Here is a 72,089-nt window from a genome sequence, read left to right on the forward strand (position 1 = left end):
TTGGAGGGCAGCGTGGAGGGTAAAAATCGTAGGGGGAGACCAAGAGATGAATACACTAAGCAGATTCAGAAGGATGTAGGCTGCAGTAGGTACTGGGAGATGAAGAAGCTTGCACAGGATAGAGTAGCATGGAGAACTGCATCAAACCAGTCTCAGGACCACAACAACAACAACAACATATATAGTGCTCTGCTAGCTACACCACTACACTATCTGTTGGCGGTAGACATTCAAACCATTATCAGTACAGCTGTTATCACCCAAGTGGCACATGCCGTAACTGGATCAAAATCGACGTCGTCTTTCCAAGTGTACTATGCAGTTCAAATTGTTCAAATGGCTCTGAGCACTATGGGACTTAACATCTGAGGTCATCAGTCCCCTAGAACTTAGAATCTAACTAATCTAAGGACATCACACACATCCATGCACGAGGCAGAATTCGAACCTGTGACAGTATCAGTCACGCGGTTCCAGACTAAAGCGCCTAGAACCGTTCTGCCACACCGACCGGCTGTTACTATGCAGTGCATTAAACTTCAGTGAGAGGGCTGGCTAGAGGCGAAAGTCTGAAGTGCCCAGTGTGATTGCTTAATAAGCGTGATCTAAGGATGGTTGTTAATCAACCAAACGGCTTATCAGCAGTTTATAATTTTAAATGTTTCTATTCTGATCAAGAATATTAACATTTTTAACAAATAACATACACATACGAAATTATTAAAAATATCGTGTAAAATATCCTTTTCATCTGTGGTATTAAAAATAAATTGTTGACCTTTCACGATTGTAATTAAGAAGCAAAACTGGAAATTAAAAATATTCTGCTGAAAGATAGAGACGTTAAAATGGAGCAATGCATTCATTGAAAGATGATGAACTGACACTTGGAAAAGATAGGAGAGGGAAGAATAGGAGCTTGTATTGTCGATGGATGTAAGTACAAACAGAGGTAATAGAGGTTTCTGCTGGGCCATCAAATGAAGAAGCAAGGAAGAGGAGACAATAGAGCCCTAATATGCAGTGGGATGTGCTAGAGACATAGCATGAGTTGATATCTTGTGTAAATATCTGGGTGGATTAATTGTATGGGCGAGGGATCGGTCGAAGTTTCGTTGAGAGAGGTATGGTGTGTGTGTGTGTGTGTGTGTGTGTGTGTGTGTAAATGTTCGGTTGGTAATGTGTGTCGGTAAAAGTGCGTAAGATTGGCATGATTGGAAATCAGAGTTGAAAGAACAAGGTTGCTGGAGTCGCGTTTGTATATAACGTGAGACTTGCGTACATGTTAACGTGGGTGAGGGTAAGTGGGAATTTAATGAGGAGTTAAATGATTGATGAAGGACAAAGTAAACGGACATTGTAAGTCAAACGTGATTGCATGTCGATCAAGGATTTGGAAGGAATTATGGAACTTCAGAAGAGCCATTATACAAGCTTCATCGTGCGTAAGAACTTAAGCTGTAAATAGGAAGTAAGAGACAAGAGAGTGCAGGGTAGTTCTGACAATGTAGGCTGTTGCTGTTTACATGCTACTTATTCTACCTATATATTAATATAGGTCGTGTATTTCCTTTGGAGTGAAAAAGTTCGTGGTTAGTAAACAGTATATGAGTGCTCTTGTACACGGAGAAGCACATAGGCTACAGCAGTGAGGCCACTGTACGTGACAGCTGTCCACAGCAGGTGGCAGAGAGATGTCGCACTGCCGTGCTGCGGGCTGCGTGTGATACGGGGATCGTGGCACAAGGGCGCTGTATCTGATGGCGGTGCCGCCCCCTGACCGGACACTCCCACAGTTTGATTCCCGCCGCGACAACCCCGCCCCCTACATGTGCTGCCGCTTCCTACACGCCACGCGTCTGTCACACGCTTATTTGTCGTACGATTTTCTTAATTTATCTCTAGCACTCCATCTTCCGTAACTACTGTGCACCACTGTTTTCATGATTTGGCCTTTCATATACACTACTGGCTAATAACATTGCTACACCAAGGAGAAAAGCAGATGATAAACGGGTATTCATTGGACAAATATATTATACTGGAAATGACGTGTGATTACATTTTCACTCAATTTGGGTGCATAGATCCTGAGGAATCAGTACCCAGAACAACCACCTCTGGCCGTAATAACGGCCTTGATGCGCCTTGAGCTTGGATGGCGTGTACAGGTACAGCTGCCCATGCAGCTTCAACACGACACCACAGTTCATCAAGAGTATTGACTGGCGTATTGTGACGAGCCAGTTGCTCGGCCACCATTGACCAGACGTTTTCAGTTGGTGGGAGATCTGGAGAATGTGCTGGCCACGGCAGCAGTAGAACATTTTCTGTATCCAGAAAGGCCTGTACAGGACCTGCAACAGGCGGTCGTGCATTATCCTGCTGAAATGTAGGGTTTCGAAGGGATCAAATGAAGGGTACAGACACGGGTCGTAACACATCTGAAATCTAACGTCCACTGTTCAAAGTGCCGTCAATTCGAACAAGAGTTGACCGAGACGTGTAACCAATGGCACCCCATACCATCGCGCTGGGTGATGACGAATACACGCTTCCAATGTGCGTTCACCGCGATGTCGCCAAACACGGATGCGACCACCATGATGCTGTAAACAGAACCTGGATTCATCCGAAAAAATGACGTTTTGCCATTCGTGCACCCAGGTTCGTCGTTGAGTACACCACCGCAGGCGCTCCTGTCTGTGATGCAGCGTCAAGGGTAACTGCAGCCATGGTCTCCGAGCTGATAGTCCATGCTGCTGCTAACGTCGTCGTACTGTTCGTGCAGATGGTTATTGACTTGCAAACGTCCCCATCTATTGACTCAGGGATCGAGACGTGGCTGGACGACCCGTTACAGCCATGCGGATAAGATGCCTGTCATCTCGACTGCTAGTGATACGAGGCCGTTGGGACCTAGCTCGGCGTTCCGTATTACCCTCCTGAACCCACCGATTCCATATTCTGCTAACAGTCATTGGATCTCGACCAACGCGAGCAGCAATGTCGTGATACGATAAACGGCAATCGTGATAGGCTACAATCCGACCTTTATCAAAGTCAGAAACGTGATGGTACGCATTTCTCCTCCTTACACGAGGCATCACAACAACGTTTCACCCGGCAACGCTGGTCAACTGCTGTTTGTGCATGAGAAATCGGTTGGAAACTTTCCTCATGTCAGAACGTTCTAGGTGTCGCCACCGGCGCCAACCTTGTGTGAATGCCCTGAAAAGCTAAACATTTGCATATCACAGAATCTTATTCCCATCGGTTAAATTTCGCGTCTGTAGCACGTCATCTCCTTGGTGTAGCAATTTTAATGACCAGAAGTGTAAACTTAGTACGTGCATCTCATTACATATCTTACGAATCGTATCAATATTTTCATTCAAAATGCAAAAATTGGACACTGAATAGCCAAAGAAACTAGTACACCTGCCTAATATCCAGTAGGCCCCCGAAACACGTGGTATAGGCTCGACTCGTGTCTGAAGTACTGCGGGAATTGACACCATGAATCCTGCAGGGCTGTTCATAAATCGGTAAGAGTACCTGGCGCTGGAGATTCTGAACAGCACATTGCAAGGCATCCCAGATATGCTCAATAATGTTCATGTCTCGGGAGTTCTGTGGCCTGTGGAAGTGTTTAAACTCTGAGGAGTGTTCCTGTAGCAATTCTGGACGTATGAAGAGTCTCATTGTCCTGCTGGAATTGCCCAAGTCCGTTGGAATGCACAACAGACATGAATGGATGCAGGTGATCAGACGGGACGCTTACATACGTGTCACCTGCAGAGCCGTATCTAGACGTATCAGTGGTCACACACACTACAACTGGACACGCCCCGCACTGTTACAGAGCCTGCAACAGCCTGAACAGTCCCCTGCTGACATGCAGGGTCCAGGGATTTTCTAGGTTGTCTTCATACCCGTACACGTCCATCCGCTCGATACAATTTGAAACGAGACTGGTGTGACCAAGCAACGTGTTTCCAGTCATCAACAGTCCCATGTCGGTTTTCACGGGACCTGGCGAGTCGTAAAGCTCTGTGTTGTGCAGTCGTCAAGAGCATACGAATCGGCCTTTGGCTCCGAAAGCCCATATCGATGATGTTCCTTGAATTGTTCGCACGCTGACACTTTTGATGGCCCAGTATTGAAATCTGCAGCAGTTTGCGGAAGGGTTGCACTTCTGTCACGTTGAACGATTCTCTTCAGTCGTTGTTGCTCCCGTTCTTACAGGAGTATTTTCCGTCCGCAGCGGTGTCGCAGACTTGATGTTTTACCGACTTCCTGATATTGACAGTACTCATGATATCGTCGTACCGGAAAATACCCTCTTCATCGCTACTTCGGAGATGCTGTGTCCCATGGCTCGTGCACCGACTATAACACCACTTAAATCTTGATAACCTGCCATTGTAGCAGCAGGAACCGTTCTAACAACTGCGTCACATTTGTTGTCTTAGAAGGACAGTGCTGTATTCTGCCAGTTTACGTATCTCTTTATTTGAATATGCATGCCTATACCAGCTCCTTGGCGCTTCAGTGTAGATATAACATTCTAGATGTAACAATTCCTACGCTTCTACAATGCCTGAAAAAAAAGTAACTAGAATGGAAGGAGGAAACGAAATGAACACTTGTTGAAATTGTATGTGGTTTTATTTCAGTAACACAAAATCGAGTCAAATTTATATAGCACTGGCCGACTCGAGCTCACTTATCAGTATGACGTTGCACCCCTTCTGGCCTGGATGCATACACTGGTACAGTTCGGAAACCATTGTATCCTCTCCTGAGTCGAGTTGGCCCACAGCCGCTCGGGATTAGCCGAGCGGTCTAAGGGCGCTGCAGTCGTGGACTGTGCGGCTGGTCCCGGCGGTGGTTCGAGTGTTCCTTCGGGCATGGGTGTGTGTGTTTGTCCTTAGGATAATTTAGGTTAAGTAGTGTGTAAGCTTAGAGACTGATGACCTTAAGCAGTTAAGTCCCATAAGATTTCACACACATTTGAACATTTTGTTGACCCACAACTGTTGTAGCTGGTCCTTGACGATATACTGGCAGCTGGTCCCACACGTGTTCTATTAGGGATCGTTCTGGATATCTTTCTGGCTACAAAAGTACCTCACTATCACGCAGCAGTTTATTGAGATATGTACCACACGTGGAAGATCATTGTTCTGTTGAATAGTGATGCCAAGATAATCTCACATGAAACGTTAACACATGAGGACGTAGGGTTTCCGTCACAAATCTTTGTACCGTCAGTCACAACCAGTCGTGTCCTGACGTCATACCCGATGGCTCCCAACATCACGATGTCAGAAGTAACACCACTGTGCCTCTCCAAAACTTTGTATGTGGAGCCCCTCCCCAGGTCGTCGCCAGATGGTGGCCATCTGGGATCGAACAGAATCGCGATTCATCACTGAAGCCAATTTGACTTCATTCATCAGCAGTCCATGCTTCCTGGTCACGGAACCACTCCAAGCCCAGCCGTTTATTTTATGGTGTTAACGGCAGTCTACGAATGGCCGTTAATTCTCTAGTCCGGCCTCTACTACTCTCCGATCAGTGCTGCGTTATGACGCAGAATGTTGTATCCTGTTACTCGTCAAATATGGGGTACCTAGAAAACCTGCTTTCTCAGATAGCTAGACAACAATTCAACCAAATCGTATTAATGAATTTTATTACAGAAAATAAATGACAATACTTAACTTTAAGGAATGCAGATGCGTCACGAGCAAAGGGAGACATGCAATGTAATGAATGTCTTTCAGTATAGCAACTTGAATACATGTGAAGTAATTCAGTGGATGCTTCTGTACAGGACGCTGGTCTTGACGCTTCTGTAGAACTCGTAGAACTGGCTCGTGACAAGGCAGCATGGCAGTTATGTCCTCTTCGTGTAGAGGGTTCTGCCGTCGCATTGTCGTCCTGGAGAGGGGACGGTCAGCGTGCAATTGGCTGACGTCTTCTTCACAGCCCTCTCTGTCCTATCGTTCCCGTCTGGCGTGCTGGAGCTTGGCTTTACGCCGGAACATAGGATGTTGCATGAAGTTCATCACTTGTGCTCGCATGACAGTTGCAGACCCGTATAACAGGTGCAGATGTGGAGGGGTTGCTGTGTGTTTGGTGCACAATATGACGTTCCTCCCTTGTAGTGGTCAGGCGTGATAGAAAGGAACCTTGACGACGACTATGCCTGTCATCACGTCTCTGTACTGTTATACTGTCCAATATCATGCCTCTGTCATATCTGAATGCCACACAAATCTCGATATTGGACGATACATCCAGTGGGCCAAATGGAGACCCACACACAGGTCCGCTTCAAACTCTATGAGATGCTGACAACACTGTGACAAACGAGTGCGCAGCATCTTCGTGTCCTTCAGAGTGATCACTCAACGTTAAGGGAAGATGTGTTCTTATTTTATGGTTTTCCGTGTTGGATCTTTTCGTTATGGCGCCAGGTACAGCATGGGAAGCACTAACATCATTTTTCAAGCATGTAATGTGGAATTCACTGGGTCTCCATAACAGATTGTCTAAAACCACATCTGGCATTGTTCTTTCTGGGAAGCTTAATAGACTTCTACCCAGGCCTAAGTTCTCTTTAGCGTTTCGATGTAAGGTTATTGCATGAAGAAGAGACAGAAATGTCTAGGAGAGCGTCTGTAATAAGGTAACCAGGTAGGTTTGCAGGAAATCGGACTGCAGGAAAGGGCCCAGCAGCTGCACAATCTGCATTCACTCCTGATTCTAGCTTCAGGTGCCAACAGGAGAGGAAACGAGAGAGTGTGCTGAAAAATAATGTCTCCGAAATTTTTACTCCGTTCTTATTACCGGTTAAGATTTTACATGATGCGCATATTACTCCGTCAATTTTCACGCTTCACCGACGCAAATTACATTCCTCTGCCGCTAGACGGCTGCTAATTGTAGCATGTAACAGGGTGGTGAGTAAAGTAACTATATCGGTGCGCGAGAAACAGTGTGCTGTAATCGAGTTTGTAATCGCAGAAAAACTTCGTCCACGCCACCTTCGGTATGACAATGTCAGACCACACACGACCGCTGCTTCTGCAGCAATCCGACGCCTGCCATAGACAATCTTCCATACATGTAATAAAATGGAACACCTACAGCCATCCTTACGGTGTTACTTGTTATATGGCTACCAGTTCGGTGTTTCAATGCACCATCTTCAGGCCTTAACTCACGCTGAGGGGGTTAACTCCAACCGTACATGAGGTTCCTACAGTAGCCAACATCTATGAACTAGTTTTCGCAGACTACCTGTAACAACCATCTTGTGTATCCAACCGTCGACTACCAATTCAGTGTTCCATCTAATTACATAAGTGGACTGCTTAAGTCCATCGAACCTCCAGTCAGAAGAATGGACATACAAAAAAATCCTCCACACAGTCTCGACATGGTCCCATAAGATTTTCATATGTTTTCATAATTTAAAGGACACCTAGAACACTTCAGTTTGATACGAGACGTGAGGTTGTGGCTCTTTCAGTGAAGTCAGACATTCTACAGTGATGGTATCAACAAATTGATATCTCGTTGAGAGAAATGTGTTCGTCCTCAGGATGATTATGTTGAGCAATAAATATGAAGACATGAATGATAAAGACGTAGAATTTTAATAACGTTTGTGTTTTATTTAAAAAACCTTCAGAGACTTCACATAAAAAATTCGGAGATGTTAAAAATTTTCTGCTCCGTCGTGGCAGTCTGTTACAGAGGCATTACTTTTTCACCACACCCTCGTAGAAAAGCCTTCCTAGCTCACTAGTCAAAGCTGATGCCAATCATTTTCCAAACATCTTTTTGGTTTCAAAACTTCTATCTGACAAAACTGTGCTCCGAGAGGAAAATCTGACACATGGTCTTATATGTATGGTATATTTGAATGTATAAGTAATTTTGAACTGAGGTTAATTAATACATCTCGAAGGTTGCAAGCGGTATCATGGCGCACACGCAGTTAACTATGGAAGCTGAAACTGTATGAACAGAACGTCGCAATTTGAAAAACAGTACAGTAGAGCACTAACGCTTGAGTATGAGTTGTGCAAGTGACGACAATTAGTTATTAAAGAAAATAGTCTAGACGCAACCCGAATGAAAGTAATTTGATAGCTGTCACGTGCAAAAGAGTTTTTAGATTATCACTGAAAAGAACCAACTTTGAACATCCGAGGACAACTACTAGTTTTAAGTGACCAATACTGACCAGTCAGCACTTGAGAAGAGGTGAAGCCAGAACTCTACGAGAAGATGTGAATAATTACGTGTTGCTTCCACCACAGCAGAACGAATGCTTGTACACAATTTCGATGTTGTTGATATAGTCTTCAATCCAAAGACTTGTCTGATGCATATCCACCCTCATCTATAGTGTTGAAGGCTCTCCATCTCTGTGTAACCACTGTAACTTACATCCATTTTAAACTGCTTGAAACGCTCAAGCCTAGGTCTGCATCTATGAAACTTCCCCACCCCTGCACCCTCCCCACCAGAATTTCCGTCACTTCATAATTCTTGATGCCTCAGGAAGTGTCCTATTAACCGCACCTTGTTTTGGTCAAGTTGCGCCCCAATTTGATACACTACCTCTGCATCAGTAATTCGAATTTCCAGTCTGATCATCATCATTCTTTTGTAGGTCACTTTTCAAAATCTTCTATTCTCTTCCTGTCTGGACTGCTCATCGTTTAGGTTTCACTTCCGGTTATACTTCAATCATATCCATACTCATTATAAAATGAATATACATACGTTTGTATTTTCGACATTTCCTCCTAAACAATTATAGAGATTTCAACCAAACGTAGTATACATATCATTTACTATCTGGAAAGAATCGTTGTGGGGACAAGAACATCCTACGAATCAAAGCGGTAGGGTTGGGGTGAAAAAGCAGGGTTGCCAACGACGCTCGAATATCCTAACTTTAGTCATTCAGTACCTGGGAATAAGAGCGCTTAGTGGCTCGCAACAACTTTGGCACACAATTTCAAACCATTGTGAAAATTTCTCTCCCTGATAACCCCACAAAACGATGAAAGAAGAAAAGTCTTTTGGTTACTATACTACCCCAGTTCACGCAGTAAAACTTCCCCACAAGGCAAGACGTTTTAATTTATTACTTCTTTACTACTAACTGTATTTACAACATATTTTGCAGCCAGTACTTACATATACCACTCAGTGTATCAGAAAAATTATATCATTGAGATCACTGAGATCCATGAGAAACTGCATCTCATGTATTTTTAAATTTATTACTTCTTTAGTACCTATTCGTGATTACATTTTGCAGACAGTACCCACATATACTGTTGCATGTACCTAACGCTGCATACACATACAAAAATAGATCATTGTATGACACATAGTTCAGGAGATCATAAACACTGAAATGCGTGAAAAACTGCTGCTTTATCTCTCTGCTACATATCTGTTCATAAAACATTTTGCAGACAGTATCCACATATTCCACTGGATGTACCTGTAAAGTTACATCACTGCACGACTCATAGTTCAGATCATATGACGTTATGAACATTGAGCTGCATAAATTGTATCTGTTGATGACATTGTCATTCTTTCATCAACAGAAAAGTACTTGAAAGAGCAGTTGCACTGATGGATACTGTCTTGAAAAGAGATTTTAACGACAAAAGTAAAAGAAGGGTGATGCAATGTAGTGAGATTAAAACATATGGTAAACAAATGAGACCCTAAAAGTTAAAGAAGTTTGAGCAGCAAAAGAAATGATGAGGGCTGAAACAGAAGACATATAAGATACAGATTGGCTTTAGCATGGAAAAGAGAAATTTGTTGATGTCTGATAAAAAGTTAAGTGTTACAAAATATTTTCTGTAAGTATTTGTCTGCAGTGTGCCTTATGCAGAAGAAAAACATGGATGACAAGCAGTTCAGACAAGAAGAAAATACAAGTTTCTCAAATGTGATGGCACTGAAGAATGCTGAAAACTGAGTGGGTAGGCTGAGAAAGTCATGAAAAGGTACTGAATGGCTCTGTAAAAAAAAAAGAGTCAATCTGACTAAAAGAAGGGAACGGTTGACAGCACAAATCCTGAGCCGTCAAGAAATCGTCCATCTGGAGATGGAAGGAAGTGTGGAGGCAAAAATTGTAGTTGTATATCAAGGGATGAATGCAATAGGCAGGTTCAAATTCACGTAGATTGCGGAGTATTCAGATATGAAGAGACTTCCATAGAATAGACTCAGAACTACCTCAAACGAACTTTGAACTGAAAATCACAACAAACAAGTGGAAAAATTAAAAGGTATGGATAAGAACTGAAAAAGTCAATGAAATACACAAATATGGTCCTAATCGACTGGAAAAATTTTAATGATTCACAATGGTATTTTAGTATCAAGTTAGTTGAGTGGAAATGAAACTGGACACCTCTTCATTTATTCCAAGAGACTTTTAACAAAAACGGAAGAATTGAGAAGCATCAAAGTTGAAGGGAATTCTCATGTTAACAAATACTTATTTCTTGAAAGATATGAAAATATCATTAACGTTGCTGCAGATGAAAAGGTTTTTGTGGTGATGATGTTATCAAAATCTTGATAACATGAGAGAAATCTTCAAAGAAGAGGGAATGAAAAAATATCTGCTTTTTTTTAGGAAAGGAAGACAACTGTCAATAAAATAATAATCGGTTGACATAACATTTAAGAGTAAATTAATGAAACAGACACATAATTTAAGAAACATTAGTCATAAATATGAATGTTAAAAACAACTTAAAATGAAAGTTTGTGAAAGATTAACCAAAGATTCCTAATCAAGAAAGAATAACATCTAAGGACTGAAATATAAAAAATAGACTGAATAACCAGTGATAAATATGAACAATATTAAAGAGCCAATCAAGCTGTTATAAACACAACTCAAAATCTAATAATATTTTTGAGGAATAGATCAGAATAATACCATACAGAATATATTCATCCTAATTAACAGTTAATATTTTGTACATTTATTTTCTGTTTGCTCAGGAACTTCACTTTAGAGGAGGTAAATCTGTCAAAGTTGTTGATTCATTGTCATCTGTAAATATTCTGCTAAACATCAGAAGATCAAGAGAAATGGAAGAAGAAATGATAAACATAGGAAAAATTGACACTTTGCAACACCACAGTTCTCAACAATAATTAATTTCCACTACAAGATATAAAGTTCTTATTATTTACAGTTCAATTTGCAATTCATGACATAGTTAACAATAATAATAAATTTAAGGAAATAATGATTTGGTGACACTTTTAGCTTGAACCAGATTAATTTATCAAAGTACTTAAAATATGATTGTAAAGATAAAGAAGTTCAAGAGTTAATTATAAATAAGGAACTATTACTGTTAACAAATGCTATTTATTGTTCCTGTAAATTGAGTACAGGAAAGTGAAATCATGTTCAAATGAAAAATCTTGAGCAGCAGAAGGAGCAGCCACTTGAAATCTATTACTGGTAAAAGCCTCGTCTAGAGTTTTCCGTGCATTACAGCCTCCACGTACATATTTCTGAATGTAATTTGTCAACATTCCACTAGATCATCATCACATTCTTTCCATTTTACTAGAAATTCAGATTTCTGGGTCCCTATACCATCATTTCACCTGGCTGTACATCCCACCCATCTTCATTTTTTTCTGGTATCTTTGTAATTATTTTTCCATTTCTGTTTCTTCCATGATCAAAATATTTGTTTCCCTGTCTTTCCTAGTCTTTCTGTCAGCCATCTCCCCACTGTATGCTGAGCCACACTGAGGTGGTAAATGATGCATGCAATGAAACACCATGTCTCGCTACTGTATGTGAAAACTGCTGATTATGAATTTTCCATGTGTGACACTCTAATCTGTTTCAATAACATATGTATTCTTCAGTACACTAATACAGGTTGAATGGGTGTCTTGTTTTTCAGAGATTATTAATATAGTTTCTTTAATTGAGTAAAAATCTTTTTAATGTCTATAAACACCTGCAAAGTGGTAATTAATGCTCATTACTATGTTCTAAAATGTAGCAGACTACTTGCTACTGTTCTGGTGTGTTAGATCCACTTTTAAATCCGGCTACATACTGTACTTAAATCAAAACTAACGGTTTTTTATGATGCTGATATGTTACATAACCGATGCTGAAATGCTTGCAGTTATTTTATACCTTGGTAGTATTAATCCTTATGAAACAGTACATGTGTAGCGTTGTTGCACTAATGGTACACTGTCTAACACAAGGGACATTCTCTTACTAATTTTCCGTATTGCTTTTGTAGGGGAGAGTGTTGTATCTCGAGAACAGTGTACCTAGGAACACACGATGTTTCCTGCTCGGTAATTCAGTGTACTGACCGAATAACACGATAACACGAAGGAATACGCAGTAGAGACTGTCATAAGCAGTTTCCGCTATTTGCTACTGTTCTTGTTGTTGTGAGACGTAAAGCTTTTTGGTGTGTTTTGGTGTGGAATTTGTAAATATTTTGAATTCTGCATATTGATGTGATGTATAGTATATTACATCTGTTTGGAAGAAATAGTTAATTATTAAGTTACAGACGTTTATGACAAATAAAATTATTTTTAAAACTAGCTGTATAGTATATTACATCTGTTTGGAATAAATCGTTAATTATTAAGTTACAGACGTTTATGACAAATAAAATTATTTTTAAAACTAGCTGTATTATGAGTGACTTAAGCTGTACTTCGTCATCGAGCGAGGTGGCGCAGTGGTTAGACTCTGGACTCGCATTCGGAAGGACGACGGTTCAGTCCCGCGTCCGGCCATCCTGCTTTAGGTTTTCCGTGATTTCCCTAAATCGCACCAGGCAAATGCCGGGATGGTTCCTTTGAAAGGGCACGGCGAACTACCTTCCCCGTCCTTCTTAAAACTAATGAGACCGATGACCTCGCTGTCTGGTCTCCTTCCCCAAAACAACCCCAACCCCTGTACTTAGCCAGACATGCGCCATCTTGTACCCTGAAACACAAGAAGATCTTTTACCATGGAACACGGGATATTTTTAAATGATCTTGGTTTCTTTACTCTGTTGAGAATTTGACCTATATTATAAAGGAATATTCTGATTAGTTTCCAGAATCTTCTGTTTCGAAGTGTATTGAACTTGTAACTGGTTTCTGATAATACTTCTTCTTATGTTGATGTCACTTAATGATTGCATGTGTGTAGTAGAGTAATAATACAACAGACAGATTCCACAGTATTGACAAGATTTACTCAATTGTACTGCTTTTAAATTTCAGTAGAATATTTGTTCCTAGGTACAAGAATGTGTTGTATCTTGGAACAGGTTTTCACAGTTGGAAAATCATTAATTTTCCAGATAAGTGTTCGCCGTTTCAGAAAAACAATGCAGCACACAACAAGTGAATACCAACATTTAAAAAAGGAATCAGAAAGTAAATAAAACTTCTGCAACATGCCTGCCTAGAGGCCAAGGTCTGTCAGTGTTGCAAAATACAACTCTTTCCCTTAATATATCTATTCTAGGTACAATAATTTCTATTGAAACCCCGAGGCATTTTTCCTTTCTTTGTGCCAGAAATAGCTTTATAAACCCCAAGTGGTATTATTTATGGAATGGCCTTCAGCATTCTAATTAATAATTGTATTTTTGATTCATGTTCTACAGTACACAAAACTTTTAAGAAATGTTTGAATTCTTGTGCAATTTTTCCACCGTTTGTTACTGTACGATTGTTACCTCAGTGAAAAATATAACCAGTGCCCAACATGAGAGTTAGTTTTGCTTTCTTTCTTTCCTTCTTATTGTTTTTAAATGTTTCTTTCGTCATATCTTCATAGTAACTTCTCAATCCTCTTAGACAATTTTAAAATAGTTTTATTTAATTAGTGTATTCTATAATCATCCTCTTAGTGTTTTCTTGATGGTCTTGCCTTAGCAATGCGACAGGTCTCGTTCATTTTGCCACGATCTGATTGATCTATAAACCTTTACTCTTTATTTAACGTTTCAGTAATGGAGTATATCACAAAACACACATAGTAGTGTGAGGACTGACTTTAGCTAGTAACAAGATAGAAACTGAGACACAGTTTTGTTTAATTACCTGAAACGAAGGAACAACATACAAGTAGATATTTTCTGAAGTATATCGCAGGGAAAGAAAACATCTGACATCATTACAGTTCAGTACAGTGTTTGAAAACAGAGAATAAAATAATTACATAAATGCTTATTTACTTCAGTTGCTTTATATGTGGCTGCGTATGTCCACTCCAGAGGAACCATGACAGTTATATCACTACAAATGAGAAATGAAATATCATCAGAGTAAAGTGAAGTCAATTCTTGGTAACAAATGTTGCCTAACATAGGTATGTCCGTCCGAAACATATAAAGACGTTACTGGCTGATTCCCTTTTTGTGTGACTTTACCACGGTAGAAGTGGCACCATAAAGCTGCCACACAGCGTTGCGGCAGTTAGCGCGTACGCAGGTAGTAGATGAAGGCACCCAGCAGTCCGACACCAACCACGGCTGCCAGCGTGCCGACGACGATGGCCACCGTGTTGTCCATCTCCAGCACAGGCGAGGACCTACACGAGCTCACTACAAACACACAACAACATCGGCACTGATCTTCGTTTTCTGCCAAAATGAAGTAATTGTTGGTAAATGTACAAGACAAAAATGAAGCGTTAACTCAATGTCTCTGTACTGAACATTTGACAGTAAAACAGGAATCAGAAATAGTGGATGTTGTCTAATTTAATATTACAAAAACGTCTGTTTACATCAATACGTACACTGTGCAAGTCTCTGTAATGTACACTCCTGGAAATTGAAATAAGAACACCGTGAATTCATTGTCCCAGGAAGGGGAAACTTTATTGACACATTCCTGGGGTCAGATACATCACATGATCACACTGACAGAACCACAGGCACATAGACACAGGCAACAGAGCATGCACAATGTCGGCACTAGTACAGTGTATATCCACCTTTCGCAGCAATGCAGGCTGCTATTCTCCCATGGAGACGATCGTAGAGATGCTGGATGTAGTCCTGTGGAACGGCTTGCCATGCCATTTCCACCTGGCGCCTCAGTTGGACCAGCGTTCGTGCTGGACGTGCAGACCGCGTGAGACGACGCTTCATCCAGTCCTAAACATGCTCAATGGGGGACAGATCCGGAGATCTTGCTGGCCAGGGTAGTTGACTTACACCTTCTAGAGCACGTTGGGTGGCACGGGATACATGCGGACGTGCATTGTCCTGTTGGAACAGCAAGTTCCCTTGCCGGTCTAGGAATGGTAGAACGATGGGTTCGATGACGGTTTGGATGTACCGTGCACTATTCAGTGTCCCCTCGACTATCACCAGTGGTGTACGGCCAGTGTAGGAGATCGCTCCCCACACCATGATGCCGGGTGTTGGCCCTGTGTGCCTCGGTCGTATGCAGTCCTGATTGTGGCGCTCACCTGCACGGTGCCAAACACGCATACGACCATCATTGGCATCAAGGCAGAAGCGACTCTCATCGTTGAAGACGACACGTCTCCATTTGTCCCTCCATTCACGCCTGTCGCGACACCACTGAAGGCGGGCTGCACGATGTTGGGCCGTGAGCGGAAGACGGCCTAACGGTGTGCGGGACCGTAGCCCAGCTTCATGGAGACGGTTGCGAATGGTCCTCGCCGATACCCCAGGAGCAACAGTGTCCCTAATTTGCTGGGAAGTGGCGGTGCGGTCCCCTACGGCACTGCGTAGGATCCTACGGTCTTGGCGTGCATCCGTGCGTCGCTGCGGTCCGGTCCCAGGTCGACGGGCACGTGCACCTTCCGCCGACCACTGGCGACAACATCGATGTACTGTGGAGACCTCACGCTCCACGTGTTGAGCAATTCGGCGGTACGTCCACCCGGCCTCCCGCATGCCCACTATACGCCCTCGCTCAAAGTCCGTCAACTGCACATACGGTTCACGTCCACGCTGTCGCGGCATGCTACCAGTGTTAAAGACTGCGATGGAGCTCCGTATGCCACGGCAAACTGGCTGACACTGACGGCGGCGGTGCACAAATGCTGCGCAGCTAGCGCCATTCGACGGCCAACACCGCGGTTCCTGGTATGTCCGCTGTACCGTGCGTGTGATCATTGCTTGTACAGCCCTCTCGCAGTGTCCGGAGCAAGTATGGTGGGTCTGACACACCGGTGCCAATGTGTTCTTTTTTCCATTTCCAGGAGTGTATATTGCAGAAGGTACTTCCCGTTAAAAAGGTTCTTAGGGCTTCTTCGAGTTCCATTTTTGAATGGAAGAATGATTTCTTAAACCGTTCTATGCGCACTGTACTTAACCTAATCTTGTCTTCACTAATTTATTCCTCCATACCTCAATTAAAGCTGATTCTTGAAAATTTGTAAATAGGCTTTCTCGGGATAGCTGCATCTACATTCAAGTGCCTATCAAATCAGTTTTTTTAGCACCTGCGTGACACTTTTACGTGTGAAATTCCGAATTGCGGTTATGCCAGCACCATCTGTGGCCGATTCAAAGTAGCTGGAACGCAACTTCAGTTGTACGTGCGTGCATGCACGCATGAGTGTGTGTGTGTGTGTGGAGGGGGGGGGGGGGGTGTATGAATCATGTATTGTAAACTCTTGCGCCGCCTCTCTGAAGAACAGCACAGCTTTTACTTGTTCAGATCTGGGGACTGCTGGACGAACTGCAAATCATGATTCATAACAATTATAATTAATCGCTTCCAGAGAATTTAATTTAATATTAAGTTATGTAAATTTTGCTTAAAGCGTTTTGTAAATTTGTGATGTAAGTGTATTTGTGAAAATTTCATTGTTTACCCAAGAGTTTATTTAGTTTGATAGTAACATGAGACAGGGAGCTTTTTGAAAAATTTGTTTTATGTAAATTTACATTGATAGGCTCATACGTATGACAAGGCAGTTGAGCGTAACTGTGTAAATAAAGACTTTAAACAGGACACAATTTGGCACCAAGTTAGGGTGTAACGTGCATCTTAACACGAATTGGCATTAATGATGTGGCTGTTGTGTAATGTCGGCTTATACATACGGATTTTGGTTCGGATAGAAGTTGACAGAAGTTCTTGAAAAAACTTTAGACCGCACGTGAAGGTATTGGCCACAAAAGCCGATGAAAGCCAAGTATAGAGCCACCTATGGAAAAAGACATAAATATTGTTTGTCCGGCTTCGCTGTAAGTGTTGTAATGCTATATTTATCTTCATATAGCGAGAGATGGGAAAATGTAATTCACCCACGTACATTTCGAACATCCTCATTTTGGTGGTCCACGTGTTGTGGCGTGCAGAGTGATAATGTTGCCTGGGCGTACTGTCTTCCTAATGTTTGAACGCGCTACACTCACCGTTCAACTTCATAGTGGCACTCTACCCCTTCTCCTCGTGTGTCTTTTCGGGGGTGCATTCGGCAGTGACTTCAGTTTTATGGATGGCAATGAGCGACCGCATCCAAGAGCACAGGTGGAGGACCAGTTGGAACGGGAGGACATTCGGCGAATTGACTGGTCTCCCGTTTCTCTAACTTAAATGCCATTGAGGGGGATACGTACTGTAGCAAGTCCACATGCAGCAACGACCATCCAGCATTTGTCAGCCGCTCTGACAGAGGACTGGGACACAAGAACTCCTTACCAACCTTTTGGCCAGCATGAAAGCACGTTCAGAGCATGCATGCCGTCCGTGGTGGTCACTCACCCTGTTAAGAAACATATACCGCATTTTTCAATGACTAGAAAACCATTATAAGTCGCTGTGACTTCGGTGTCAAAACTGTTTTTGAATAAAACTGTAGTTTCTACTCGTTTTGACTGTGTATTCTTTCAGTTATCTTCTGGGATATACTGAAGCAGTTCTTCCTATGTCTGGCCCAGGATCCATCGACATCTGTTATTTCGCAGAGAAACATCATGCGAAAGTTATTTTTGTCCTTAAATTTCCTACGCTAGTGTGTTATAGATCAAATGGAGGCTACCTCAGCTGTAAATTCTGTGTATGTGATGCGGGTACCATCGGGCACTGAAGACTTGGATAATTTTAGCCATTTCAGCAGTTTCTCAACGCCTCTGACACTAATCTTGATGTCACTAATTGCCACAACATACAACGTATGTTACCATGGATTTTGTGAGAAAGGTTCCGATAAGATGCGGCTACATCGGTCATTAAAGGTTTCGCGCGTTGCCCTTTTGGAGCCAAACGCTGTCATTGATCTCCAATTTTATAAGACTGTGTCTTGTTTTGTACCGATTATACAGCAGTTACTGACTTGTTTAGAAGTTTCTTGATAGTGACTGTATAGTATGGAGCATCCTTCCCATCATGAACTGTTCTACACACTGAGGTGACAAATGGCGTGGTGTAGCGACATGCGCAGATAAAGATTGCGGCAGTATCGAGTACACATGGTAGGCAGTGCATTTGCAGAGCTGTCATTTGTACTCAGGTGACTCCTGTAAATAGGCTCCGACGTGACTGTGGCCGCATGAAGGAAATTAACAGACTTTGAATACGGACTGTTAGTCGGAGGTAGATGCATGGGACATTCCATTCCGGAAATCGTTCTGAAGTTCAGTATTGCGACGTCTACAGTGTCAAGAGCGTGCCGAAAATACCAAATTTCATGCCTTATCTATTGGTTCAAATGCCTCCAAGCACTATGGGGCTTAACATCTGAGGCCATCAGTCCCCTAGAACTTATAACTAGTTAAACCTAACTAACCTAAGGACATCACATACATCCATGCCCGAGGCAGGATGCGAACCTGCGACCGTAGTAGCACCGCAGTTCCGGACTGAAGCGCCTAGAGTCGCTCGGCAAACAGCGGCCGGCTTCAGGCCTTACCTCTCGCCATGGACAACGCCTTGGCTGACGGTCTTCACTTTACGACCGAGAGCAGCGGCGTTTGCATAATGTTGTTAGTGCTAACAGGCAAGAACCACTGCCTGAAATAACCGCAGAAATCATGTGGAACGCACGAGGAATGTATACATTAGGACAATGATGCGGACTTTGGAGTTAATGGTCTATAACAGCTGTCGACCGATGTGGGTGCCCTTGCTTTGAGCACGATACCGCCTGCCCTGCTGGGCTCTTGACCATACCGGTTGTACTCTAGACGACTAAAAAACCGTGGCCTCGTGAGATGAGTCCAGATTTCAGATCGTAAGATCTGATGGTTGTGTTCGAGTATGGCGCAGATCCCACGAAGCCATAGACCCAAGTTGTCAACAAGGCACTGTGAGGTGTGTTTACATGGAACAGACTGGGTACTCTGGTCCAACTGTAGCGATTATTGCTTGGAAATAGTTATAGTCGGTTATTTGAAGATCGTTTTTAGGCATTCATATAGTTCGTGACCCCAAACAACGATGCAGTTTTTACAGATGACAATGCGCCATGTCACCCGGCCACGAAAGTTCGCGATTCGTTTGAAGAACATTGTGGACAATTCGAGCGATCGATTTGGCCACCCAGATCGCCCTACATGAACCCCATCGATCATTTATGGGGCATAATAAAGAGATCAGTTCCAGCACAGGCATCACTTTCGTAATTATTGTACAGTATTAAACCGTGGACCAAGAACGACGGAGGGGCTTCGTCCCGCCGTAGACTTTCAGTGGTTCACAAGGCCACAACACGCCACAGCAGTCCACCTACCCCTCCGCCGCCCCACACCAAACCCAGCGTTATTGTGCGGCTCCTCCCAGGGAAGTCTCATACCACATGAGTGTAACCCAAGATGTTTGCGTGTTGCATAGCAGAATAATTATGGTGTACACGCACGTGGAAACAGTGTTTGCGCAGCAATCACCGACACGGTGTAACTGAGGCAGAATAAGGGGAACGAGCCTGCATTCGCGAAGGTAGATGAGAAACTGCCATAAAAAGGATCCACAGGCTGGCCGGCACACCGGACCTCGAAACTAATCCGCCCGGCAGATTCGTGCCGGCGACCGGCACGCCTTCCCACTCGGGAAGGAGCGCATTAGACCGCGCAGCTAGCCCGGCGGGCGCTTCGTATTCATGGACGGCTATAGAGTCAGAACGGCTCAATATTTCTGCAGGGGACTTCCAACGCCTTGTGGAGTCCATTGCACGTTGAGTTGCTGCACTTTGTGGCGCAAAAGTAGGTCAGACATGATATTAGGAGGTATCCTATGAATTTTGTCACCTCAGTATATGTATTGTAAATTAAAGTCCTCCATACCCAGAGGGGTTGTTCAAAAATGTTCAAAAGTGTGTGGAATCTTATGGGACTTAACTGTTAAGCTCATCAGTTCCTAAGCTTACACACTACTTAACCTAAATTGACCTAAGGACAATCACACACACCCATGCCCGAGGGAGGACTGGAACCTCCGCCGGGACCAGCCGCACAGTACATGACTGCAGCGCCTTCGACCGCTCGGCTAATCCCGCGCGGCCCAGAGGGGTTGCTCAGTGGCTAGGACACTGCATTCTCATTCAGGAGGAAGACGGTTCAAACCCGCGTCCGGCCATCCTGATTTAGGTTTCTCGTGATTTCCCTAAATCACTTCAGGCAAATGCTGGAACGGTTCAATTGAAAGGGCACGACCGACTTCCTTCCCTATCCTTTCCTAATCCGGTGGGACCGATGACCTCGATGTTTGATCCCTTCCCCCCAACCAAACAATTAACCAAAGTCCTCCGCCGTGTTTTTCTCTCTGTATGATAAGATTTGTCCCAGGTGCTACTGTAGGTATTTTGATATGGCTTTGACTGGCAGACAGGGTGATTCACGACGAATTTCTGTGCATATAATCTATTATCGCTACGCCATACAAGTCGTCCGGCTGTTGAACTTAGTGCTACCCGTGCGCAGGTGGGGCTAGACGCTAGTAACATATAAATCAAACTTAAGTACTTTCCTTCCAAATCTGCCAAACTCCAGATATTTTTTGCACAAACAGAAAAGTATTTAACTGCGTATGATATTATCTACTGAAGTATCTGGAACGATTAGAATAACATTACATCTGTGAGTTTGGCTTAAGATTAATTCATACTGTCTGTGATATGTTATTTACGCAGCAGCAATACAGATTCGAAGAACATTCGAAGTACATCCTGCAACTCTAATCCTTTACGGCTTCTACCAAAACATTTGTCCGTATTATCTACCTTTTCGATTTCCCGCAATCTACCTTAGCATAATATTCAAAGTGTGTCATAGTACAGTATTAAATCTGTAACTGCAAAGTCTTTTGAAATAAACTCTCTTGCTCCAAACATTCTTCAAACCGTTTCACCAATTTATTTATTTTGCGACTGACAAAAGTAGCTGACGGGCAAACTTTGCAATCAGAAATCTTAAACTTGTCGTTCGAGTTAGATGTATTTATAAGCGTACCAGATGAAGGAAGCAGTAAGGTACCTTGGTTTGGCCAAAAGGACTCCTCGTGGTAGGCCAGCAGCTGAACGTCGGTGAAAACGAGAGTGACGGCTGTGACGTTGCCGTAGACCTCTCCTTCGACCAGCGTCTTCCCGTAGCACATGGACACGATGCCCAGCGGCGCCTCGAATAGTTTCTGGTCTCTTACGGACAGTTCGATTACCGTGCCTGCAAAACATAGAAGGTGATGTCACAGAACATCAACACAAGAGATGGCTGTTCATGACAAACATATCTGTCGCACTATTAGCTGAGGGAAAGTGGAGTCTTTCAGTCATTCCTGTCCGTTCCGAGGTAATGTTCCGTATCTATTGATCATGTTGCCAACAAGAAATTTCGTCAGTTCTGAAATCTATTTGAATGATGATAGCAGATACTGTGCCATGTTGTTTCTCTGTGATTCTACTACGACAGACGTTTTGTAACAGAACGTTGTCACGCAGTGACGAAGAAACAACAATCACACATAGGATGTTTCCGGGCTTGCTGTTGGCTTGAATCATATTTGAGCGATAGAGACGAGTGTACAGAGTGGTTGTAATTAATCTTAGGCTACTTGATAGGGCCACTGTGACAAACGAGTGACCGAGTGAGGAGGTGCAGTGGTTAGCGCACTGGACTCGCATTCGGGAGGACGACGGTTCAAATCCACATTCGACCATCCTGATGTAGGTTCCCGCGATTTTTCTAAGTCGCTTCAGACAAATGCCGCTATGGTTCCTTTGAAAGGTCACGGACGACTTCCTTCGCCACCCTTCCCTAATCCGATGAGACCGATGACCTCGCTGTTTCGTCCCCTTCCCCGAATCAACCAACCAATCACCAAACGAGTTGTCGCAGGGCAATAGACCTTGGTGGAAACATTTGTAAGGACATGCGGCAGTAAAACAAGGAATGAACCACAGAATGGAACACCTTTTAATTTCCACATTTCAGAGTAACATTTATTGCGTACCATTTTTACATTTCAGTTTCCAGACGTTCTTCAGTGTGTCCATATTACTTTAATGCGTCGATAATGGCGAAGAGCAGCAGTAGTATTGCTATTGCTTTGATTAAACACTTTTACTTTTAAAACCGTGGACACCTTGTCCATACAAATGTTGACTGTCTTCAGCTACAATGCACGCTTATGCTTGTGTTTCAGCCCTCCGTCGCCGTCCCAGTACCGGAGCCTAACGGCAAGTCATGATACTAAAACCACTAACGACGCAAATCCTGCAGCGTGGTGTCTGTTAAGTTGGGCACCTATACGGTAAACGATTTTCCGTCTACACTGGCTCAAGTATCATGAGTTTAATTATAACCATTTTGTGTTACAATAAACGATTTATGTAACGTCTGGTGTACCTCAACGAAACGTAATAGAACCACAAATATAGACGCTATACACAAAAAATTTGTCACAGTCTTCAACACTCCCAAATATTTCGCTAATGATGTTCGCCGCATGGTTGTGATGACATAACGAACGACCTAGTATTTTCATTCGGTTTGCTTGATAGCAGCTCTCTTCGATAATGCAAGAGAATTTCCATAAACAAGAGAAAGAGCCCTTTGGTACTGGACGCATCGCCTGTTTTCTGTTTGCAATAGGACTCTTGTTTCCTGCAGGCACTTTCCATAAAATTTTTCATCGTTAAATAGGGGTCACAGTAAGTAAAATTTTGTAAATTACTTCATGGTCGCCTTTTGACTCTAAAATTATGTGTTAGTACAACGTTCTATTGCAGTTTCGGCCATGGGCCCATTATCAGGTAGAAATAGTTCTGCTTCAGTACATGTTAAAACCAACCAATCTTCAGACACACGTAGATGTGCCGATGAAATGCATATATTTATCTCAGATGATAATTAGGTTTTGAAATGCGCTAAAGCACAATTATTTCCAATTGATAATAACCAAAGGGCCAAAGTTGCAATATTAGGTTGTACAAACATAAATTTTACACTCAAAAGGCGACCATGACATTTATAATATTTTACACATTTGGGACTGATTTCCTTGCCAGTTCTTTATTTTTTTTTTATTTACGCTCTACATTTCCACAAGATGTACAGACCAGTTACGTAAACCTTGCACATGACTTTATCGATTTTGCTGATTATTTAGTATTGTTATTATTGTTATTTACTATTGTTATTATTCGTATTGTTTGCACTGACTAGTTTACATTAGAACTCAATGTGTTGGCATCTTAAGGCAGATCTAGTAATTCTATTATGTCAGTCCTCCTTATAAACCCCCTCCACCCCTCAACATACGGTTATCTGTATATAAGCTTGTGAAGTACGGGGTGGGGCGGGGCTGTTGAGAGGAAGGAAGATGAAGGAGAGTGTGAGGGGCTGCAAGTAGGTGGCGGAAGGCCATAAATGCAATGGTTGGTGCATCTGGTATGATCGGAAGAACGAAGATGTGTAGTAAGGAAGGATATGAAAGGGAGGAGCTGTGGGAAGAGAGAAATGAAGAGTAATAGCACAGATAAACGCACACTTTTCCTAAACTGAGTGAGGGGAGAGAATTATTCACATCATATGACGTCCTGTGGTTCTCTGGTCATATAGTAGACGCATTTAATGTGTTTATGTTCTTTGAGACATGCAAAATTGCTGCTTCAGACTAATTATATTGATGTCTCTGTCCATTGTGCTTGGTCAGTGATGAATTGTTTGTATTATATTACCATGTCGAGTGTATTCCTTTTTTTATTTTTTTCAGATGCCCTTTGCTCAGCATATAGTCTTCAATGGGCGTTGCAGTCAATAACATACTGTTATTGATATAGTCTTTGTTGGTTTTAGTTGGAACGTGTTTCTATGTTGAATTTCTTTATCAAATAATTTTCATTTGCTTCTTTTCGGATACGTTGCCTATCAGGTAAGTTTATTTTATCGTGATATCGTTGTGTCCCATTTCCTTGCGGTTGTATTGTTTGAGTACTTTACGTTTTACCATTTTCGGATCTAAGCACAGCAATAATTCTGTTACTTTGTCTGCTCCAATGTTTTTATTATTATGTCAGTTGTGCATCGATAACGTTTAATCCGACTTTTCTAGTCACTACGTGTTTACATATCTATGCTCAAAGGTGCCCTTTCCTAGTCTGCATCTCCATTACGTAGCATGACGTCGTCCCAATACTCCGTTGTCTCACACAACTCTTTCTGTTCTTAGTCTGTGATACCGCTTCCAGTGCTTTATTAGTTTTTCATATTTAGTATTAAGGTTCCTACAATTCCTAAAGGCGAATTTTAATACTGTTTCAGTTTATTATTTGGTTCTTAGTTCATGGCAGTTTTAGTCATTTCATAGTAACGAGACTTGATATGATGATTACGCGTAGTTCCACTTTTCCCCTGTCAGATGCATGAGGCATCATTCCAGGATATTCATCTAGTAAGTTGCCACTCAGGACTACCTGATATCCGCAACCAATTCCACAGCACATTTTCCCCACCTTAGTCTTCGAGATTGTTCTTTGTGGGCCAACTAAACTAACACGGTTACATATATTTACTCAACCTATAACGACACATTGCAAAACCATTTCAAGCTCTCCACAAGTATTAAAGTGTGTGACAGCCCTTGCTCTGACTAGTACATCCATGTGTAAAATCAATCAAAGGAGATTTTGAATATTTGTTATTAGCGTCTGCACTGAGGACTTCACAGAGTGTTCTGTCGTTTCAAACTCATAACGATGATTTTCATGACCGTTTTTTCGTTTTGATGTGAATATTTTCCCCTAAATTCTGTCAAAGTATTTATGACGCACCTGTAATGACACACCTTGAAAGGTTAGAAATGTTTATCCGACTGGTATTCGAATCCGGAAACTTCCACAATCATAGTTCATATGCTGAAGTGTGGAAGGAAAATTTGTTTTCCAGTTTCATTGAAAATATGACTGTATTTGTAATTAGAGGATGATACTGGATGGAGTTTCATAGGGAATCTGTTTATGTAATTCATAGAATCACAATGGTGCTGGACTCATTTGTTTCTGATTGATTTTGTGTGCGGGGGAGGCACAAAGTTTTATATTAATGACGGTACGGATAGAGAACGCAACGAAAAAACAGGGCTTTGTCGTGAGATCAGGCTGGTGCCTCTGATATTGACTTCACGGGGGTGAGGAAGCCAGGATTAGCATCTATTGCGTATTTTTACTGCCTCGCCTTGATCAACTGCCAAAATGGGGCTGGGTTGGCGACGCTAGCAGCAGGAGTACATATTTTTGTCATTTTCGTCGGGAGGGCCTTTGCAGACAGTCATCTGACACTTTTAGGAAAAAATATTGGCCCACTCTCATGAGCTATTGTTGAAATTTCAGAGGATACTTTAAGCAAGGCTGGGTGCTGGCCACATAAACTCGCCGTTGGTGTATTAGTCAGTGGCGTCACAAAAACTCTGATGAAGCAGTTTTTTTCTTTTTTTAACCGCTATGCTCTGCAAAAACTGCTGTTGGTGGGCCGGTACGGATCGGCAGAAAAAGACAGAAAGGCATTACAATCAGCAAAATTTTAGAGACTTCTTGGGGAGACTCGTACAGGGCTGCAGAGCTGCACACATCTGGTGCGTGTCACCCACATGTATCGGAGACGGAGATCGGTGCATGTTAGCAGACGGGCAAGTTGCGGAGTATCAGAAGCAGCAACTGTCCTCGTTTTTGGTCGAGAGCCATTTGCACGGTGCCAGCGTTCACCACAGCAGTCGTTTATAATTACGGCGAGCGTAAGTAACAGCGCTGGCGTCGTGGGGGATTCTTGGTCTGCACTTGCGGAATTCTGTACCAGTACCTGACTCAGATTCTGTCTTGGTCTATTGAATCTGTGAGCTTTGCAATTAGTCACCAGGTTTCCAGTCACCGTTTACCGTGTGGGATTAACAAGCTTAGAGTTTGATTTCCTGATCGACATTAGCGACAGCAGTCGAGTAACACTACTAATCAAGTAAAGCTACCAATTAGAGTTTGTAGAATTTGAGTTGGTAAACTGTTCCTCATTTCCTCATGATTATACATATGATTGTGTTTTTAGTCAGTAAATTAACATGTTAAAATGAAATATTGTTTCTGTTAGATACCTCCCTTCAAATTAAATATTTTATGAGTAAATTTTCACGTTAGTATCTACAGCTAGAGTAAAAAAAAATCTACGTTATCCATTTAAGTTCAACGCATTAAACACGTAGTATATATCATAAAGGCATGGCCTGCTCACAATTAACTTCCCATACACGGCGGTTTTTCAATATAACCTGTATAGACTACTGTGGATTTGTGAAACTGTACAGAAGCAAAATGAAACAAACTTTCCACAATAACATAGATTCCTTTATATTTCTTACAGCTGCAGTTTTCCAATTGCAAGTGATGTAGCTTACTTTCTGCCGAAAATAGGGTGCGATAAAACGTCATTAGAATCAATGAATAAACCTCTACATCTCTATCCCACAGGTTTTAGCTTGCTTAGTGAAATTCGGTGAAGTAAGAGAGAGAAAGGGAAGAATGCGACCTCTCTTAATAACTTGTCAGTTATCATGAATAGATAGACCAGTTATCAAAGGAAAAAAATAATATAAGGAGAAACTTACTGTTTGGTGAATAGTCTTCGGAAACGTCATTAATGTTAATGAAGCCTGAAATGTTTGCTATGAAGTAAGAGTCGTTCTGCTGTACAAAGTCGAAATGAAGTGTGTTGCTGTTGACGTCGTCAAATACTGTGGGTTCGGACCACGACGTCTCTTCCACATTCAGTGCATTAGCTTCCTCTGGCGTCGGAGACTCCGTCGTTGCGTCAGGTGAAGGCCAGGATAGATGCAGAGAGGCGTCTGGACCACAGCTGCCTTCCACATTTTCCTTTGTAAGATGTGGAACTATGATCTGGACCGCTCCGTCCTGTCGATGACAGAGGAAAAATATCAGTAACACAGCAAGAAAGTCATCTGAAAAAAGAGTCACGATAAACTATTCTGAGCTTCAGTTGAAAGGCGAGACAGCAAAAAGTGATCATTCGGCTGATGGCGAATACTTCCTCTCTTTATTTCTGTTTCCGAGCTGTTCTAAAAAATATTTTCCAAGCTACAATGTACTTTAACAAGATATTTTACATAATGAATTTTCATGTGATAATTGCGATGTAGTTAAATTATTAGTCAGTTCTTTATTCTTTTTATACGACATGACACGCATGTCAAATCGATAAAAGAAAACCTGTTTATGCAGTAAGTTGGTAGCGATTGTAAATCACAGTATTTGAGGGGGGGCATTTTCCAGTGAGGTTTGCATGACAAAGTTCGTGAGTATCCAAGTAAGTATAACATAAGGTGAGTACCGGGAATTATGACTGATCTGTTGGCTTGGTAGACTTTGGTCAGAACTTGGGAATCCTAAAATGGCATATGTGTCGTAGATAAGTGTTGCGTGCCTTTTTGCCGTGACTGCACGCTTTTATCACTTCACAAAGTGTCCTAGGAGAGACAAATTCGGTCTTTTAAAAGCGACAGGTGTTCATTCATCTACATCTACGTGATTACTCTGCTATTGGCAATAAAGTGCCTAGCAGAGGGTCCAATGGACCACCTTCAAGCTGTCTCTCTACCGTTCCACTCAAAGCAATGGAAATTCAAAAAAATAACAAAATAATTTTTTTTACATGTGAAATTTCGTCATTTTTTTACTTACTACTGGATACGTCTGTTGCTATGGGTACACTTTTCTTTGTAAGTAAGAGAGATTCTTCGATGAATTTTGCACATACAAACCACACTTATAAGTGTATAAAACTGTAGAATTTTCCGTATATATTATAAACTGACAAAAATTGAGATAATTAACCATTAAATTTGAGTTTTTTCTAAACATGAAGTTTAAAATGTAACAGTTCATTCATTTTTCCATAAATTAAATAAATTCTAGAGTTTCATACATCTGTAAGTATGGTTTGTAAGCTGTGCAAAATTCATCGAAGAATCTCTCTTACTTACGAAGGAAAGTGTACCTATAGCAACAAATGCAGCCAATAGTAAATGAAAAAATGATGAAATTTTACACGTAAAAAAATTTATTTTGCTATGTTTTTGAACTCCCACTGTTATGAGTGTGAATCCTGAATCTTTCCTGGTCATGCTGACAAAGTTTTATGAATTTGTTTGTAAAAGTATAGACAGTGGAAATTAAAATGTCCTGTGGAGCCTCTCCTGCTCCAAGTCGGCCCGTTTGACTTCCTACCCCACTTGAACTCCGTTGTCGACACTTTCAATGAAATGTCTGAACGTCTGTGGAGGAATGGCGGCCCAGTCTTGTTGGATCCTGGAGTGCGGACCAAAGTCGACGTTCTGACTAACTCCATAGGCGTTCCATTTGGTTCAGGTCGGGACTCCGTAGAGTCTCCGCAAACCATTGCCTCACAGATTCTGGTTTATGATGGAGTTCTTTGTCATGCTGATAGAAACAGTTATCGCCTGCAAACAGCAGCTCTACAGCACTACACATAGCTGTAAAACGTGTCCCTGTCCTTCCGCACTTAGAGTGGTCTTAAGCGCAGTAAGGAGACCACACCCTGTCCACAAAAACATCTCCGTGCCGTAAGACCACCCCCTCCGTTCTTCACTGTTGGCGCTACACATGATGGCAGGTAACGTTCTACAGCGGCTCACCAAACCCAAATTCTACCTTCGGGTTGCCACAGTGTGTAATGTTATTCGCCAGTCCTGATCACTCGTTTCCAATGGTCCAATGTACAGTAGCGTCGGTCTTTACACCACCTCAAGGGTAGCTTAGCACTATCTGATGAAAAAATTTGTCGTAAGTTCCTATGGGACCAAACTGCAGAGGTCATCGGTCCCTAGACTTACACATTACTTTATCTAACTGAAACTAACTTACGCTAAGGCCGATACACACACCCATGCCCAGTCCGTAGTTCGTGGTCAGTGGCTAGTGTTGCTGCCTCTGGATCACGGGGTCCCGGGTTCGATTCCCGGCCTGGTTGGGGATTTTGTCTGCCCAGGGACTGGGTGTTTCTGTTGTCCTCATCATTCCATCATCATTTGTGGCAGTGGCTAGAGCGGACTGTGAAAAAAATGGACTGTATAACAATTGGGACTTTGTACGGACGCTAATGACCGCGCAGTTGAAAGCCCCACAAACCAAACATCATCATCATCATCACCACACCCATGCCCGAGGGAGGACTCGGACCTCCGACGGGGACAGCCGCGCGAACCGTGACAAGGCGAGTAAGACCGTGGGCTACCCCACGCGGCTATTGTCTGCTGACATATGTGGCTTATGTGAAACTGCTCGACCATAGTACGCCATTATTTTCAACTACATTCGGACAGTCCTTTCTGCTAGCTGGGCAGCTGTAAGTACTGTGGAACTCACGAGATGATTTCATGCGATTTTTTTACAATCGCCCTCTGCAGTGCTCGATCGTCCTAGTCCGTCATTACATGAAATCTGTCTCGTCTTGATTTAGCAATGATTATTCCTTCGTTTTCCCACTTCATAAACAAATCGCCATTAGTCAACTTAGCCACCTTTAAAGGGTTGAAATGGCCCTGATGCTTCGTTACTCAGGTGACATCCAGTGACTAGTCCGCTTTCGAAGTCAAAGAGGTCTCATTGTGATGTTACTGGTTCTCTACAGAGAGACGTTACAATCTAATCTTCCTTTCTTTTGAAACGTGCGGGTCGATGTCGTTTACTTTAATATGACTGGGAATTGTAGAAGTATTTAAATGAAAAGGTACGAAACGTCATAATAACAAAATTGGTTGACAGTTGCCGATGCCGCTTTGGGATAACGTAGTTAGACATCTAGTGACGCGAATATAGTGTCGTCACCTATACCTAAAAAAATTCAAAATTCAGGATGATACTCACTGTCTTTTTCGACGTAAGAGGTCCGATACTTACCGAATTCCTCGAGCACGTAAAAAAACGGTTAACAACGATATGGTCTGTGAGACACTCCGCAGCCTACGCAAGTCCATAAATAGCAAACGGTCTGGCTAGCTCATGGAGGAAATGGCTCTGCTTCACGATAACGCGTGTCCACACGTCTCGAAGACCACCACCAGTGTAATGGTCAAGTTCAAGCGGGAGCAGCTTGAGCGTCAGCACTACTGCCTGGACATGTCGTGTGAATTCCATGTGTCTGGTACGAAAAATGAAATTTCAAAGGAAAGTGCCTCAACTGGGACGACGAACTAAAGGACACAGTGGAGGACTGGCCCCTATCACAGCCACAGGAGTTCTGGAAAACAGAAGTGAAACAGTGGGATGGATGTGCTTAGGTCTCTCGTCATTACTTTTGAATAAAGACTTCAATTATACCCACACTGTTGCTTGGATCTTTTCTTTTGAACACCACTCATACATCCCAATTTTTACTCGCGTAGTAGGCTATGATACTCTTACAGTACAAGAACAGGCAATAACAAACCAGAATGTAAGTAGTTATCACTTGTGATCCATATTTCTCTCTTCTTTTACGAATTCTGTATAATGCTGATCAAGTAGGTACGGATTCTCATGATTTTTTGTGATTTCTTCTGAGGTTTCCATCGTAAATTACGTCCTACGCAGTGTCATTACATATCTAAAATAGACCTGAGGTAGTAAATGCAAGTAGCCATCATCGGAAAGAATTGCTATGTGTAATGTACAGCGCGGAGATTGGAAGTTACATTCGTGTTTCATTTGCTTGTGTAATCCTTATTTAGCCTATAGAGATGGTACTACGGGATACTTTTTAAGCAGCAACATAGACCGTGGAGTGGAACTGACTGGGAGTTCTCAAGGCTGAATTCTAACGTAGCAATGACACTATTTGTTTACTGCTCTCTTACCGAACACAGTTACTGAAACATTAAGTAAAACAAAATGAAAATAAATTGTTTGAAATGAGCACAATTATTATGAGAAAAACCGTATTGGTTCATAATTAGCAAAAATATCATAAACAACAGTACCAAAAATCTTGTATAAGAGGTTTAGCAATACCTATAGTTCAAATAACAATGGAACTAAATCACACTTCGATGTACGTTATAAATTCCCATAAGTCATAACTGAGTTCTGGCTCAGAATTCTAGAAATTTTTGTTAGAAAAAATGAACAAATGGACACTATGTCCTTGATCTAGGACACTAAGATACATCACAATCAAAATTCAAATTACACAGCGTGAATGCACGCTGCAAGAATACGGAATGAGAGTAAATCGAAGAAAGACGAAATTAATGAGAAGTAGCAGTAATGAGAACAGCGAGAAACTTGATTGATCATCACGAAGTAGATGAAGTTAAGGAATTGGTGACATGAATTCGATGCAGCCAATCCTGAAGCAAGAGACGGAGAGCAAGTGGAATAGCTTGCTTAGAATGCTACACCATGTAGTAAGGTAACACGACAAAACCACAGAACTGCTTTTGGAGAGAGGAGTCTCTGAAAAACTTATTGGTTACAACAACAACACCGCAAAAGAACTCGTGACATTTTTGGAGCCATTCAAAGATGCAATAAGAATGCTGTAAGGCGGGAAGTTTCCAACAATTCAGTTCATTTCTTTATGGGAGCGCAAACAGGAAAGTCATTGTAATACAGGGGCAAAAGATACAGAAGCGCATACATTTAAATTACTGTGGACGCGATGCGTGACCAGCAAATGAAAACTGTGCTTAATTGCAATACGCTGATTTCAGTATCACCGGTATTTTGGCAGTAAACTACAGCGGTGGTATTATCGTCTATTAAATGCGGATACTACGAATGCTGAAACATGATTGTGTTTGTCTCGCAGATCAGAAAGTCGTAATTCCGACGTTGCACATAGCAGTAACAATTCTGTGATCGCTCTTCCGGCTATTGGAAATGATATCTGTTTCTGACAGAGATGAGACGTTCAATATTGAGCGTGAAATGTGTGATAAAATATCAGTTTCTGATAAGCTGGAACAAAATTATAACGTGGCAATGATACCTTAGTCTGTTTCTGTTATATCTGTAAACATTTTTTTTTTGACCGTTGAAAGAATGTCTGCCACACTAAACAGCGAAGAAAATGAAGTCTCTTTTTTCGGAGTGACTACATTTTGGGCCACGTCACACTCAATCGGCCGACGGAATTGATTTTTATTTGACCCGAACGGATAGTCGTGACGACGAATATCCGCTTGAGAGGTGAAAGCGTTACCATATAGGCTCCTTTCAAAACTATCAAATTTAGCGAGAAGAGTGTTTTGTGTTCCAGCCTGAAATATGAATAGCGAAAGAAATTTCAGCTTAATTTGAAAGCAAGAAGCGAACTTGATCCGAAACGAGACGATTCACTTTAAATACGCCAACAGGGAATAATTTGGAGAGAATTTTGTTCGCCGGCCGGAGTGGCCGAGCGGTTCTAGGAGCTACAGTTTGGAACCGCGTGACCGCTACGGTCGCAGGTTCGAATCCTGCTTCTGGCATTGATCTGTGTGATGTCCTTAGGTTAATTAGGTTTAAGTAGTTCTAAGTTATAGGGGACTGATGACCTCAGAAGTTAAGTTCCATAGTGCTCAGAGCCATCTGAATAATTTTGTTCTTGTTAGGTTTATAATTTGTTAGGTGTTAAAGTTCACGTATGTGCGTTTGAATCAATAAAGCAGATGGTGTTATAATAAACACAAACGTGATTTTTCATTATGTGACCGTAAAAGTTGGTAGTTACATAGTTTTCCTGTGGAACTACAAATTATTTCCAAATTTTCTTTATTGCATAAAGCACGTCATTTTCTCTTATGGATCATAACAGTGTCGCAGTTACACAATACGATACAGGAATACAAATCTACAGCATAACGAAGTTATCAGAGTGTAGTTGCAGTAGCTGGTTGGAGTTTGTCATGTGCGCCACCAGCCTGCAGACACACAGAGCCTCTACCAGCGAAGCGCACTAATTGCAGACCTCTAGTGTGCATGCACATTTGTACTGGAATACGAAATCATCTCTCCAGTTCTATCTTCGAGTAACACCCTCCGAAAGACTCAAAATAAAATTAATTTTTGGAATATATCCAACAAAATTAAAAAGCAAGTCACTAAGCTGTTTGCCGGCCTTAGTGGCCGAGCGGTTCTAGGCGCAACAATCTGGAACCGCGCGACCGCTACGGTCGCAGGTTCGAATCCTGCCTCGGGCATGGACGTGTGTGATGTCCTTACGTTAGTTAGTTTTAAGTAGTTCTAAGTTCTAGGGGACTGATGACCTCAGAAGTTAAGTCCCATAGTGCTCAGAGCCATTTGAACCAACTAAGCTGTTTAAAATGCATCAGAAAGTATAACCCTTTTGACTAAATGAAAAACAATACTGTGAAGGAGAAGTTATGTATCAAAATCTGACAGAATTTTCGTAACAACGATACTCTCTATAATTGGAAGGACAAACAGCGTTGGTCGTATTTTTTTGTTGTTTTATTATCCGCAAAATCGATTTTCGGTCACTTAGTGACAATCCTCAGTGCTGTAATATACAATTAAAATTTGTAGGCACTGGCATCAAAAAGCTTAGAGCGATCACATAAACTGAGGCCGCTGTTTACATGCACATGAGCTGCATAATGAAACAACAAAAAAAATACGACCAATTCTGTTTGTCCTTCCAAATACACTCCTGGAAACTGAAATAAGAACACCGTGAATTCATTGTCCCAGGAAGGGGAAACTTTATTGACACATTCCTGGGGTCAGATACATCACATGATCACACTGACACAACCACAGGCACATAGACACAGGCAACAGAGCATGCACAATGTCGGCACTAGTACAGTGTATATCCACCTTTCGCAGCAATGCAGGCTGCTATTCTCCCATGGAGACGATCGTAGAGATGCTGGATGTAGTCCTGTGGAACGGCTTGCCATGCCATTTCCACCTGGCACCTCAGTTGGACCAGCGTTCGTGCTGGACGTGCAGACCGCGTGAGACGACGCTTCATCCAGTCCCAAACATGCTCAATGGGGGACAGATCCGGAGATCTTGCTGGCCAGGGTAGTTGACTTACACCTTCTAGAGCACGTTGGGTGGCACGGGATACATGCGGACGTGCATTGTCCTGTTGGAACAGCAAGTTCCCTTGCCGGTCTAGGAATGGTAGAACGATGGGTTCGATGACGGTTTGGATGTACCGTGCACTATTCAGTGTCCCCTCGACGATCACCAGTGGTGTACGGCCAGTGTAGGAGATCGCTCCCCACACCATGATGCCGGGTGTTGGCCCTGTGTGCCTCGGTCGTATGCAGTCCTGATTGTGGCGCTCACCTGCACGGCGCCAAACACGCATACGACCATCATTGGCGCCAAGGCAGAAGCGACTCTCATCGCTGAAGACGACACGTCTCCATTCGTCCCTCCATTCACGCCTGTCGCGACACCACTGGAGGCGGGCTGCACGATGTTGGGGCGTGAGCGGAAGACGGCCTAACGGTGTGCGGGACTGTAGCCCAGCTTCATGGAGACGGTTGCGAATGGTCCTCGCCGATACCCCAGGAGCAACAGTGTCCCTAATTTGCTGGGAAGTGGCGGTGCGGTTCCCTACGGCACTGCGTAGGATCCTACGATCTTGGCGTGCATCCGTGCGTCGCTGCGGTCCGGTCCCAGGTCGACGGGCACGTGCACCTTCCGCCGACCACTGGCGACAACATCGATGTACTGTGGAGACCTCACGCCCCACGTGTTGAGCAATTCGGCGGTACGTCCACCCGGCCTCCCGCACGCCCACTATACGCCCTCGCTCAAAGTCCGTCAACTGCACATACGGTTCACGTCCACGCTGTCGCGGCATGCTACCAGTGTTAAAGACTGCGATGGAGCTCCGTATGCCACGGCAAACTGGCTGACACTGACGGCGGCGGTGCACAAATGCTGCGCAGCTAGCGCCATTCGACGGCCAACACCGCGGTTCCTGGTGTGTCCGCTGTGCCGTGCGTGTGATAATTGCTTGTACAGCCCTCTCGCAGTGTCCGGAGCAAGTATGGTGGGTCTGACACACCGGTGTCAATGTGTTCTTTTTTCCATTTCTAGGAGTGTATATCCATTATCTGGTCGTGGTGCACAGAACACTCCATGGAGTCGCCAATCAACAATACTTTCAATAGCTAAGCACAGCTTTTAGACAACATAGCCTTACAAAAAGGTTTGTGATTTAATTGAGAATAAATGTGGACCGTACTCCACTGCGAAATCTCAACGCCACCAGAACACGTAAAGGGTATCAGGTCCCATTCACTTACAGGTTGAAAAGCGACCAAAATTACTCAACGATCAGATTGCTATTCTGGAACTACCTTAATCTTGCTTAGAGAGACTATCCACTCTACTTAACTCTACTTAACAATTCATTACCTTTCTTTCTTTTTGCGTCATCAGTCTTCTGACTGGTTTGGTGCAGCCCACAACGAATTCCTCTCGTGTGACAGCCTCTTCAGCACTCGCAAAATACGTCCTAAATTATTTGCTGGATGTATTCTGATCTCTGTCTTCCTCTACAGTTTTTGCCTTCTACGGCTCCCTCTAGTACCAAGGAAGTCATTTCCTGATGTCTTAACAGATGTCCTACTATCCTGTCCCTTCTCCTTATCAGTATTTTCCACGTATTCCATTCCTCTCCGATTCTGCGCAGAACCTCCTCATTCCTCACCTTATCATTCCACCTAAGTTTCAACATTTGTCTATAGCACCACATCTGAAATGCTTCGATTCTCTTCCGTTGCGGTTTTCCCACAGTTTGTGTTTCACTGCAACACAATTCTGTACTCCACACGTACATTCTCAGAAATTTCTTCCTCATTCATTGCGTGCAACTTTCAACTACGCAAGCTAACTGCACGAAGGTTCAGTGGAACGCTGCCTACAAATTATAGGACATGCAACATACGCTTACGTGAGCTTCCCTCTTCTCCTGAATGTTCAGAAGGGTAAGTCAGATCCATCTCATATATATTTCTGCTATTGTAGATCAGTCTTACTTAGCATTGCCACTCGCTACCTGTTTCCAAAGACAGCATGCCTCTTGGAAGGAACTGAGTCGTTTTATTCTCGATATTTAAATATGTGTTTATGGACCTGTGTTCTTCCCATATTCTGTTCCCATCACTTAATACAGTGAATGTAGCTGATGAAGTAGATCACGTAACTAATGAGTAGGAACTGCATAAAATTGGGGAGAAAACAACCTGACTAGAAGAAGGGATCGGTTGGTAGGACACATTCTGAGACAGAAAGGGATCATCAATTCAGTACAGGAGGAATGCGGGGGGGGGGGGGGGGGGGGAAGGATAGAATAGCATCTTCGGACTGAAGACCACAACAACACATGTAATTGAGATGAGCAAATGTGAGTTTCATAAGAGTGGTCGGTATCTGTTTTCTGCTAGAGCAGTTTTACCAATAGTAGTAGCTTAAGCAAAAGACAGATAGGTTTTATTTGACATCAGGCCAGGTGCCTGAGCTATTTGTACAGTTAAATTCGCAGGGGATATCTGTCATCGTAGGATAATCCTCTCCACAGGAAACCGAGGAACGGTTACGACTCGTCTACAACAAACACACTCTGCTGCTGAGACTGGGTGAGGACGGACGTGTCTTTGGAAGTTTTTGGATGGAAATATTTGAACTTACTTGGCATTGCCACTCCCTACCCGTTTTCAGAGGCAGCATACCTCTTGAAAGGAACTGGCTCGTTTCATTCCCGATATTTAAATTGGTGTTTGTGGACATGTGTGAGATTTTGAGGTTTAAAAATATTTATTTCAGCATTTTGCATATTAGGGGAAAATCATGCTAATCATTCATGGCAGGAGTAATTTCGAATGTGGATTTACCGTCATTCCTACCTTTTTTTATGTTGTCTGTGAGTGACCTAAGTGCTCGTGGTATTCAATGCAAAGAAACTTTATTCTCCCGTACAGGTTGTGAAGTGGAATCTTTTTCAATTTGTCAAGTTAATTCTGAAAATCCTGGATTGAATTTTATATTTTTCTTGGATCTCGGGGTCTTCAAAGCTGGTGGCTTTATTCAGCTAGGGGTCCCATGACTGATGGCAGGTATCAAGTTCATTCTTCCATTACTTACAAGTAAATGCTTGCATTTTCAGTGCTTACATAATATACACATAATTTTCAAATTTAAGTCGATTTTTCTTGTGGAAGAGACAGGGTTTCTTTGCATGCATACCGGTCTACTCAACCATGTGCCATTCGGATAGCATCGAATTTCATTTTGTTCTTAATCATTGGATGGATCTAAGTTTTTAGAATAGGTCTTACATCTTCTTTCAGGGTTTTGTAGATATTCAAGGCTGAGCTTAGGCGTCACTACTGAGTATGCAGTGTGTTCCAATGTATTTGTTGGTAGCAGAAATTTACTTTCTTTTCTGAATGGATGAGCGTGTTATTACAATATTTCGATCCTTACGAGAGCCGATTCCCTGTTTCACAGTCACTATTGAGTCTGATACATCGCTAACGTTAATTTTTATGTGAAGCGGAGACCTTTCCGATGGCGTACGTTCAAGAGTATAGTTTCAATCTATATATCCAAATCAGACCAACAAAATTCTTATGTATAAATGATTTGTATGGAATGTTAAAAAGTAACCCAAATCACAGTACTAGACATTACAGTCCCATCAAATCCTTAATGTATTAACAAAAGAAAAGTTCAACTTATCAGCAAAGTTAGTTGTGATACTCTGACCGCTTTGTTGAACGATTTAAGTGAAATAAAATAGTCCATTGCACTTATGAGGGACATTCAAATTTTGATCGCGATATTTGGGACACTAAATTAAATAAGAGATTAAGTAAATGTTAATGGAGTTAAAGTAACAGAATGTTTAATGGCGAGGCTGCAAGATAGATACCTTCCTTATCTCAACACTTACCCAAATCACAACAGTAGAGGAACGTTTTACATGCCCTCTCCTCCAAGGATATATAAGTTCACTTATAGTTAAACTGTTTAAGTTTATAGAGCATGTATCAGAAACATGTGAATATTAGTACGAATATGAAGTGCAGTACCCATCGATTCGAGGCAAAGATCATATGAATGCACGGAAGGAATTTGGAAGAATTTCAATGTTAAACACTTCACACAGTTTTGCAGTATTAAATAACATAAGGTAAGCAGTGTCTTTACAAAGCATTAATCAAGAGTTGAAATTATGAAATGGGAGGTAAGGATGTGGCGACAGGAAAGGCATCTGGCCACTCCTTAAATAACCCTTGTCAAAACCGTTAATAACCATGCCGACCCTGCGCAGATTGAGGACAAAGGCGAAAGAAGAAGAAGATACATAACAACCTGGGGTCTGTAAGAACCACAGTACAGGAGGTTTGCGTTTCAGCAAAAGGGACACAACTGAAAATGTAGTTGAACATACGATGATTTTGACAAATAGCTCAGAAGGCTGATACATACATGTGAAGTAGTAAGTAAAAAATCTCCATTTGATAAAAGACTTAGAGAGGAATATCACAACAGATGAAACTCCGAGTACTCTCATAAGAATACGATGCATGTGGCTATCGAAAACTATATAAAAATGGAATGAACTGTCTTCGCCATGGAAGTGGGCTATATGTTGTGTTGGATTGGTAATGTTGTATAGCGTTGAGGATACTATTGTTCGCCGGCCGTGGTGGTCGAGTGGTTCTAGGCGCTACAGTCTGGAACGGCGCGACCGCTACGGTCGCAGGTTGGAATCCTGCCTCGGGCATGGATGTGTGTGATGTCCTTAGGTTAGTTGGGTTTAAGCAGTTCTAAGTTCTAGGGGATGATGACCTTAGAAGTTAAGTCCCATAGTGCTCAGAGCCATTTTTTTACTATTGTTCTGATGGTAGCAACCATGTTACGCAGGAAGTCGCATCCAGGAGTAGATCGCTGTGCAAGCGTTGGAGTTTTGTTACATTCAGAGTGGTCTAGAGCATGTGCGTACCCGAACGCGTTCTGTCTTGTACTGCACCAGGATGGAGATGGAGGCGGACAGCCGCAGACAGATGGTGGTCGCGTTGAAGTGCAGAATGTTGAAGTCGTTGTTGGGCGCCTTCTGCAGCTCCAGGCTGCTTCGCTGTAGCTCGGACGCCCACGGAAGCCACGATGCGCCCACTAAAAAGGGAAGTATAAGTATCAAAAATATATTTCCCCTCCCAAAAGTCGTTGCAAAACAGCACATCTTGGACCTGAAACCAACAGAACGTAATTCATAACTACGCGAGAATTGCGGATGTAATTTAATCACAAATCCACGACAGAACTACTCTGTAGTGTCAAACATGTCTAATACTGGCACGGAAAGGAAAACGTTACAACTGTTCGCACTGATTCTGTCTGTTAAAATCCTGATGCGAGAAGACGAAACAAACATAACGTCACTGCCCGTGTTTTTCACTAGTGTTAGTTTCTAAATGTTTATTTGCGCAACGGATTTTTATACTGTTAATATGAAGTAGTCTGATTGAAATAAAATGTTATTGAGAGAATTTACGAACTGCAGACTTTAATTTTGGCCACTGAAATTTCCGAGTCTTTTATACTGAAACGTTATTCTCATATATCTTCTAATTTGAAGAAACATTCTGCTACACATGCGTACAGTCTGCTTTGTGTTAACTTCAAAACGATGGTGAGCTACTCTTGAACGCGTCAACCTTTTCTTGATGTTGATTCGTAGGTAAATTATTAAGTTATTACCTGCTATTTCCAATTAGTTTTACAAGCACTATCATAGAGCACCTAAAGACTGCTTAATTTCCTATTTTCACCAGTGTGTTAAAATAAAACTTTTTATATTATTTCCTCTTCAATTTTCACGTCGATCTTATTCCCTCAGTATTATCTCAACATCTCTACAGCGCGTCAATGTATTCCTCCACTACTCACTCTTACATTACCACACTTGCCGTCTGAGACCGTCCCATTTCTGTGTTGAGGTGCTACCTTAGCGTCGTTTCCTGTTGTTTAGCGGTTTTGGATCGCACGCTATGCTTTTCGCCAGTGACACCACATGGCTTCACGTCATCTGCCAATGAGTGAAATATTCTTCTAAACAATTTCCTCTACTTACCGGTGTTTTTCTTATAAAAATATTACATATAACTGGGGCTGAATTCAGGATGAATTTAACTATTCATTTATGTATGAGAATGTTTCAATTATTTTTAATTTAACAAAAATCTGAGGACTGATTGTTTGGCTTTTGCAGACGATCTTGCCACCTTAGCTGAATCTGTAGAAGATGCAACAATGTAAATAAATATCCTGCAAAAGACAGTTTCATAAAAAAAAATATGTAACAGGTGAGAAAGAGGCACCGAAATACTATATGTGTAAACTGATTATGTGAGAATACAAAAAGACTACAAAATTTAGATGTATACGTGAAACAATACAAGATGCTTAGGCCAAAAGAGCTAAATTAGTAAGGACAACTAAAATTATCAAAATCCTTTATAACAAATCTACTTTCATAAACAAAAAATTCGGAAACGCTGCCATTATACCATAAGGAGAAAGGAAGGAAAGAAAAAGGATCAGCAAAATTTTGGGAGCAAGAAAAGTTGTATTCTGTGGATATTTTTACACAAAACCCAAAAAATGTCGATGGCTTCTCGTTTCGTTTGAACCGGGGCACGTATTGCTATATGTAGCGAAGTCTGAAACTTTCATTCTGTCTCGTTCTCGAAGCTTCCGTAGCGTTGCCCGAAGTCCCACTCGCGGCCGTGACAGAGCCAACGCACTCTAAAGCCGAAACGTGAAAGCGACCGTGCTCATGTAGCTGGTAGTTTTCTGATGTCATAACGTGGAACATCACGTTGCGGAGAATTACCAAGCGTAAAAAGCAGAATCAATCACACCAGGTGTTTTATTCGTGGCGTGTAACGTGGTCAATAAGATCCAAGACTGCATTCTAGGCCACAAGTAGATCTCAGGAGATGTCAAATCATATTAAGTCGTTTGCACATGAAGCCATTATGTGGTAGTTTTTGTGTTTTAACATGCGTTTACAAAGCACCGACATACTGAGGATCTCTCGACAACACGTCGTTTTTGGCAGCGACAGCAAACGACACATTGGAGGTTACAGGCATTTCGTATTTGGTGCTTTCCATGTAACTTGCGTGTTACGAAACCATGCCATTTCAAGGTCCAGGCGCCTTGAAGATTATTGGTAGGATTTGCTGGCATTAAATTGCAGTTAATGAGAGAAGCAGCTGTATGAATAATAGGAACTCCGATGGTGAGCGAATACTAAGCAAAAAGGGAACGCTAAAGGGCGGAAGGAATACGTAGACAGCCTCTACAAGGAAAATTAACTAATACCGATATTCGCCTTGCAGCCGAGTAAACACGTACCCGTAGAAAAACCTCTGCTGAAGTTGTCTTAAATGGCTTTTTGTGTCCTGTTGCTTTCCCTTTTCAACGAATACTAGCAAAACGGACCTCTAGTCTGAGTGCATAACTGTTATCGTGAACTCACATCTTTTCTACACGGTCCAGTCACATTAATGTGATCACAGCTTATTCTCGATGTCAGCGTACAATAACCACTCACAGACGGCGGGTGGCAGCACTAGCAGTTGAAGGTATATAAAGCATGTCGGGGAGATCGGGAAAACAGAGTAGTCGTTTTCGTAATGCGAAAATGTAGTGATTTATGCGACATCCAAAAGGGCGTCATCATTGGCTTTCGGGCCAAGGGTAGAAGTCTATGGTTGGTTGTGCATAAGTACCCAGGCTATGCAATTCTAGTAGGTGGTCATTAACCTACTGAGCATAGACTGGGACGTGTATGGATTCATTGAAGGGGTACAGACATACAATCTTGTGAAGTACTTTTGAACATGTTTTCCGAAAACTGTCTTGAGCTTCTAGTTCGACAGACCACACGCAATGGAAGTATCTTGGGCCTTGAAGCTAGAAACAGGCCGGACATTATCGATGGCGTCAGTATAGAGATGGGAATTAGTGATCCGTGTCATCATAGCTACTATGGTTACGAAAGTTAATAAATCAGTCAAGACGGCTAGGAAACTGTTTCTGCTAGAAAGAGCAGGTAATAAATTGTTAGCATCTCACTTTCACAATGAACTGCAATCATTCTCAGAATGATGGCCATAGACGAATTATGGGCAAAGTTTACAGATCGTAATTCGTGCTCTGAACAAGCATATGCGTAGTAAGTGGGTTAAGGACGGAAAAGACCCACCGTGGCTTAATAACGAAATTCGGAAAATGCTGAAGGAGCAAAGGGTGCTGCACTATCGGTTCAAAAGAGAACTCGCAAATGACGGCAGGCAAAGATTAGTAGAGATTCGTGCATCTGTGAAAATATCTATGCGCATAGCATACAATAGCTACCACCGCCATACGTTGGCTACAAATCTGGCGGAGAACCCGAAAAAATTCTGTCCCTGTGTAAAATATCTAAGCGGGTCTAAGTTTCCATCCAGTCACTCGATGAAGAGTGTGATTTGGCAGTAGAAGGTAGCAAAAGGAAGGTCGAAGTTTTAAGTTCCATGTTTAAAAAATCGTTCACGCAGGCGAATCGTACAAACGTACCGTCGTTTGACCATCGGACAGGGTCTCGTGTGGATGACATTGTAATAAGAATCCCTGGCGTAGAGCAATAACTGAAACAGAGGGAATCAAGTAAGTCGCCAGGTCCGCACGTACAATTCGGTTTTACAAAGAGTACTCTACGTTATTACCTCAATACTTAGTTTGCATTTATCGCGAATATCTCGACCATTGCCTCGTTACTTGGTTTGCATTTATCGCGAACTGTCTCGACCAGCTCGAAGTACCAAGCGACTGGAAACAAGCGCAGGTGGCTCCTGTATATAAGAAGAGTAAAAGAACGGACACCCAGAATTACAGAGCAATATCCTTAGCATCGATTTGCTGTAGAATTTTCAAGCACATTGTGAGTTCCAATATAGTAAATTTTTTAGAGACTGAAATGCTCATGTCCACGAATCAGCACGGCTTTAGAAAGCGTCACTCGAGCGAAACCCAGCTTGCTCTTTTCTCACGTGATATACTGCGAACTACGGATGAGGGCAACAGCCAGATTCCATATTTCTATATTTCCGAAAAGCATTTGACACGGTTGCGATCTCTTCTTGAGTACTGCTCGAGTGTTCGGATCCGCACTAGGTCGGATTGAAAGAAGACATCGAAGTAATTCAGAGGCGAGTTGATAGATTTGTCACCGGTAGGCTCGATCAGCATGGAACTGTTATGGATATGCTTCGGGAGCTCAAGTAGGAATCCGTGGAGGGAAGAAGACATTCATTTCGAAGAACACGACTGATAAATGAAATGATAATTAATTGGACACCCTAGCTGCAAACAGGCGTTGATATACTTCATTGGGGACATGTTGAAAATGTGTGCCCCGACCGGGACTCGAACCCGGGATCTCCTGCTTACATGGCAGACGCTCTATCCATCTGAGCCACCGCGGGCACAGAGGGTAGTGCGTCTGCAGGGACTTATCCCTTGCACGCTCCCCGTGAGATCCACATTCCCAACATGTCCACAAAGCTACATTCGTAGTGCGCCTAATAGATGTTTGCCCATCATACTCATTACTCGCGGCACATTAATCTACCAAGTCCCGTACGAGTTCGGGCATAGCGTGTGCGTTCGCACAAGAAGGTCAAAGGCCGGGAACCCATATTTTTAACTATATATGACGGTAGTATCTGTTCCCGAAAGAACAGTTACCGTCAATGACCATGCAGCTTTGCTAGAAATGAAATGATAATTAATTGGACACCCTAGCTGCAAGCAGGCGTTGATATACTTCATTGGGGACATGTTGAAAATGTGTGCCCCGACCGGGACTCGAACCCGGGATCTCCTGCTTACATGCCTGCTTACATGCCTGCTTGCAGCTAGGGTGTCCAATTAATTATCATTTCATTTCTAGCAAAGCTGCATGGTCATTGACGGTAACTGTTCTTTCGGGAACAGATACTACCGTCATATATAGTTAAAACTACTGATAAAGTTTAGAGAACCGGCATTTGAAGCTGACTGCAGAATGATCCTACTGCCCCGAACATACATTTCGCGTAGGGACCACAAAGATAAGATACGAGAAATCAGCCCTCATAGGGGACATACAGGTTGTCGTTTTCCCCGCGTTCTGTCTGCGAGTGGAAGAGGAAAAAAAAATGATTCAAATGGCTCTGAGCACTATGGGACTCAACTGCTGTGGTCATAAGTCCCCTAGAACTTAGAACTACTTAAACCTAACTAACCTAAGGACAGCACACAACACCCAGCCATCACGAGGCAGAGAAAATCCCTGACCCCGCTGGGAATCGAACCCGGGAACCCGGGCGTGGGAGAAGAGGAAAGGAAACGACTAGTTGTGGTACAGGGTACCCTCCGCTGCGCACCGTACGGTGGCTTGCGGAGTGTATACGTAGATGTACATTTAGATGTAGATGTAGAAGCGTTTCCGAAACGGATAAGTTTGTAAACTGTTGAACTGTTCGTATGCCGCCTTGAGGGAAGGGGGGGCGGTAAATGGCACTAACCAAAACCAGAGCCGAGGCAACTGTGCACAGGCTGTAGATGACAGGGGTGAATGACTGCTACGGGTATGTATACGGGCGAACAGACGTGCAACTGTTGATCAATTGCTGAGCGCTCAGGTGAACCAGTGGGTTACCAACACTGTCCCCTTAAAGACCGACGAGCGAACATTGCTGCGTATGGGATTCCGGAACAGACGCCTGGTTCATGCATCCGTGTCGACTGCTGTTAAACGGTGACAAAGGCTGGAATTAGCACGCCAGTTCCACAACTGTACGTCCACTGAGTGGCAACAATTGGTCTTTCCAGACGAATCACGTTTTATGCTCTATCGGACAAATATCGTTGGCGAGTGCGGCGTGAAACGTCCGAAATCGAACACCCTTCAACAATAGTCAGAAAATTCGAGGCCGGAGGATGGAGCGTTATGGCTTCGGGGAATGTTTTCGTGGCATTGCCTGGGTGATCTTGTCATTCTGGAAGGTACAACGGATCAAGTATGAATCTATCGTTTGGGACCACGTCCTACCCTCGATACAGTTTATTTATCCTTGATACGATGCCATCTACCAGCAGGACAATATAACATGATATACAGCTTGCTGTGTACGTATGTGGTTCGTCCTAGCCGGCAAACCAACTGTATTTAAACCCAGTCGAGGGTCTGTGGGGCCATCTCGATCGGTCTGTTTGCTCAATGGATCCTCAACTAAGAAAACTAGCGAAGCTGGCCACTGCAATGGAGTCGGCATGACTCCACATCACTGTCTGTCTTCTTGCACATCTAGCAGCAGTCCGCGCAGCAAAAGATGGCTAAACAAGCTTTTGACTGGTGGTCACATTAATGTGATTGGATAGAAAAAAATGGCTCTAAGCACTATGGGACTTAACATCTGAGGTCATCAGTCCCCTAGAACTTAGAACTACCTAAACATAACTAACCTAAGGACATCACACACATCCATGCCCGAGGCAGGATTCTAACCTGCGACCGTAGCGGCAGCGTGATTCCGGACTGAAGCTCCTAGAACCGCTCGGCCACAGCGGCCGGTGATTGGATAGAGTATTATAGCTACCATAGTTACGCTAGTTACACTAGTTCTCTCTCTGTGTTAGATCATCACATATTTTTGTTGGTTTAGCTGATCCATGGACGATCTCATTTATTTCTTCATTGTTTACAATTGATTGCTAGAATATGTGTGGAGGTCTATTTATATACCGGGTGATCAAAAAGTCAGTATAAATTTGAAAACTGAATAAATCACGGAATAATGTAGGTAAAGAGGTACAAATTGACACACATGCTTAGAAGGATTTACAGGTTTGTGAATCAGTACTACAGAAGGAATACAGGAAGTTGATGAAAATGTCATGGGAGATGTCATACAGTGAGAGGCATTTGAATGACCACTGGAAGAACTAAGTCCAACCATGCCCTTGGAGCAGGTGATATTTTCCTTATAATTATTGAGATTCATTAGGAGATCCAGCGTTGACAAAACTATTCAACTTGGTATGCAAGATTTACGAGAAGAGTATCATCAGATTTCACGCAGGTTGTAATAATTCCAATTCCAAAGAAGGCAGGTGGTGACATGCTTGAAAAATACTGACGCGAAATATTTGCAGGAGAGTGGAAACACTGACAGAAGCCTAATCACAGAAGATCAGTTTGGACACCAAAGATATGTGTGAACGTGCAAGGCAGTTCTGACACTACAACTTGTCTTAGATTGAAGAAAAGCAATTTCAAATTTTGCTGAGATTCTTTTCACTGCTGAGGTTTCTCTCCAACATAGCAATACACTTGGAACTTACTACAATTATACAAATACTCAACAGTGTCTCTTCAAGATATTCCTCAAGGTACTTAAATCCTGTATATCCTCTTCTTCTGCACCACATCTTTTCATTGTCATCTGTACATTTTGAAGCCAGGGAGCCATTTATAGTCCTCCTCCTCCCCCTCCTCTTCTTCTTCTTCTTCTTCTCCTTCTTCCTCACTCAGCTTCCACCCCGAGCATCAGTTATGGTATTGTCACATCCATTCACCTTACATACCCCTAATACTCTAATTTTCTTGGATCCATCACATATTCCTTCTTTCACTTCCAATAGCTTTATAACTTCGTATTCCGTACGTGATCTTTCCTTGAAATTCTTACTGGTCTTATCAAAAATCCCTATCTAATACTCTCAGCTTGTCTGTATGTCTCTGTATTAGTTGTCCAGGTCTCTGCTCGACACAGAGCTTATTTTTTGTGTTCATCACATTCCTACTCCATAAGACTGAATTGAGCATCCCAGTGATCCTGTTTCCTACACTACTTCTTTTATTAATGTGGAAATTTGTTTTGTTCTCCTTTCGTAAGGTAGTTACCAAGTAAGGAAAACTATTGACTTTTTGATATTTCCCATTTGTGTATAGTTTATCCAGATCATAAATAAGATATTCTGCTTCTTGCTAATTAATCTAAATCCCAGTTTTTACGTTCCGCTGCTAATTCATAAATAATAAATCTAGATTTATATGTCTTGGAAATAAATTATTTTCGGCACATTCACACACAATCTCAACACGAAATTTCCGGTTTCTTAATTTAAAAGAACTGTATAAAATGTAGATCGATTAGTGGAAGAAGGTAATTCGCAAATAAAAGAGATAATAACGTCTTTTAAGATCTTTTAAAAATTACTAATAGACGAGTCATGTTTTCACATATATTTCCATTTATTAGTAATAATGCAATAGGCAATAAAATTTCTAAGTGTAAACGTATGCTAGGACATGTTTTAGATATTCCAAGACGCTCTAAGTTGCAGAGATACTCTCATATAAAATCATTTAGTGGTACTGCCCAGCCGCGCGGGATTAGCCGAGCGGTCTAGGGCGCTGCAGTCCCGGCGGTCCCGGCGGAGGTTAGAGTCCTCCTCCGGGCATGGTTGTGTGTGTGTTTGTCCTTAGGATAATTTAGGTTAAGTAGTGTGTAAAATTAGGGACTGATGACCGTAGCAGTTAAGTCCCATAAGATTTCACACACATTTGAACATTTGTTGGTACTACCCAATACATATTCGAGATCCATTTACCAATTACAATTCAGATCTCACACGAAGGAAATTATCTCATTGTGTACATTTTGTTTGATGGTGTGGTATGTTATTATTGCAAAGATAATCCATATCTGGACACGGACAGAAATAGAGGAGATAATAACGAACTTGACTGATAAAAAAAATAAAAAATAGAAATAAAAGAAATAAAAAAACACTCCTGTGGTAAGCAGTTTCACTGGTGAGTTACTTCGTCGAGTGCACAGCGTTGAACCCAACTAAATTACAGTTTCATGCAAGAGTTGCGTAAAGATCACTTGCTTCCCGAGATCATGACAAAGAAACAAAATAGCACCTACTGTTAAACCTGGTGAAGTAAACAAGTGTAAATATAAAGGTTCTGTTCTATCATGCTACTGTATGCAGAGGAAAATGTAGTGGAAAAACTATTAGTTAACAGAATTATGCATCACATCTTCACTAAAGATGTCCTTCGTTACAATGAATACGGATTTACTCCACAGAAATTCAGTTCATTGTTAGCTTGTTATGAATTCATAACGGAGAGCATATCGCAAGTATAGTAACTTTTGATGCAGCTTGGTTGCTGTGCATCCTAATTGTGCTATAATAATTTCAGTATTCTAGTTACATTTATAACCTACCTATGACCTACTCCAGTGACAGAACAGCAATGTTGACATTCGACAACATCAAAACGGTAAAGAAGGTCACAAATGAGTGCCCACGGGTTCATGTGGTCAAGGGTTTTGGAATATCCAGTACAATTATCAATTGAGGTTGGACTACGCAACTCACACCAAGACGACAGCATCTGCGGGTGATTTGGTGGTGGTTTTCAAAGCAAACACTGTCAGGATTACTGAGGTGTAATGCAATGTAGAAGCAGAAGAAATCGCAGCTTGGGTTCAAAAAAATTAAATTCGATTTAATGCTCAAAACTCGAAATTTACGCTAGTAATGAGAAGAAGGCAGAAAGACAGAACGACAATTCGCATAGTTGAAACTGTAATACTTTGGAATGAGTTGATCATTTAAAATACTGAGGTAATTTTTTTTATTTTCGTTTAGGAAATATATACTGTACGTAACTGGAAAATTCACGAAACTAGTGTACACATTATTTAAATTAGTATGGCTCACTGAGGAAGATCATATATAAACGACTTGTCCTATCAGCGGTGGCATATGCAGCTCTAATTTCGATAATTCCAAAAGAACGGTGCAGACTTAAGGAATATCCAACAGTGTAAATACTGACGGGGGTTATTCAGAGAATCGAACAGGCCAGGAATGGCAGTAATTATTAAGCGCGCATCTGCCTAGCAATTAAAATACAGATTACAGAACAATTGCACTATTAATCAACAGCAGAACTAGCCATCTCCGAGCTCTAGAGAAAGTAAATGAATCACGAAAAATAAATTTTAAATCGCAGCTGTAATACGGACATATAGTCGAATTACGCAGGTCCCCAGCCATCATAAATACATGATACAAAAAAATCAGGAAGAAAATTAAGGAATTTTGTCAGAAGACGTGACACCACAGCTACGGTTGGACAAAATACCTTGCAGGAACTCCTGATAGTGAATTAGCTGACATATTTACCAAACGAGCAGTTCGAGAAAACGCAGCTGAAAGTTACGACAGAAGTCCTGCATCTGGGATCATAAGAAAATTAAAGTGACCAAAAAAGAAAAATGCGAAAGCGAATGGACCAAAACCACTAAAGCAGCGATCCGTGAAGTTATTTTCCTACTGTTCAACAATGTCTTCATATGAAGATACTACTGTTATCTAGTCTTAGCGATGTCTTAGTACCATCGGTGTCGAGTAATACAAAGTGCTGCTTGCACATGCGTAAAGGGCGACCAGAGTACAATCTCTTTTGTGGATGTACCATGAGTTTGATAACAAGATGGAAGCATTAAGAAAAACTATTACATAAAAGAAAGGCAGCTGGCCAGTCGAAAATCCGCTTTTAGTAAAGATGTGAAAGAATTGCAGAATTTTTTGATGTAATAAACTTTTCAAACCCATCAATAATTATTTACATTATGAAACAGTTCACGTGTGAATGGCCGTCAGTGTCAAACGGGCACAGTAACACGCCAAGCAACGATGTTTGGCATCATCAAGTGCGGTGATGAACTGACCACTTGGGATCCTGCCCCCTCCTTTCGCCAACACATTGTTCCGCCCTAGGTTCGAGCAAAGGTAAGCGTGCTGGCAGCATCTCTGCTGTTCCTCCCCCTGCCCACGAAATCAGTTCGTTGTAGATATTCCCTTCCTCTTCTTAATCAAACTAATTTCGGATTCCCAGGGATTACTATTTGCTATCACGATTGATAAGCTGTTCCCTTACTCGAATCACGGTAGATTCTTTGGTTCAAATGGCTCTGAGCACTATGAGACTTAACATCTATGGTCATCAGTCCCCTAGAACTTAGAACTACTTAAACCTAACTAACCTAAGGACATCACACAACACCCAGTCATCACGAGGCAGAGAAAATCCCTGACCCCGCCGGGAATCGAACCCGGGAACCCGGGCGTGGGAAGCGAGAACGCTACCGCACGACCACGAGCTGCGGACGGTAGATTCTTTAATGACGTCTGTGTGAGCGGCTGTTAGTAAATAAATACTAAAAGATGGGCTTACGTATGTGAGCGTTTTACAGCTGGCTCTGAGCACTATGGGACTTAACAGCTGTGGTCATCAGTCCCCTAGAACTTAGAACTACTTAAACCTAACTAACCTAAGGACATCACACACATCCATGCCCGAGGGAGGATTCGAACCTGCGACCGTAGCAGTCGCACGGTTCCGGACTGCGCGCCTAGAACCGCGAGACCACCGCGGCCGGCAGTTACGTAGTAATTACCAGTTATTAACAAGAAGTATGAATATCAATAGCCAGTGAGAAACATTTCCATACCATGGAATTACTCTCTTTAACATAATGTTTGAAGCCTACATTATTTATGTATTTTTATCTCACAAAATCCAGCACCATTTCCACATAAATGTAGTGCTAGTGAGAATTAGCGGGTGATCATTCAACGACTTGGTCGAAAGCTAGAAACAGAGAAAACAAGACAAGGTCGGGCTCTATGGTATGGACCTGTTCCCGTTGTGTAACCAATGACTGAAGTTAAAACTGTGTCCCATCTGAACAAAAACTAATGGCAGAGGACCACGTGGCGTCCTAAGTGGAGATGGCTGAGCGTCATACACAAAGATATCACTATTGTTGAAATCTATAGAATCCACACAATTTACATTCTCTTTCGGTTTTTTTTTCCTTAAGCCTGCCAAAAACTGGTCGAGACTATGTACTACACCGAAAACGCAACAACTTCGTAGTCATTGTGTTGCTGATTGTGACACGAATTAACTTACGTAGAGAAATTATAATCAAATACAGTATAAAAGCAAACATCGTAAATTGTGAGATCGCATTCCGAGATCCGACGAAGCGGACCCTGTTACAACGGTAAAACTACAGAAGGAAAAAGAGTCATCTAAACAGCTGGTTCGATCCATCATACTTCGTAATGTGTGCTTCTGTTGTAAGAGGAAGGCACTTGTACTTTCCCGCCTTGTTGAACATATCCAGCCTACTAACAAATACGAAACGCAATAGGACAAGGCATTTTTCACAATCATGGTTAGACACGCCAAGGTCAAGGAAAAACACCGCAGGACCGATAGAGAATTCAAAATAGAAAATCTGATCAATAAATTCTAGAGATAAGCGAGCTTGCTAATACAACAAGAGAAATTAGAAGGGATCTGCTGCAGAAACTCACCACAAGATACAGCCACTAGCACGACCACAACCACAGACCTGCTTCTAATCATTTCAGCGTTTGTGCCCAGGTATGACAACCCGTGCTGCCAAGTGACATGTACGAGGTACTCAGCTCGGCATAAGCAGCATCTTCCGATAACACAGCTAACAGTGCAAAGTACCTGCGATAGCGTTAAGTACGCCGTGGCAGAGATTATGTACGTCCTGTCACAAAAATGGCGAAGGTTATCGATACGGCCACGATAATCGATACCGAATGTAAGCGGAGGTGTTCAGCCACAGTTCGAAGCGCTAATGGTAATAAAGTTTATACAGGGTCTCCCGAAATTACAATCAGAAATATACAGAGGGTGAATGGTCGTAGGCTTTTTACTCTGAGATGAGGAACCAATAGCTAGGAATGTATACGTACGTAGTTTCAATATAATCAGGACGAATTACTTGAAGATGATTTCTGCTCCACCATTGCTATCGATACGATATTGTTTGATATTTCACGAAGAAGTTGACGGGAGCTTATTGATGAATCTTATCCGGCAAGACCCGATACCATCTCTACAAAAACTGTTAGAAGTACTTTGGTCATCTGAGTTAGTATAAGGACCTCATTTTCTGTTGGAATCTATCCACAGTGGTCAATTTCTTGCTGTTAATATGTTGCCTATCACGTTACTATCCTCTATACATCCGTTCGGCTTTCGTAGTACTACATTCTGCAGTCTCATAAAACAACACATATAGGCAAGTTCGGCATGTGGTAGGTAGTTCTTTGTTACGAAAGACGGACCTCACACACGTTACGCATTACAAAACTCATACGGCCTATTATATTGATTTCCGACAATTGTTTCCTTGTAGAGATTGCTAAGCGACTATTCCGGAAATATACTTCAGTAGAAGGCTGCCTATCTTGCAGCTTTCAGGGGCAACAAAAATTTGATATTCTATATTTCATGTCATTATTGACCGAATTTAACAATTTAAAATGCTATTATACTCTACTCATTAAGAGGTATAATATTATTTTAAAAGTTAGAACCCCTAGTATTATACCTAGAAACTATGCGTCTCTTTTGAGGCAGCTTAATAGATGGCGCGAAAATACCCGGACTTTATTCATCCATCATTTGAGAATGAGAACACTTAGCGACTTCCAATAATCTTTACACACACTTTCCATCCTTAATGAAGCTCTTTCTCGCTCACTGCACTCCCTCCCTCCACCTTCACGCACACACGCACACGAACATGTACACAAAATTATGAAAGGAATAAAGTTTATCGCTTACTGCATTTTCGCTGTTCACGTAGTAAAGCTGCAGCGTCAGATACGTTGTTTTACTTTATTACTTCTTTACTATCGATACCATTCTCAACACAGTATCCACATACACCACTGAACGAATCTGCAAAATTATGTCAATCTATGATACACAGTTCAGTGGATAAGAGGTCATAGACATTTATAGGCACGAAAAACTAGTTCCTGGTTAAAATAGTGTGCACTAAAACTTCAAGCAAGACGTTTTAATTTTTAATCTCCTTACTACGAACTTGATTCACAAAACACTTTGCAGACGTTATACACACAAATCATTGAATGTATCTGCAAAATTATATCATTGTACAGCACATATTTCGTGAGCTACAAATTATGAACATTAAGAAACGTGAAAAACTTGCTTTTTCTTAAAATCGAGCTCAGATTATACAGACTATATTCAACGAGTGTTTCATAATGACGGCACTCAGCGACTTCCAACAAACTTCAGCCGCGAAAGGCAAAGGTCTCGAGTTCGCGTCTCGGTCCAGCACACAATTTTTATCAGCCAGGAAGTTTCATATCAGCGTACACTCCGCCGCAGAGAGAAAACTTCATTCGGAAAACATCTCCAGTCTGTGACAAGCCATGTGTCCGCAATATCCTTTCTTCCAGGAGTGAAGGTTCTGCAATTTTTTCAGGAGAGCTTCTGTGAAGTTTGGAAAGTAGGAGACGAGGTACTGGTGGAAGTAAAGCTGAGGACGGATCGTGAGCCGTGCTTAGGTAGCTGGCACGGTAGCTCAGCGTGTTCTGTCAGTGTTAGCAGCCCCATGTAACAAAAAAAACGAGTTACTAGGTCAACGACGAACTTGGACGGTTGTCACGGTACGTCCTCGCCGAACAAATGCATCGACCAATAACGAACAAAATGAGATTTAAAAAAAAAAAGTTGGTAGAGCAGCCTGCGAAAGTAAAGGTCCCGAGTTCGAGTCTCAGTCCGGCACACAGTTTTAATCCCTCAGGAAGTTTCGTATCATTGCATATTCCGCAGCAAAGTGAAAATTTCATTCTGTAAACTTCAAGCATAGTTTCTCGTATGCGGTGCGGAAAGGATGACTGCTTAATTGCATTGTAATAAGTTTCATCTGCTATTCGTGGTTCCTGTGGGAGCGGCACATAGGAAGCTGTAACATATTGAATGATTCCCGTACATATTTGAAATTCTCCTTTTACGGGGAAGGTTCGTTTCATGGAAATATCTTGTTAATGGAACAACTAGAAAGATTTCTGGTCATGTGTAGAGTTAATAAAGGGTCCTCCTCCTAACGCTTCTACGTAACTTATTTATCATTCTCTCTTTCTCTGGTAATTACTTCTCTAATTTTCATTCTCATTGTAAACACGGGATTCTGTTTTAATTGTTTGGTATAATAGCAGATTAATTGTTTGGTATAATAGCAAATCGATTTATTTATTTTACTGATTGCAACATTTAACATCTCGATAATAATGTCAATCTCATGGGTGCCTTTACAAATATACGCCAACTGATAATTTAGTCGGGTAATGGATGAGGACTGGACGTATTTACATTAATGCTATTACTTGTGTGCTCGAGTCATACATTTACTGCACACCGGATTTTATTTCATGGATCACGATTAGTATGGTGCAACAAGTTACAAGTAATGCAGCACAGTCGAACGCTACCTGGACTTGCTTACGAAATTCCGAGCTAAGATGCATTTCGCGATTCTACATTAGCAGAGGTCTGGCCGAAAGCTCCGCACACGAACGAGCCGCTACATATTGCTTAGAGGGCCCCTTTTATGCTCGCCTCCAAGACGGCGGATTTCCCCAGAGCGACCAGAATTCGGTCCAGCCCAGCCTCTGTCCCTTCTGCGCAATGCGGTACCTAACCTCGCAGTCCAACTCCTTTCAGACTCGAAAGCTAAGAGGGTTCCTTAAGCAAACTGCCGACTAGGATCTAATCCTGCGGTGAAGCCGCACGTGTAGCTTAACTGAGAGAAACTGTCCAAGAATGAAATATTGCTCTCGCTACTCACAACGCTAATAAGAGAGGATAATTCACGTAAGGCACATGACATTCCCTGGACTATAAGATTGAACCCACGTGTTGGTTGGAACCTTCATAAACATTATCCACATGATGATTATTAAAATCGCCCTACAATATATTAACACACAACTTAAATAACAAGAGAAACTCTCTAGCATCCTAACTGATTCACTGTATTAAGCAAACGGTGGATCTACACATTGCCTACCACGTGCCACCAAGACTACGTGTTGGCCTACTATTAAAATTAAATCTCGGGATCGTGATTACTATTCCCTTCTTTCACGATACACGAATTCCCAGAACATATAGAAATTTCGCAAAACGTGGAAACACATTACACGTACCTTGTTCTCGCCACTGGGGCGCTCGTGCACAATGAATCTGTAAGTCACACGTACTATTCTATTCAATCTCAAAACATGAATGGTATCTCACACACGCATCTTAATTGAAGATATATCCCGACCTTAAACTTTACCAACTCTGTCTTACCATTTCATCGTGCTCTTGTGCAACACGACTCAGAGATTTACCATTATCAAGCTTCATACGATATATTAAAATATTCAAAAGATTCTTAAATATTTCACACACGCATCTTAATTTAAAACCTGTCCTGGTTTCCTAACGCTGGAATAAAAGAGTGAGTATTGTTGTTCACTTAAGGTGACTCACCAACTATGCCTTGCTTTCTTAGCGGAGCTACGCAACACGTCCACTCACCATGAAGTCCGCTGCCAGAGTGGTTTAGAACAGCACATCACCCAGCATTCTTTGCTCCCCCTGAAAGTCCTCCAAAGTATCTTAAAAGAAGCTCCCCTCTTATTGCCAACCTTACTCATCTCTGCTTAACCAAAACCTGAAGTTTCGGCTAGCTGTTGCTCTCTTTGGGGCACCCTCACATCTCTGTCCAGCACACGCTATCAATTGCTGCAATACTGAAATTGTGCAAATCTCTCTCTCTCTCTCACATACACACACACACACACACACACACACACAACATGAGATATCGATTAAGGGAATTATACAGGAAATTTTGGCTTTTCAAGGTGTAACATTAATAAATGACCATTGATTTTGCCCTTCTTGAGTTTGCTATTATTTTCTGTTCTAACTGAGTTTACTTTTATGAGAGGGTCCAAGTAGGGACTTCTATATATTACGTGAAACCAGCGGAAATATGCTCCTATCGGGGCACAAAAAAATTGAATATGCTCCTGTTCATTAAAAGATTCGGAATGATAAGTGAGGTAACAGCTGCCTTCCTCAGCACCTTCAAAATTTTCCCAAAAATTTTGGCATGTGAATATATTCACGCGTTATTGTGCTGAGAGAGATGGAGACAGCAGCAGCAGGAAAGAGACAAAAATAATAAACAGTGGAGTAGTAGACAGTGGTTGTCGTATAGAAAGAGCGACGGAAACAACGGCGGTGTGAGAGAAAGAGAAGACACAGTGGCAGTGGAACACAGCTCACAGTAACAGAACAGTGCTAGGAAAAGAATGAAGGAGACAGTGCCATTGCAAGAGGAATAAAGAGAAGGAGAAAGTGAAAATACGTGAGAGCCAGTGATAATGAGAGAGAGAGTCTATGACAATGACTACGAGGGAAAGAGAGACAATGACATTGAGAAGCGGCAGGAAGGTATGAATGAGACAGTAGCAGTAAGAGGAGCAAGAGGGAGACAGTGGCAGAGGAGACAGTAGTTGTAGCACACAGCGAAAGAGACTGTGGCTGTGAGGCAGGGGACAGTGACAGAGAGATACTGACAATGAGTTGAGCTGAAAGAGTGAGTTGCTATGTTTACATGAGATCCTAAAACAGGATTTCGTAAACCGAGTTCCCAATAACGCTTTTGGTTGGTCATGTAAATACTCCGGAATCGATTCTGGAAAGCCACCCACTTGTTGCTGCCGGTTTTCCACTTCCATAATCGATTTTCGCTACAATGTAAAAACAGAACCGCTTTTGAAACGTGCTTGTGCTGTCAGGCTACAACTTGTTATACAAACTTTGTCTACTATAAAAATGGTTCAAATGGCTCTGAGCACTATGGGACTCAACTGCTGTGGTCATAAGTCCCCTAGAACTTAGAACTACTTAAACCTAACTAACCTAAGGACAGCACACAACACCCAGCCATCACGAGGCAGAGAAAATCCCTGACCCCGCCGGGAATCGAACCCGGGCGTGGGAAGCGAGAGCGCTACCGCACGACCACGAGATGCGGGCTCGTCTACTATAGACGGAGAAACTATTTTCTCAGAGAAGGAGAAACAGAAAATTATTCGAATCACGGTATTTTCTCAGAGAAGGAGAAACAGAAAATTATTCGAATCACGAATTAGTTTCATAGGCTAGCAAATGATTTATCTGCCTTAACATGTAAAAACGACAGCGAGAAACAGTTTCCGAAATTTGGTATTCGCTTTCTGGAAGGTATGTCGCACGTAAACGTAGTGACAGACTCCTCGTCGTGGTTCAACCAAACCTGTCACCATTTATGATATTTTCCTTTGCATATTTTCAATTTCGTCTGTCAGTTCGTCTGTACCATATACTAGAGCAATATGCTGCAGTCACTCGCAGGATTGTTCTGTAAGCAGTCTCCTTTTCAGACTGATTCCATTTTCCCTGCTGTCTTTATAGTTCTGACCCTAAAGATTTCGGGCTATCATGTATGTTTGGCTCCACTGAACTAGAAATTGGTGTATGTTATATTTGATGCCTATAGAGAGAGATCATAAAATAGTAATTTAAAACAAAAGAACTTGTGTGAACACACACACATTACCTCTAATAGTTACCTATCGACAGTAAATGTCTGTCATGTTTAGCAAACATGTCTTATTTATTTTTATCTAGTTCGTACTTGTCAGGATACAAATTCGTTACTGTTTCTAGTCCATTTTCAACAGCTCACTGAAGCTTTACAACAGTTCGCAATACATTTTCAGCAGTTTGCAGTACATGTACAATAGTTGACAATCATCTTTGAATTGGTGACGGTAAATTTTCAAAACGTTCGCTATCAGTTGCATACTTACGTATCGTTATGAAGACAGCAATTTCCACCCTGTGATATAGCAGTTCTTCTGACCGCACCCCAATTCTTCTGCCTCCTTCCAACATTACAAACAAAAATCCTACGATATTACTGGATATCCTGGTCTCGAGACACAAACTGCAGCTTGTCTGACCTACTAAATGTCCTCTAGTTGTTCACTGCCATGTTTTCCGAATTAATTTCTTCCTTTCATTTGCTATTCCATTATAATCAGACCTACGAACATATCACCCGCTTTCACATCCGCTCGACTCTTGGATAGCGAGATCGAATCTTGGTGCTGGAAGAACTCATCACCGCCAGTATTTACCTGCAGGGGAAGGAGGGGAAGCGGTGAAGTCAAGTAACTGGTCATGAGCCATGGCATGGTGATTCGTCTGTCGGATGAGCACTTTTAGTGGGCGGTTCCCTTGATGCTACTACCGAGGAGAAGGCTATGCACACACACACACACACACACACACACACACACACACACACACACTCACACACACACACACATACACACACACGAACGTCCACTCAACCCCGCCCTCCAAAATGCCCACGTAACTAAATATTTTATTATTAGAAAAATAAGTAAAAAATCCCACGCAACGGTCTAATGTTTATGTCATAAGTAATGATCAATATTTATTAAGCATAAAAAGGAATTTCATGCGTAATTTCAGTAGTACTATTGTGGAATTATCCAAAGCATTGTTTGATAGGTATTGTAAACAGCTACAAGGCAATTTTGCAACGTAAATACTAATTATTTTTTCAGTAATGAATACCATATAAATAGATATATATTTACTGTCGCCAATGTGCAATGCGAGTGCTGAGCGAAGAAACTCTCTGCATCAACACAAACTCATTGAACACAACTTTAGTCATGCTCTTTGGTTTATTTACGTTTTGTAAAGCACTTGGAAGTTGTTACGCACGGAAAAGATTGTGAAGTGCTATAAAATTGACGTCACTGGGAAAAATATGTTATGTTTTCCAGAACAATGTGTACACCAAGAACAGACCAGCAGATACTGACCTGCAAGCAACGCAGCTAAATCGATCTCATAATTAGATAATTCTCGCCACATGCAGTGCTAAGACGTTTCGTTTTTACATTTTGTCACAGCTACACGAACTCCACAACGCTACAAACAAGAAATCTATATGGACCATCTGATGATGAATCGCTGGGAGATTCGAAACCAGTAATAGGAAATAAAAACTGAAGAATCAAACAAGAGGCGTCTGGTTGTAGTAATTTCTGGAAAAGTTTAATGATGATTATAGTATCTGGCATATTGAACAGAGTATCATTTGCTAGCCAAAGTCGGCAGCGAGAAGAATCAATGTATTGTCAGCTTAAATTCCAGCGACGTTTACCGATTCAGTATTAGAGACGATAAGCCAAGAAAACTTGGGCGCAATGTACAGCTTAATGTTTGTAGTTCGTCTCTAATACTTAGAAATTCTTATAAAAATGTATTATTCCCTATGATAAGTGGTTGGAAAATGTGTGTTTCAAGACACCATGGTGTTGTGCAACACTTTCTATACGAGCTAACACAGAGAGCACATGGTCCTAAATTTTGGAGGAGAATGTGTAATTCATATATTTTGACAATCCTCTAATAAAAAGTGTTCCTTCAACAGAACTGCGTCGACCAAATCTTATTAGATAGTGTGGGGGACTCGGATGTAAAATCAAAGTACAATGAATACAACTGCAGTGTTAAAGATCTCCGTGTTCGTTAAATACACACGCCCGTGAGAATTTATAAAACGCTAGCGCAGAAAGGTGCAATCGATTTGACGACTGTGTTTTGTGTAACGATTTTAGGAGTCATGATACTGCGAGCGAGTGGTGTGCGTAACAATTTGATCATAAGCGAACATTCCTTGTTTCTTAACACAACCTTAAACCTAAGTTCTCCGACAGGAGGGGCGACCCGGCAATTGCTTTGTATTTAATTACTAATGAAGACACCAACAAGCCAGAGTCATTAAAATAGTATCAAGTGTCCAACCATGCCACAGAAATTTAAAGAACTTTCTAAAAACAAACAGGATAGTTTTACACCAAGAAATCTTATTTAAAAAATAAGTAAACTTTAGCCAGAACTGTGCCTGTGGAATATTGGTTAAACACAGCCGAACAAAAAATAAATTCAGGAAGCAGTATCCATCAGCAGGTGAGAGAGCAAATGATACTGTAAACCACTGAGAGATCCTGTAGACAACGCGTAAGGCTTTCTTAAACTAAGCACTAGATATCGACCGCTAACACTGTCCTCATGTCTTGGATTACAAAATGTTCTAACTTCACTTACTTAAAAATCACAAAACGCAGATCCAATAAAATGTCCGTAAGTTAGAATGGTGCAGTGAAACTGCTTTCAAGCCGTGCAAGAACAACTTTCTCTCGATACACGATACAGAAGCTTGTCAATAACATATGCCCTTTGGGCTCAATACACGGGCCCACTCGGTATCGGAACCCGCCACACAGCCGGGTGTGTCCTCACCGTCATCCTCGTTTGATCGATGTGACCAGGTTGTTCGCTCCACTGTAATTCTTGGCCGCGGGGAGAATGCTCCTCCAGTCTAGCAAGCGCCATCGGAGCACTTGCTGCCGAAGTGTCAATTTGTTTTGTTTTTTTTTTACTCTAAGAGGGTAAGCGGAAAATAATAAGCGTACAATTAATTAAGGAAACTATCCAGTGATAATAGCGAGGGCCTAAGCAGGCCGGGACGACAGAACAATGCCCTCGATGATAAGGTATCTCTTGGTAAAAAAAAGTAAACAAAATTGGAGAGAACCATAATCCGTAAGATTAAGGTATGTTACGAAATAAGGGTAGTAATAAGTCTTAAAAACATAGTGTTATCAGGTGCAACGGGGACCATAATATGAAGTTGGTTTTTTGTTGCTAGGTGGTGTCGCTTCAGAGGTATGAAGGTCAGTTTTTGTTTTAATCGGATGCTATAGTTTGGTTCTTATTTTCTGATAGCGGCTATGAAGATGAATCTAATGATGTGTAACACTAAGGTCTTGAAGGTCAACGAAGGTCAAAAATGTGGCAGGAACGTCCATTTACAGAAGGTATTCGAAGTGATGACCATTGGTATGAATGCAGTGGTGATATCTTCTTATCATGGACTCAGTGGTATTCCTTATCACTTCGGCTCTTATCGAAGCACATGCTTTGACCATTCTCTCTCGCATATCTTCAGGAACGGCTTTATAAACAATGTCTTTTACGAACCCCCACAAGAAAAAATCTAGAGGCGTCAAGTCTGGCGAACGGGCCGGCCACGACACATCTCATCCGCGTCCAATCCAACGATTTGGGAATTGTCTTGTAACAATAATGTACTTATAATAATTTTTTTCTTTATGCATTTAGATAAATGTTTCTTTCTGAATTTATGTGAAATAATGTAAATATTATTTTAGATTTTTTTTCTTTTCGTGTCATGTTAAAGAAACTGTACACAACTTTTGAAATGAATGTCATTACTTATGTTAGATTTTAAGCAATTTGATAACCAAAGGAAAATGTATTTAATGTTAAAACTATTGTAAAATGTGTAAATTGTAATTTAAACACTTGGTCCATACGTAGGTAATGCATTAGAATATGTGTAGTAGAAAACCTGTGGTGAATACCCTACCTGTAGGGGCGCGGGAAAAGGTGGATGCAGGCGAGCGCGGGAAAACGCACACTGGCGCGGTTCGGCACAACGGGCTCAGTGAGACAGTCGGAGTTGAGTATCGGTCAGAGGAACATGTACTGTACCGAGGAGGCTATCTAGGAAAAGTGGATTCCATTGAGCCTCGGATGGGCCGATTCCGACGACTACTTGGCATGGCTATTTCCTCAGGCACAAAATTGGAAAGATTACGACGCTAAGAAGAATGAAAGTGCCGATACTGTGAGAGCCTTAGCCGTGCTTGTATGTGTGCTGTGCTGCCCGCTATCTCGCTGCCCGCCATCCGCCGCAACTACGTGCACAGGTCAAACATTTATTTCATCTTTAGAAGTGTATCTGTGTGGACCAGTGTTGAAACTGTTCTAACTGTTCAATAATAACGTGACTTTTACCAGAATTGCCTTAGCCATCACTTATCCTTATCATTGACCTAGACAGGGTCCTTACCTTATATTGTGCAACCCGAGTATCCTGAATTGAAAGTTATAGTTAGTACTAAATTATCTGCAGACCAATTTATGCTATAAAGACGTTCAAGGATAGGAGTGCAAATGTAAATGTTAGTAAAGAATATCAGTGTGATTAAATTGAAAGATAAATTTTGAATTGAGCTAGCAATGTTATTTAATTCATTTGAGACTGAAAGAATGTTAGTCAATTACTCCAGAAGCGTGACAAAAGAATAGTAATCCATAGGTTGATAATTTTGAGTGTTAATTTACCTTCAGAACTTGCTAGTTTCATGATAACTACCATAACAGTTTCAGGCCCCCCCCCCCTTCTCTTGCCTATTCTTGCACATTTTGAAGTGTACTGATCAGAATTGAATAGTAAAATTAATTTCTATGTTAAACCTAAGTGTAGTAGTGTTTTTTTTCTAATTTTAATAGTGACATTGTATGTGTGTTTTCAAAATTGCTGATTCTAGGGTAATCTATGCCCGATTTCAGTCTGATCAATATACAAAGTGCAGCTCGTAGTAATCATTGCTGTGTGGTGTTGTGTAATTTTAGCTCATCCAAATTAGTACAAAAGAAGAAAACCTTAGTTCAGTAGATTCTTTCTGGTTCTAAATTTTGCTATAAAACGCAACATTACTACGTGTTGTTATGCTTGTACATGCACATACTTGTACAGGGAAAAACTCACTCAATGCCTAATTAGGCTGGCGACCGTATTAGTAATCATTGGTAGTATCTACTGTGTGTACTTCTTGTCCATGCGAACGCGTAATTGTACCTTACTTTTGCTTGACGCATCACTGTAGTTACTGACTGAATATAAGTCCGAATTGCTTCCATTAGGTACACGCGGTCAACTTATGTACTAAATCCTTGTTTACAAGGTGAAGCCCGTGAACTTATTACAGTACAGGCTTTATTGAGCTAACGCACGTCCGGCAGGGCGGTAGTGTTACACGTGGCTTCCCGGTGACAGGACATCCAGTTGTTGTCGGTGATAAACTAAAGACCGAACAGTGGATGTTCAGTGGCACGAATAGCAATAAAGTTCAGTAAATTAAACTGCAGTGTGAGTCAAGTATAATAGTGTGGTGTAGTTGGTATTCAATATGGACAGGAACGCAGACAGGGTAGATGTGCCGAGCGAAATGGAGAATGCGGCTAGTAGTAGCAGGAGTTTACGCGGCCAGATAACAGATGGCGTTAGCGAAAGACAATTGGCGTACATACGATACCATGAACACGTCAACGAACAGATTGAAATGTCGCGATCGCCTCGAACACAGCAAGGGACAAAACAGGAAGAAGAGGGTGACTTTGTAGAGGATAGTGGGTACGTGAACGAATCCACTGACATATTTGATTCACCGCAAATAAAGAAAGAACCGAAAGAAACTTATGAAGTAGGACCGGAACACACGGATTCCGTAGAACAAAACAGTGTAAAGATTCTAAGCATGAACGACTTATTTGAACAATTAACCAAACAAATTGCAGGGCAGAATGAGCAACTTCAAAAACAAGTCGGCAATCAGGTTAAGCAGCTCAAAACACACGTTGACGAACAGCTCAAAACACAGAACGAGCAGCTTAAAACACACGTTGATCAAATTAAAGCACAGGTCAAAGATCAAGGAATTAGAATTAGTAAACAAATAGAGCAGGTAGAACAAAAAGTGGGAAATTTAAGTTCTGTGGTAAATACTCTGAAATTTGAAATTGATACTATTAACAAAAATATGGATACTATGCAGGAGGAAATTGGAAACATTAACAGTAGATTCGATGTTGAAATTCTCAACATCCAAGAGAAAGTAGAACCTCTGGTTGAAACTAAGGTAGACGAAAAAGTTTTCGGTCTTAAAACTGAGATCGTAAACGAATGTCAACACGGGATATCACAGTTGAAAAAGGTAGTTCTAGACACTGGAAAAGATTTAGGTGAAATAGTAACCGGCTGTATTCAAAATTGTGAACAAAATACTACGGAAATTCAAGGCAGAATTTTCGATCTGGAGAGCAAAATAAAAGATAGGCCTGGTGTTGTCTGTAATGGCACACCGATTACGAAGCTGTTAGAAGGCGAGGAACGCTTCGATCCCGCCAAGAAACATAACGGGTGGCATCCGTTAGACTTCATCAAAAATTGCGAGAGAGTATTTCCTGAGCACTTGTCTGATCAGGAAAAGATAAATGTAGTAATTAGCGCCTTAGCTGGTGACGCTAAGCGCTGGGGAATAAATTTAAATACCGAACGAATGACGTTCGAAGAATTTAGGCAAAAATTTACCGAAGAATATTGGTCAGAACAAAAGCAGGACCATTTATGGCGCGAGTTTATCATGGCCAAACTGCATGATAACAGGGGCAGGAATTCTTTGAAAGATTTCTGCGAGTATTGGTACCGGAAATTGACACATTTAAAAGGCCGAAGATCAGATTCAGAAATTATCTGGGAACTGTATAAAAAGCTCCCAGAAGATTCCAAGAGGTATGTAGGAAGCAACCATCGTAGCTTCCAAGCATTTCTGGAAAGGGTCGAAGACGAAGACCATTGGCGCGCAAGTCGTGCCAATTATCAAAATTTTGGTAACCATAATAACCGACACAATGACGAAAGAAATGACGGCGATGGATTTCGCGTCAATATGATACAGAGAGGAAGAGGCAGAGGAAGAGGCAGAGGAAGAGGCAGGGGAAATTATCAAGGTCGCGGTAGAGGGTATGCCGCGCAAAATAATAACGACGCGGGAAACTAATTTCCGCGAACGTTGCGGGCCAAACGGAAGCGGACAATACATACCGGCCCCGAATTAAGAACAGATACCGGACCGACCGTAATGTAATGAGACAGGCTAGAGACAGGCGTGAAGCGACGCAATGTGTTGTGGCGAGACAAGCGTCAGGTGCGAGCCAGCGTGAGTCATATAGGCCGCACAGAATACTCCAGATTAAGGGGCGAGTGGAGCATCAGAGGGCAACGGCCCAGCCTAGCGGAACATCTGTTCAGAGAAAAGCCGCTAGCAATACGGCAGCAGTAGGTGCCAACGTAGCCGTAAGAGATAATGAAAATTTTACGAGTGATAATTCCGTGGCAAAGGAAACAATAGATGAGACTATGAGTACACAGAGAGGTGCGGTTAGCAGTGTTTGCAATGAGGAAAAGGGCGATAATGAATTAGCAGAAGTAACTGATTGGCGTGTGCAGATCGACGATCTGTACAAGGGCCTAAAGCAATGTGAGTGGGAGGATGTTAAGAAGGAATATGAGGCGAAGAAATTAGTTAATAGAAAGGGAAATGATAGGGGCGTCAATATAGTGACGTGGCCCAAATTTGAAGAAGGGAGAATAAATAGCGCCGCGAAAAGTACGCGTGCTGCCGATAAGGGGAAGGTTAATGATAGGAAGGATTTGGAGAATGAAATCCTCAGCATTGACGAAGAAATAACTTCTGCTAACAATCCGCCAATAGTGCAAGCTGCTACCGAGAGGCACCGTGGAGAAGGGGCAGATGATTACATGAAAGTAATTAAAGTCCACGAGGATTACAATGAATATGAAGTCACAGTAGATGTAAATAAAGCTGATGATGAGGCCGTTTCGCCAAAAGAGGAGATCGAATTAAAATCTAAGCCTGACGATAATACCGAGGAGGAACTTAGTGCCTGTCTCAGAAAAGCCTTTATGTTAGAACCTGATAGCGATCCGGAATGGTCGGATTCCGACGATAGTTCAGATGATGAAATATACGTAAATACAGACAAAATTGAATATACTAGCTTTCCCTGTTGTGCAAAAGTAGCGTACTTAAATGAATCTGATGTGGAGGAAGAGAGTAGTGATGACTCTAGTGAAGATGAATTTTTCGGGGTAAAAGAAAGTGAATATACTTTTACCGAAAGAGGATATGAAAAAATCAGTGAAATCAAAGGGGATGCAGTTAAGTACGATATTGTACCTAACAATGACGAAGTGTCAAAACAGAATCCAGATGTTGTGACCGAGCAAAGAAAGAAAGAGCCGCCTGACGACTCAGTGTTTATTTTGCGAAGAGTTCAAGTGAGCAAAGACTTTGAACTCCAGAGGCCTAAGAAGCCACCAGACTTAAGTGACTGTTTTATGAACCATGAAAGACTGCCTTGTTAATAAAGAGACGAGCAGGGGCAGGATGCTGTATTTGTATAGATATTATTAATATTATGCATGACTTTATTGTTACTGTAACTCAGTATTAGCTGAAATTGAATTATTGTTTGGTTAAAATAGAGCTTGGGGCAGATTCATATCGGATTTTGAGAATGTCATGAACATATTACATCATGAAACTACAGGGTTCCCACCGGAAGAAATTTTGTTAGACAGAAGTAGTAAAAGTTTAATTGAAGAAAAATTAGAGTTTCCACCTTGTACAAGTTTGGGATTAAATCAAAAGAAAGAATTGGTAATAAAAAGGGCAAAGCAAAAAGCCGAATCTAGATCTAGAAGACACGATAAGAATCTAAAAGTTTCAAAATTTAAAATTGGAGATCATGTTCTTCTAAAAACCCACGAAAAGTCTAGTGAACTAAACCATGAAATTTCAAAATTTAAGTATATCTATAATGGACCATATATAATACAGAACATTCCACACGAAAATGCTTACTACCTAATCTACCCAAAATCCAAAAGACCTTTAGGTGTAAGAAATATAGTGGATCTGAAACTGTATGTTCCCAGAAACGAGTAATTGTGCTGTATTTTATGCTGAACCCAAGTTGTTGAAATGTAACTAATCTTTGTAAATGCCTGTATTCCATTGAAAGTGTACTAATGTAGTTATGTGAGTTTCAGATTACCAATTGTACTGTAACTGTAAAAATGTATGGAGGAAAGGACTGAAAAGAAAGGATAAATGCTATCTGCCAGATAAAAGATGGAACTGTCTAAAATGAAAATGGGCAGAGTATGAACCAGAATAGGAAGGACTGCCAAATACCAATGAGGGCAGATAAATAGTCGATGGAAAATAGTAAATGTAATCCAGAGGATGTGACAATATGAAGTGAAATGGACTGCCCAAATTCACATAATAGGCAGCAAATATATGTAAATAATTTCTGAAAATTTTGTGTGTGTGTTTTGTTTAGTAAATTAGGAAATGGACTGCTATTCAAAGCAAGCAGCGACAAATTATCCTATAGTGTATACGAAATATGCATTTGTTTTTGTAGTTAAATATTTGCATTCCAGAATTTTAAATTATTTCTTTAAGAAATTTGGGAAAAAACGATTAAATTGCTATTTTAGTAATGTTCAAATGGGAAGTTGGACTGTGCAAAAGGCACTTAAGTAAATAACAAGAATTTGGCCTTGATATATTAAAATAGTGTGAACCTATATACAGTGAGTGGAAGGGAATATGTAGTGTAAATCTTCTTGAACTTTTACGTAAAGATTCAGAACCAGTGTATCATTGTTAAATTTAGTGTTCCCATAAAATTTGGACTTAAGAAAATTTTCTGGAAACAGGGGCATGTGTAACAATAATGTACTTATAATAATTTTTTTCTTTATGCATTTAGATAAATGTTTCTTTCTGAATTTATGTGAAATAATGTAAATATTATTTTAGATTTTTTTTCTTTTCGTGTCATGTTAAAGAAACTGTACACAACTTTTGAAATGAATGTCATTACTTATGTTAGATTTTAAGCAATTTGATAACCAAAGGAAAATGTATTTAATGTTAAAACTATTGTAAAATGTGTAAATTGTAATTTAAACACTTGGTCCATACGTAGGTAATGCATTAGAATATGTGTAGTAGAAAACCTGTGGTGAATACCCTACCTGTAGGGGCGCGGGAAAAGGTGGATGCAGGCGAGCGCGGGAAAACGCACACTGGCGCGGTTCGGCACAACGGGCTCAGTGAGACAGTCGGAGTTGAGTATCGGTCAGAGGAACATGTACTGTACCGAGGAGGCTATCTAGGAAAAGTGGATTCCATTGAGCCTCGGATGGGCCGATTCCGACGACTACTTGGCATGGCTATTTCCTCAGGCACAAAATTGGAAAGATTACGACGCTAAGAAGAATGAAAGTGCCGATACTGTGAGAGCCTTAGCCGTGCTTGTATGTGTGCTGTGCTGCCCGCTATCTCGCTGCCCGCCATCCGCCGCAACTACGTGCACAGGTCAAACATTTATTTCATCTTTAGAAGTGTATCTGTGTGGACCAGTGTTGAAACTGTTCTAACTGTTCAATAATAACGTGACTTTTACCAGAATTGCCTTAGCCATCACTTATCCTTATCATTGACCTAGACAGGGTCCTTACCTTATATTGTGCAACCCGAGTATCCTGAATTGAAAGTTATAGTTAGTACTAAATTATCTGCAGACCAATTTATGCTATAAAGACGTTCAAGGATAGGAGTGCAAATGTAAATGTTAGTAAAGAATATCAGTGTGATTAAATTGAAAGATAAATTTTGAATTGAGCTAGCAATGTTATTTAATTCATTTGAGACTGAAAGAATGTTAGTCAATTACTCCAGAAGCGTGACAAAAGAATAGTAATCCATAGGTTGATAATTTTGAGTGTTAATTTACCTTCAGAACTTGCTAGTTTCATGATAACTACCATAACAGTTTCAGGCCCCCCCCCCTTCTCTTGCCTATTCTTGCACATTTTGAAGTGTACTGATCAGAATTGAATAGTAAAATTAATTTCTATGTTAAACCTAAGTGTAGTAGTGTTTTTTTTCTAATTTTAATAGTGACATTGTATGTGTGTTTTCAAAATTGCTGATTCTAGGGTAATCTATGCCCGATTTCAGTCTGATCAATATACAAAGTGCAGCTCGTAGTAATCATTGCTGTGTGGTGTTGTGTAATTTTAGCTCATCCAAATTAGTACAAAAGAAGAAAACCTTAGTTCAGTAGATTCTTTCTGGTTCTAAATTTTGCTATAAAACGCAACATTACTACGTGTTGTTATGCTTGTACATGCACATACTTGTACAGGGAAAAACTCACTCAATGCCTAATTAGGCTGGCGACCGTATTATTAATCATTGGTAGTATCTACTGTGTGTACTTCTTGTCCATGCGAACGCGTAATTGTACCTTACTTTTGCTTGACGCATCACTGTAGTTACTGACTGAATATAAGTCCGAATTGCTTCCATTAGGTACACGCGGTCAACTTATGTACTAAATCCTTGTTTACAAGGTGAAGCCCGTGAACTTATTACAGTACAGGCTTTATTGAGCTAACGCACGTCCGGCAGGGCGGTAGTGTTACAGTCTCTGCAACTCATTTCTAGCCATTAGCGAAAAATGTGCCGGACACCCATCGTGTTGATACCACCTCCTCGTTCCTTACCTTATTAGTCCACCTAATTTTCATTATTCTTTTGTAGCACCACATCTCAAAGGCTTCAATTATCTTCTGTTCTGGTTTTCCGACAGTTCATGTCTCACTACCATACAATGCTGTGCTCAAAACGCACATGTCTGATGCTAATAGACTTCTGTTGGCAAGAAATGTACTTTTTCCCTGTGCTAGTCTGCTCTTAATATCCTCCTTATTTTGCTGCCTAGGCAGCGGAATTCCTTAACTACATCTGGTTCGTGATCACCTATCCTGATGTTAAGTTTCTCGCTTTCCTCATTTCTGCTGGTTCTCATTATTTTCGTCTTTCTTCGATTTACTCTCAGTCTACATTCTGTACTCATCTGACTGTTCATTCCATTCAAGAGACGCTGTAATTCTTCTTCGTTGTTACTGAGGTGAGCATTGTCATCACGAATCTTACAACTGACGTCCTTTCCCCCTGAATTTTAATTCCTCTCTAGAACTATTATTTTATTTCCGTCGTTGCTTTTTTCGATGTGTAGATTCAGCAATGGAAGCGAAAGGCTATATCCCTGTCTTACAGCCTTACTACAAGCGCGTTAATACATGTCGGCGTGACTCTGCGATCTCAGTGGTCTGATTGCTTCGCTGCGGAACGTTGCACGGATACATATAAACACATTGGCTTTCTGAGCTTATTTAAATGTCAAACTGCTTTCTGTGTTTTTATAGCCTCTGAGGATGACGCCAGCACTAAGAAATGGAACTTTAGCCGCAGAAGCTTGACTTGGACTACTACATAATGCCAAAAATCCAAAAAACCACCAAGCATGCAAATACCAGAAGTTACAGCCTACACTGCGTAATCATTTAAGAAAGATAAGCATTTAGACTGACAAGCACTTACATTTCATTAGACGCTCATATTTTTATATGATATTCAGACTTATGCATTTCTACAAAATTATTTATGCGTTCTTGTTTTCCATTACAGTATCGTATTAGATGTTAGTTCACATTTTGTGACGTTATTCAATGTTACAATTATTGTTTTTTTTATTTTCTTCCATGTTGTTGTTGTTGTGGTCTTCAGTCCTGAGACTGGTTTGATGCAGCTCTCCATGCTACTCTATCCTGTGCAAGCTTCTTCATCTCCCAGTATCTACTGCAACCTACATCCTTCTGAATCTGCTTAGTGTATTCATCTCTTGGTCTCCCTATACGATTTTTACCCTCCACACTGCCCTCCAATGCTAAATTTGTGATCCCTTGATGCCTCAAAACATGTCCTACCGACCGATCCCTTCTTCTAGTCAAGTTGTGCCACAAACTCCTCTTCTCCCCAATCCTATTCAATACCTCCTCATTAGTTACGTGATCTACCCACCTTATCTTCAGCATTCTTCTGTAGCACCACATTTCGAAAGCTTCTATTCTCTTCTTGTCCAAACTAGTTATCGTCCATGTTTCACTTCCATACATGGCTACACTCCATACAAATACTTTCAGAAACGACTTCCTGACACTTAAATCTATACTCGATGTTAACAAATTCCTCTTCTTGAGAAACGCTTTCCTTGCCATTGCCAGTCTACATTTTATATCCTCTCTACTTCGACCATCATCGGTTATTTTACTCCCTAAATAGCAAAACTCCTTTACTACTTTAAGTGTCTCATTTCCTAATCTAATTCCCTCAGCATCACCCGACTTAATTTGACTACATTCCATTATCCTCGTTTTGCTTTTGTTGATGTTCGTCTTATATCCTCCTTTCAAGACACTGTCCATTCCGTTCAACTGCTCTTCCAAGTCCTTTGCTGTCTCTGACAGAATTACAATGTCATCGGCGAACCTCAAAGTTTTTACTTCTTCTCCGTGAATTTTAATACCTACTCCGAATTTTTCTTTTGTTTCCTTTACTGCTTGCTCAATATACAGATTGAATAACATCGGGGAGAGGCTACAACCCTGTCTTACTCCTTTCCCAACCACTGCTTCCCTTTCATGCCCCTCGACTCTTATAACTGCCATCTGCTTTCTGTACAAACTGTAAATAGCCTTTCGCTCCCTGTATTTTACCCCTGCCACCTTCAGAATTTGAAAGAGAGTATTCCAGTTAA

General features: G+C 41.6%; 1 protein-coding gene and 1 non-coding gene across 2 annotated transcripts; both read right to left on the minus strand.

Moving 5' to 3' along the window:
* Nucleotides 1–14,131: 14,131 nt before the first annotated feature.
* LOC126095064 (uncharacterized) lies at nt 14,132–52,163 on the minus strand. Its single transcript, XM_049909748.1, has 5 exons — nt 52,043–52,163; nt 39,537–39,706; nt 27,151–27,454; nt 21,537–21,722; nt 14,132–14,681 (listed from the first exon to the last, which is right to left on the minus strand). Exons 1-5 carry the CDS (start codon nt 52,092–52,094, stop codon nt 14,554–14,556), a joined length of 840 nt encoding a protein of 279 aa, XP_049765705.1. The 5' UTR covers nt 52,095–52,163; the 3' UTR covers nt 14,132–14,553.
* On the minus strand, nt 43,994–44,068 carry Trnat-ugu (transfer RNA threonine (anticodon UGU)). The gene has a single exon. It is a non-coding gene; the product is annotated as a tRNA-Thr (tRNA).
* Nucleotides 52,164–72,089: the final 19,926 nt, after the last annotated feature.

Source organism: Schistocerca cancellata, chromosome 8 (assembly GCF_023864275.1).
Source record: "Schistocerca cancellata isolate TAMUIC-IGC-003103 chromosome 8, iqSchCanc2.1, whole genome shotgun sequence".
Lineage (NCBI taxonomy): Eukaryota > Metazoa > Arthropoda > Insecta > Orthoptera > Acrididae > Schistocerca > Schistocerca cancellata.

What these genes read in the sequence shown, in the direction of transcription:
- LOC126095064 (XM_049909748.1), bottom strand. Translation starts at nt 52,094, where the DNA reads ATGATTAGAAGCAGGTCTGTGGTTGTGGTCGTGCTAGTGGCTGTATCT. An exon ending in CGAAGACTATTCACCAAACA is followed by an intron (nt 21,723 to 27,150) that starts GTAAGTTTCTCC and finishes TATGTTTTGCAG; the next exon opens with GCACGGTAATCGAACTGTCC. An exon ending in GTCCTTTTGGCCAAACCAAG is followed by an intron (nt 14,682 to 21,536) that starts GTACCTTACTGC and finishes GTGTGTTTGTAG; the next exon opens with TGAGCTCGTGTAGGTCCTCG.